This window comes from Arctopsyche grandis, chromosome 11 (assembly GCF_051622035.1).
Source record: "Arctopsyche grandis isolate Sample6627 chromosome 11, ASM5162203v2, whole genome shotgun sequence".
In the NCBI taxonomy this organism is placed as follows: domain Eukaryota; kingdom Metazoa; phylum Arthropoda; class Insecta; order Trichoptera; family Hydropsychidae; genus Arctopsyche; species Arctopsyche grandis.
In genome coordinates this window covers 14,184,624-14,245,571 of record NC_135365.1, presented here as the reverse complement: position 1 = coordinate 14,245,571, position 60,948 = coordinate 14,184,624, and the positions used below count along the sequence as shown (strand labels likewise).

Sequence of the window (60,948 nt, the reverse complement as noted above, 5' to 3'; positions counted from 1 at the left end):
CGAATCTGTTTCAAAAATCCTATCATCTGAAAATTGAATAAAGAGCCTCATTATGAATTTTTATTAGTTTATTTTTCTTTTTGATGAAATAATAACAGTGATTTAAAGCAACCGTCCTCGCATCACATTGAAAATATAATAGCTATTAATGTTTCCAATAAAATTTTGATTTGGGAACCTGGTCGTACATGTTACAATTTGGACTGCGCTCGGTTGTTGTCTTGTTGCTCGCAGCTCGGCAGTTCGCACGTGTCAATTTTGAGGTTGTGACGCCGGCGGCTGACAGATCGTCATGTATCGAGGACGCGGTGGTGGCGGCGGAGGCGGCGGTGGCCGAGGCTACGGGGGCGGTCGAGGAGGCGGAGGCGGGGGCGGCGGCGGCTACGGGGGCCGAGGAGGGGGCGGAGGCTACCGAGGGGGTGGCGGGGGCGGCCGCGGCGGGTACGAACAAGGACCCCCCGAGCAGGTGATCCCGCTCGGAAACTACGCCTACACCGTGCAAGACGACCTTGTCTGCAAAGTCAACATCGAGGACGTGCCGTACTTCAACGCTCCTATTTACCTCGAAAACAAGGAGCAGATTGGTAAAATCGACGAGATCTTCGGCAACGTGCGAGACTACTACGTTTCCATCAAGTTGAGTGAAAACATTAAAGCGAAGAGCTTCAAAGACAAGCAGGAGCTATTCATTGACCCAGCTAAATTGTTGCCTCTGAAGCGTTTCTTGCCGCAACCTCCGGGTTCTGGTAGAGGCGGTGGAGGAGGTGGACGCGGAAGAGGTCGGGGTGGAGGAGGAAGAGGCGGGGGAGGCGGCCGAGGAGGAGGAGGTTTCGGAAGAGGCGGTGGAGGAGGAGGATTCAGAGGACGTGGTGGAGGCGGAGGTGGTGGCCGAGGAGGTTTCGGAGGAAGAGGCGGTGGCGGTGGTCGAGGAGGAGGCTTCGGGGGAAGAGGTGGCGGTCGGGGTGGAGGCGGTGGCGGCGGCTGGAGCCGATAACTCAAATTCCACTATGCTTTTAATACAGAAAACTTTAAATACTTCCTTTATAGTGCACTTTTTTAATTAAAAAACTTTCAAGAAAATGTTAATAAGATCATAACGCAGATTGTAAATTTAAACAAATTCCAGTTTCATTGTATTTTTAATTTTTTCGATTGCTTGAATCATACCAGATCAGAATGTTAAAATACCTGCTTTTACAAACCAATGAATATTTTTTCTGGATAATACATGTGATATAATTGAAGTAAGGTTTTATACAGCAATCTCTCATACATACTGACAATGTGTAAAAAATAAAATAAATGATCTTCAAATTTGCTTATAAATATTGTGATAATTTTTGCATTTGCGATATTTTTTATGCCGGGTCTCAGAACTCTGAGCAACTTTGGCGAATATTCAATGGAATATTGGCTCGCTCGGTTTATTGATCAAATGTGACAATGACGAGCACAACCAACTATACATTCGCATTCAGGTTGTTTATCACATTTGGAGATTAGGCATAAGATGCTTGGGGGATTATATAGTGTTGTGTCCAAGCAGGTATTGAGGTTGAAATATTGGATGAGCAACTCTGAAAATTTATTTTGTGTCGAGCCTGTGGAATAAGAGTTTGTAAATAATTTAATTGGATAATGTATCATTATACATTTATTTTTATATTTAAGTTAGGTGTTTGTATTGTTTTTTATGACGATATGAAAAAATATGTAAGTTTATAAAATATAAGATTTAAAAAAAATTGCGTTTTCTGTTTCTGCCATTCCCATTTTTCCCATGTTATATCTGTGATGATTTTTAATTAAGTTGATTCTAAAATTCAGTCTAAATCGAATTAAGATTCCAAATTCAAATTATAGATGAATTTTTCCATACAGCACGGGAGATATATTTTTTTAAATAAAATTTTCAAGAAATTTATTATGTATATATATATTTCGATTTAATATATAAAACAACAATAAATAATTAATTATGAATAATTTATTCCAAGTCTTCTAGATCTGATTTAAGTGGCTGTGGACTGTAATTTGGATTGAATATCCGACCTCTGTGATTGAAAACGTAGAATGAAGGAATGTTTCTTTGATCTTCCCAAGTTCTCTTCTCGAGGCCGACAGTTGAACGAATTTCGGTGAATTCTCCAGCTACGTGAAGTACTCCATACATGATTACATACAAGCTTATGAATCCTTGCATAAATATCTAATAAAAAAAAGACAACTCTAAATGTAGGTACAAATAGTTTATACAGAAATTAATCTTTAAATAGGATACATACATCTGTAGGCAAAACGGTGAACTCTTGCTCTGTGATCCTAAGATATGAGCGATCTGAAAATGACGTTCAATTAAGAATTTTAAACGAATAAAATACATCCTGTATCAATACGTATGTCAAATTTATCGATTTATCGAAACGCATAGCAATATAAAAGCAAAAATTAAACAAGATGATAATAGACATATATCTCACGTTGAGCCGCTGAATACGCCGCATGAAAAAAGGAAATAAATCCTAAAATGAGAGCGCATTTATGCAGCGTAAAGACAACCATTCTGAACGGAAAGTTAATTTCCTCGACTGACAGTGCATTAGGGCACTCACTCGTTTTATTGGCCTATATACCAACATTTATCAGCTATCTCTAGTTTTCACTATAGAAGTGTCTAGTGTTTTTTGAAAATGATTTTAGGAGTTTTAAAGCAAAGCCTAATTGTAACGTATTAATATATTTCTAAAGAAGTGAAAAAAAAAATCTGGGTTTGTCTATCAAATCAAAAGTGATATCCAAAATCAAATAAAAAAAAGTGCACTTTGTCTATCACAACTGTAAGATTCAGACACACAAATTAATAAATTGTTGTTTTTTTTCATTACACAAAGAATGTTATCAATTTATTGTTCATTTTGTAGAAATGCATAAGTTTTCTGGACGGAATGGAAGAAATCAGAGAGTATCTCTAGCATTACAAATTATATTGTTGAAAGGAGCAAGAATGACGCATTGGAGCATACTACAATATCAATATTATTAACAATTTAACGCGTATAATACGTTAAGTATTGTGATAAGCTGTTTTGAATTTGACAACATTAAAATCACAATTCGTATTAACTGTATAACATTTGGTAAGTATTTGGCATGGAGACTTGAAATTCGATGCGGTGCAAACGATCGAAAAGCGCCAGACAGACTGAACCACAGATTAACGACACGTGTACCTTATGCGTGCGCACTGCTCGCACTTACACTAAGCTAAATCTACCCGAAGTCCCGACATACCTACCCTGTATACGATCTGTGCTTCTCATACTTTAGTTCCGAATTTTTCCTTATTAAATCATTAAAAACTCGCCAGAATGATCCAATTCAATTTTAATAATTGCATCTGTGCACATCGAAAGGTTACTCATCATCTGATGTGCAACTTTTCATTCGTGAAGTCGAGAATTGCGTTTAAAGCAGCCATCCAGTTAATCTGTGGTTCAATCTGTCTGGCGCTTTTCGATCGCACCAAACCCCTTGAAATTATATCGAAGCTTAGGATCGTTTATTACTAGTGTTTTTAATAAGGGAAATTATTATTTCCATTAATGTTCACAAAGCAAGTGTACAAGTTAATGATTGATAACGTTGAAATTAATGAATCTTTTTGAAAAAACAATTTTTTAAGGCATTTCTATGAAAAAACTAGAATCGAACAGATTAAAAAAAACTAATAAAAACTTTGTAAATATGAGCATTTGTGCTTAAAATTTTATTTTTTAATTAAGAAATTTAAAGAATTGAAAAATTTTGAAAGTCACTTAATATGGTATTTAAAATATGCTCTCATTTAAAAACATTTGTAGCCATGAAATAGTGAAAAGAAAGAGCTTTAATTGAAATGCATTATTTTCTGATAAATTAATGACAATGGTCGTAAAATTCGGTGTTTAATCAGCAGCAGCCGGCGTCGTGCGTTTCGTTCGTTCGAGCAAGGCGGCTGTCATGGGCGAAGACAAAGGTGCATAATCTCATTATAAAACATATCTTAGCACTCTTTTATATGTTAAAAGACTCATTTGAGTAATCCGAATCTATATTCACGCCAAAAATTTGCGTTTGCCTAATTTTTGAGCGGCAATTTACGATGGCATCTAGCCAGTGTATCGACCTTGTTGAAACTGTCGATTCCACCGTGGGGATTGTAATTTAATGATTTTTATATTATGTTTATAGAACGTCGTCGAAGGTCGCGTTCCCGCGAGAGGAGGAGGTCCAGGTCCCGGAGCCGTGATCGACGTGACCGTAAGCGTAGTCGATCCCGCTCACCTAGCGGTCGAAATACCAGATCTCGCCGTCGCAAGGCTTCTCTCTATTGGGATGTTCCCCCACCAGGCTTCGAACACATCACACCACTACAGTACAAGGCTATGCAAGCCGCCGGACAAATTCCTGCTAATATAGTTGCCGATACTCCACAAGCAGCCGTGCCCGTCGTTGGCTCTACTATTACAAGACAAGCTAGAAGGTTTCGCATTTAAATTTCTGTTTAAAATGTCTGAATTTGGACGATTTTCGATGAACGATTGTTGTGTAATTTTGTAGATTGTACGTGGGAAATATTCCATTTGGAGTTACAGAGGAAGAAACTATGGAGTTTTTCAATCAACAGATGCATTTGTCGGGACTGGCTCAAGCTGCTGGAAATCCTGTTTTGGCGTGTCAAATCAACTTGGATAAGAATTTCGCTTTTATAGAATTTAGGTATATTTTAGTTTATGTATTCGTTTTTGTGTATTCCTGTCTAGATTATTATAAATATTTATTTATTTTGTGATTTTTGATATATATCAGGTCTATTGATGAAACTACTCAAGCAATGGCATTTGATGGAATTAATTTTAAAGGTCAGAGTCTCAAAATACGTCGTCCACATGATTATCAACCGATGCCTGGAACAGAAAACCCATCAGTTAATGTGCCAGGTGAATATTTTACTTATTTACTGCATGCATCTGATTCGCAGAACTGATCTGGTGCTTTCTAAGAGGATTGATCTAATGGAATTTCGTTATGTGTACTGTGTTATTGTTACAAGTTTTTGATTGAATATTTTTATTGCAGCTGGTGTCATAAGTACAGTCGTACCAGATTCTCCACATAAGATATTCATTGGAGGTTTGCCGAACTACCTCAATGAAGATCAGGTATTTATGAACATAATAAAAAGGTCCCCGCGAAAAATAAATTTTCTATTAAAAAAAATAAGCTTTTTATGTGTCCCGTGTTTAGCTTGATGGGCATGAATTCAAAAACTATGATACAATTTAATAGAATATGTAAAATATCGTTGATTGAATCTTTTGAGATACATGATAATAATAAAAATTAATTGTTTTCATTCCCATTCTTTGTCATATTTGTATTTAAATTTTTTAATGTTCATGAAAAACAGCTTTTCAGCTTTGAAAATTCTTCGCGAATATGGTTGATCACAGTGCACAATGTTTTCATAGGTTTTTTTTTAGCTTCTAAAGTTGGAACATGTTTTGCCTTTATCGACATGTTTTTTTTTCTAGCGTGAGTCTTATTGAAACATGCTGTCTTAACAGCCTTCGACTTGTCACTTGTCAAATGTTTGTAATTACAGCTAGGTGGTCTGCGCTCACATGTTTGATTACACGGCTTTGTTTAGCCTTTGTTATCATAAAACAACCTTTTTCCTTTCAGGATATAATTATTTCCTTACAGGGCTAGTTCAGCTCAACAGTATTTAGGTGGAGCTTATATTCCGGTTTTTTTCTTTTAGCTAGGGAACGGGATTTATATCTTGCCAGAATGTCCTGTTCTGAATTACAATATCCTATTTTTAGCTTCAAACCGTATAAGACCACGCACGCGGCTTTCCGTTCTTAAAATGTATCTGACTGATTCCGTGTGCTTTCTGCCCTCCTTAGCTTAGATTTGGCAATATCGTGGCCTGTGTAACAATAGTCACTCATTCTCACATAAACATTCTGAATGAGGTGAATGAGCCAAACAACGGGCGACAAGGCAAGTCTGACATTTTCAACTCATTTTACTTTTGCGTTACCTGCAGGTATTTGAATGAGAAATAATTTAACAATGTCCTGTCTCCTTTCATTTCGTTACCAGATCTTTTCAATCGTTCTGTATACAAACGTTTTTGTTTATTCAATTATAAAAATAATTTGAATGGGATATATTTTTTAAATTTGACCGATATAATTTTTCTTAATGAGGTTAGTAGCCATAGTTTTGCTCCAACAGATTTATTTTACTTTGTTTTTTTCAATAACAACTATTTTCTTTTTAATTTAATTTCTGATTTTTTTTTACATCAAAATTATATGCATTTTGTGTGTTTGAGGATGTATGCGAAATGTCCATATACATATTTACAAAATTTGGAAATGTCTCCATTTTATTATTTTGCTCTTAAATTCCATTGTACTTGATGTATTAAATTGAGAGTTTTAAATACGAATTTCTTTTTACAATTTTAAGTAACATTTGTTATAAAATCACATACATATTACAGTAGAGCACTCATGCTAATGTTTATGATTCAAACATACAAGTGATTTTCTTTTAACATTATCGTGATTCTTAAGTAAGTGTTTGTAATTTGGTTAATTTTATTATATGAGATTTGTTAGTTGAAAATGATCTGTATGAAACAATATTACATATTTTTTATTACGCAATACTTATGCATTGTTTCTGTTTTTGTGTGTATAGGTGAAGGAATTGTTAATGTCATTCGGTCAGCTGAGAGCGTTTAATCTTGTCAAGGATTCTTCTACTGGTCTCAGTAAAGGTTATGCTTTTGCTGAATATGTTGATATTGCAATGACTGATCAGGTAATTATACTTTATAACAAATTACACAATCTTGTGATATCCAAAATGTAATTCAGATTATTCAGTTTTTATAAATGGAATGTTCGGTTTAACAAATCAGTTTTACGATTAGGCATTTTACTTTTAATCAAAAATTGCATTTGCATTTTAATAATATAGAGCTGTGAAGGTTTCAGTACAAATATTATGATTGCTTAAATCATTATATGATAAATCTTGCTTTCAAATCAAGGCTATGGAGTCGCTTCAAAATTTACCGACTCCGACTCTGACTTGAACGGTTTTCGGCCACTCAAAATAACACAACACATCAAAATACGTGCAATCAAACGATTTTATTTTTATTGTAATTTAATTTTCCATTGATTAGTGGATTTACTTCAATAAAGTAAAGTTAAAGAAAATAATAAAAAGGAGCTATTGTTTTACGATTCCGATTCCATAGCATATTTTTTATATTTTATTTCATCAGTTTGTGTTCATACCTTTTATAGTTTGTTTTCGAACACTCCACTTTAGTTTAGTAAGTGTATTTAATAATTCGTCCGTTTATTCATTTATATTTTCATTTTTATAGGCAATTGCTGGATTAAATGGAATGCAGCTGGGTGACAAGAAACTCATTGTTCAACGTGCTAGTGTTGGTGCAAAGAACTCTTCTATAGGTTGGACAATGGCAAATGTAGCTAAATGTGTTTATTTTAGATATATTGTAAATTTCGTTTTATTTCATTTATAGCAATGTTAGTGGCTGGCGCAGCACCTGTACAACTTCAAGTACCGGGATTGTCATTGGGAAGTGCCGGTCCCCCTACTGAAGTATTGTGCCTTCTCAATATGGTAACGCCTGAAGAATTACGAGATGAAGATGAATATGAAGATATACTTGAAGACATCCGGTACTCTATATACTATGCATTATTTGTATGTTATTCAAAAACTTTTATCATTTTCAAATTTAATCATCATTTTTACAATTTCAGAGAGGAATGTAATAAGTATGGGTGTGTACGCAGTATTGAGATACCTAGACCAATTGAAGGCATTGAAGTACCTGGCTGTGGAAAGGTTAATACTTTGTTATTTGTAGAATGTGCCGCCTTTATAATGTATAATATTTGATCTAAAGTGTCTCTTAATAAATTCATTTAATTTTACAGGTATTTGTCGAGTTTAATTCAGTCACCGATTGTCAGAAAGCTCAACAGACACTCACAGGGCGTAAATTCAGCCACCGAGTAGTGGTCACTTCATACTTCGATCCAGATAAATACCATCGACGTGAATTTTGAACAAATTTTCTCATAACTTATTTGTATAAATTATTTCATTGCACTTGCAATTTAAACGCAGAATGATGAGGTGTAATGAAAACAATACATATATGAATTGATTTAAATAATTTCCTTGACGTTTCTTTGTGAATACACAATGATTTTATATTTCACTAAAACTTAAGCACTAAAACCCATTTTCAAAGGGAAATTAGTAACTTTTATAATGTAAATTTTGATTATATTTCAACTTGATGTAATGTAATTCGTTCATTTCCAGAGAATGAATGTTTTCATTAATATTTACACAATTTTGTCAATAAACTGGACATGTATGTAAATGTGTTTTTTTCTCTTGCTTATAAATATTATACATTATGTATGTATTTAGTAAGGAGTTTTGAGTAATAATTACAAAAAATTTTTAATTTTTTTTATTAGGCATTGTTAATAAGATTTAATGCGTATTCTATAATATATTCTATAATATATAAGTAATATATTGGTAAAAAAAAATGATTTCAACAATGTTGCTGCTTAGATAATTTTGAACAGCTTAATCGCCAGCTCTGATTTGTAAAAAAGCTACGGTTCACTTGTCATAGTTGGAGAGTAAGTTACCCGGCCAGGATCGGAATTATCTCCTAACACAACTTTTCTCATAATTCCGTATAATATTCCACCAAAAATAATCATCGCTATGCCGACCATCAATGTCACAGCCCATGCTGGTACTGCATTACCTCCTATCGATTGAAAAGAAAAATATTATAATTTTATTTATCAATCATTCCTAAAATTAAATATAAGCAGTATTTAGGGTGAAATATTGACAGTATCTTACGGGCATAAGTTTTAGTCACAGTCTTTCGCCCCCGAAGTATCTTCCTCCTTGCCTCTGTCTCTTGGACGAATATGCTTATTACAACTGAAATAATTAGATGTGAAATAACTACAGAAATTCAGTGTGTTCAATATTTGATGAAATGGGTTTTAACCGATTTTGTTACCTAGAATTACTGTCAAATAGAACAGGAAGGATCGTTTAGCTGCCATTTCTTTTTAAAAATATCCAAAGGAAACTTGTCCACTGAGGCTACAGGTAACGTCTATGGTAACGTCGAAATAGTACTATCTTATCAAAATTATTATAGCGTTTGATAAGATTAGGAACATTCATCCTGATAAGAATTTTAGGAGTGTATGATGAATCATAGAAATCGATGAATGTTAAAAAAAACAATGCCGTTAATAACTTATCTTTTCTAAGAATAAATGATTTTGGTTTCATCATATTTAAGTTAATAAGAAAAATTGTGTAACAATTTATTAATTGATATGATTAGAAAATCAGTAATTTTGCAGATTTTTAATCAGATTGTTTAGCATCCGTCTTCAGTCTCAGTCTGTTTTTGTTGGGGGGGGGGCTTCATGTTGAGAGCTTTATTGGTCGACTTCATTGTTCTTGAAGTGGGCTTATATTTGATTGATGAATCATCGTAAATTACACATCTTCAATGGTAATTTTCTGCTGATTAAACAAAATGAATTTTGTTCTGTTTTCAAATAAAAAAAATGCCAGTCAAATAGATGAGTTGCAATTTAGGTATATTTTGGGTTTTTTGTATTATTGATGATTTGAATTTACTCATAAATAATAATAACGATATTAAATAAATATTTAATCAATTTCGGTAACTATATAAATCCGTTTTCGGCTAGTATTTTATTAACAAAATAGTCAAATTATCAAATATCAGCATAAAAACCTGACGGTAAACGGACTACTAGTCATATGTGAACCAGTCACAGGACAACCAGTCGCTCTAGATCGGTCACAAGTGATCATCCGTCACATTAAAACTGGTCACACCCTAAAACTGGTCACGAGAAAACTGGTAACACCCGAAAATTAGTCACAAAAAAACTGGTCACACCCAAGAATTCAACCAATTTTTAATTTTTGGATGTGACCAATTTTCGGGTGTGATCAGTTTTAGGGTGTGCCCAGTGTGACGGGTGATCACGTGTGACCGGTTGTCCTGTGACCGGTTCACATTTGACTAATAATCACCGAACCAAACCTGACGTTCATTCGCCAGAATAAATAGCAATTCCTGTTGTATGAAATTGTCTATCAATATCATACCAACCTTGTATTGATACCAACCAAAAAGTAATACATTTCTCAAAATAAAACCCACCATTAAAGGTCTGTTAATACCTAGTCAGCACGTACCGACTTCAGCAGGTATCCGGCCGGCCGTACCACAGCCACTGGTCACCCAGCATTTATACACACACATTACAGCTCCTGCTAAGCTATCGTTCAGCATTTATTGATGATTCAGGAGATATACGCACTGACAGCGCTCCGTCCAGAATGACATGATATCGCCTACGTACCGCCTTATAAGAGGTAGATCTCTCAGGACGTCTAATCTGTTTACCTACTGTATAGTCACGTATTCGGATATGTATTCCCACGGTATGAGAAGTGCAATCATTGTTTAGCTTTCATGCACTTAGCTTGTCGCTAATCCTTAAAACCACTTACCCCGGTCACACGGTCTCTCAAGACGCTACCCGGCCTAATCCGATCGCAATTACTCGGTGGCTCTGTTTAGTATACGTAACAGTGCATTTTGTATGGGTATATTCATACCAACCGTCACGTTTACGCCACGGCAGGCTTACAGCAGTACCCGACATTTCCTGTTCATACCTTACAGCAACATCCGTTTTTTGGCCATCGTGGAAATATACACGTGAATTACGTGCCATGAGTCTGCCGCTTTGCTGTTTTGGACCAATTATCGATAGTGACAGTTGACAGCTGTTCAATCTTTCAACATGGTTTTGGCGCAAATATTTAAAAAAGAATTTATTTTTTACGGAAATATTTAAAAAAATTTTGTCCATCATCCACAAGCTCCTTATACAGTGTCCAAAACTCTCCTTCGGTTTTTCTATTTTTTAACATGGGATGCACATCAAAACGCCTCCTTGCTTTTTTATTGCCTTCTTGAGTTTCTTCTTCCAACAACAGCGCGATTATACATAATTTTTCGTTCGATAAACGTTGAAACATTTTTGCCGACTTGTATTCTGACGCGTAGCTACGAATGCACATGTATGCATTCTTATTGCAAGTACTCGACAATACGACGTAAGCAATATTGTGCCGTATCGTCATGGCCTCTAATGTATAAGTAAGCCGATTTTGTCTTGCACTCGGCCAAATTGCTGTAAACGTGACGTGACCGCGACGTGTAGGTAGATATGAATAGAAATGTAATAAAATGACATATTTGAAACGGAGTCGTGCAGTGCTGAAGCCGTGCAGTGCTGTTAAGTATGAACAGACCTTTAAAATTAATACTGACTATTTATATTAAAATACTTACCATTTAATATAAATACTGACCTTTTCATTATTTAAGCCGACTATTTGTATACTGAACGATGAATACTGGCCATTTAATATAAATACTTACATTTCATATTTAAATACCGACAAAAATAGACTAAATATTTTTGTTTATGGCAAACATTTGTGGTATTAGGGCCACCAGTTTGACAGTTGCGTGGTTTGATTGACTTGGTGCTTTTGCAGCAGTATAATGGCCAACAGTCGCTTAGAAAGAATTGGTACTATATTTACTCGGTATGTATTTGTCTTGTGATTTATGTGATTTATTTCCACCACAAATTAAGAAAAAAAATCTATTATAGGTTACAATCCCATTAAATTGATTCCATGTTCAGTTTTGATATGCAAAATGCCTTGTTTTCAAAAAACGTATAAAATTTACACATTTAAAAATTGAACTGTTCTGAATTTAGGTTAAACAACGTTTTTATTTTAGAATCTGAGGAGGTTAACTGCATGTTTGATGTATAATATTTTTGAAATATATTGAATATTTCTTGAATTTATCTATTTTTTGTTTTCCTCAGGGTGGAAGGTTTACTTCGATGCAAAGCAATGCATCCCGAAGATAGACCTATTTGGTGGGATATATATAGAGCTTTTCCCCCAACTAGGGAACCTGTTTTCGATCGCACTATTTCAGCAGTTACGATTAGACCAATTTATTACAAAGAAGATATCATAAGAGCGTTAGTATTTCATTTTTAAAGTCATCTGTATTTGCTTACATTTTCGAAGTGTTGTTGATTTGTTTTATATCTACTGATTTATTTTTCAATCGGTTTTCAGTAAATATCATAAGTCTGGCGAACCAATAGGAACTGTGAATCTCTCTGATACAAAAAGCAAGACAAATGTTCAACAACTTTTAGATATTCATGAAACAATGAAAAATTCTGATAATGAAAATGAAGAGTCTTTATATTTTCAAGCCATGGATGTATTGAAAGAAAGTATTGGTGTTAAAAGAGAGGACTGGTTGGAAAAAGCCAGTCGTGATACTGAAACAAAAAAATCATTTGCTTCAACGTTTGCAGAAGCTAAAAAGGATCAGACAGACTTAAAAGATATTTTCAAGGAATAGTAGTATGATCCATACGTTTAATTTTTGAATTATAGATAAATAGTGACTAGAATATAAAAATAAATTTGTTACACACCTAAGCTAAGTAATTTTTTTGAAACAAGTTCTCATCTATATAAAAATACCTAAATCCTGTGGATTACTGTTCCTAAATTGGCGAGTCGCAGTTGCAATACTTAACCATGTAATAAATAGTATTAGGGTTTTCTTTTAAATGAACTAAAAATTAATGTTAAAATAAATATTATTCTTATTTTAATTTACAATACATCATATTTGAGTTTAGATTATTTTTATTGTTTGTCAACTTGTCTGTGAATGAATCTTTTGGAATTTAAACTCATTGGTCTTGGTAATTCCTTTGATGCGTTTGGATCTTCAGCTATTTTTGGCATGATGTTATATGGATTATCTGATGAAGATTCTTCAGGTTTTTCATTAAATGTTATCCATGTCATTGGGCTGTAAATGATAAAGTACATAGATACTTTAATGAAATTTCAAATAACCTATAATTTAACATTAACGTGAGAATTTCAAATGTATTACCTGTTTTCACTCGGTATGACATCAAAAAATACTTTGTCTTTAACTTTATTATTGGCCGGTTTTGGTAATTTCAATCTCTGTGTAATTGGACGCTTTAATGGAAATGTGCCCTGTGTATCACCTCTTCCATTTCCAATTGTTTTTTGCTTTGGTTCATCTTTGCTATTTTCAAGAGATTCATTTTCTTTCGGTGCTTTTATTTTTTTTTCATCTTCATCTGGCGAACCATAATATAAGGTGTGTTCATTTTTATCTGGCTTCCAAATATTATTGTAATTTTCTCTTACAATGTGATCGCTCTTATAATTGCTTTGAGGAGTTTTTGGCGTAAATGTTTTTCCATTTTCATCATCTTCTGGATATTTGTGTAGTACATTACCAATATAAAAATATTTAGTAGGCGCTTTAGTTGTACTGTAGGATTTATGGAATGATTGATAAGTGCTTTGTGGTTTCAACTGAGGTTTATTTTGTAAATTTGGATCAATAACAATGGAAATATCTGTGTGCTGTTGATTGCCATACTCGGAGGCCAGATTTATATTGACGTTTGTCGGTCTAGGTTTATTTGGTGGATTTTTATTCTCTGGATATTTGTTTGTTCCGTAACCATAAAAAGGATTTTTGTTATTTGTTGAACTAACTTGAGGGTATTGCGTATTTGTTTGTTGAGAGTTGTATGTGTTTGAAAATTGTCCATATTCGCTTTGGAGTGGTTTGTCGTAATTGTCATTTGTCGGTCGAATGGTACTGAAAGATGTAGTGCCTTGGTAAGTCGGTTTTGAGTTCGTCAATGGTCTGTTTAGTAAAGGTTTTTGGTAGCTTGGGCGAGTAAAAAGAGGAATGATTTCTTCATTATCAAAAGAATTTTGAATAATTGGTTTGGAATTTGAAGACCCGTAACCATTATTGGAAGTAAAAGTATTTATAGGATCTACTTTTGGCGGACTATTTTCAATATAAATCGTTATTCCAGTATTAGCTGGTTTGTTTGAAGGTCGTAAGTTCTGTCCATAGTTAGCTTCATTGTTGCTCAAAGTCGGTCTTGTCGGTACTTTGTTTGGTATGAAATAATCATCATTAGGGTTGAATGAATTATATCGTTTGGTGGTTTCGACGTGGCTGAAGGTTACAAGAGTGTAAGGATTATACTCAGTTGTATAGGCATTTGCGTTCGGTCTGTATGGTCGATTTGGTCTATTATATCCAGTTTGGAAGGAATCTGTGTTGTCTTGTTGATCTGAATTGAAGTAACTATCAGGAAAATCACTCAATGGATTATTCGATTGTGGACGATTATAAGTGGTGGAAAATTGTGGTTTCGAATTTGAACTTTGTGGTCGTGCATTGTTATTGTATGGATCTTGATTTACAATTTGGTGGAAGGTAGTCATAGGTCGATACTCCAATTTATTGTTATCGTATACGGGTCGTTTGTTATATGGAAATACATTAGTTTGGGGTCTTATTTTAGAAGGTGTAGACCCTTGAACTGTGATTTTTATAGTTTCTTTTTGTGGAAAGCTCGATACGTATTTTGGTGTTGTGGTTTTGGGCACAATGTTTATTAAATACGTATATCTGTTTGGACTTTGAGTTGAATGATAATACTCTATTTGAGGCTTTGGTCTTGGTCGGGTCAACGGTTTTTCAGTAGTCGTCGATTGTCTGTTGAAGAGTCTGTCAAAGAATGGTAATTGGGAGTCACTATTCAATAAAAAGCCTAAAGTTTTTACAGAACTTTCCTCGTCGTCTGAAAAGTCATTGTTTGATTGTTTTTTATTGTCTTTTTGGTTCGGTCTTGAATTTATTTCGTCAGTATGGTTAAGTGAAGAATTATTTTTGTTGTTTTGAAGTTGCGTTACATTTTTCACATTAGGAAAAGATCTTTGGTCAACTTGTAGCTTGTCAGCGTCTGCCAGTATGTTTTTATTGAGATTTTTTTGTAAGTCACTAAACAAGGTCTCTAATTTGTCGTCTATTTTGACAGTCGGTGTCGAAGTCAAGTTTGAAAGAAGAGAGTCGTTTTGTAAGTCGGTCGTATTAGTTATAAAATGTACAGTTGGATCGGTATTGATTTTCGATTTCATGTTGTCAGAAAAATCTAATTTGTCATCGATTTTATTAGAATCAGAAGAGGTAAATTTGTTCAACGTCGAGTCAGTTGTCAATTTAGGATTTATTGTCGGTGGTGTGGAAGTTTTGTGGATATTATGGGGTTTTGTAGAAGAACTTTTAATGAAACTTCCTCTGTCAATGTCATTTATGTCATTAGAAAAGTCTAGTCTGCGTTCAGTCCAAGGAGTCAAGTCAAAATTGTTCAGTATTTTTGCTCCGCAAGGTAATCGTTCATTCCGTAAGTTGTCTGCAGTCAAAAATACAAAAGGTTGTACCGTTTCTATGCTCTCTAATGTTTGGCAAAGAATTTGGGCGAGCGTTACTTTTCTAATTTGTTGTAATTGTGCAGGTGTAAATGAGGACTCAAAACCTCCATTCTCATACCTATAAAAATAAAAATACCATACATAAAAAAGTCACAAGCACACTTTAAAACTGAATTAAAAATAATGATAAACTTACCAAAATCGATCTCCTCTCCGAATATTAGAAAATTGTTGTGCTATAATACAAGCAAATGTTGGTCCAACAAGACCTCCGACTACAGGACGCTCTGACATTCCTCCAGTAAATAGATCAATATCGTCAACATCTCTAAATTGTAACAATATTGTTAAGATAGTGTCAATATTTTCAACAGCAAAAAAATCTTGATATACATAATATAATCTTACATGTAAACATCTCTCAAATTTCTAACAGTACTTGCTGGCATAATTTTTAGCAGATCCGACCATTCCATTACGGGTGTAAGACCACAGGGTTCACGCCATTCAACGTATGTTGGAATACCATGATCTCTGCCTCTTTGGATGTTAATTGCAGCAAGATCCATTCCAAATTCAAATCGAGACGTTTGAAATAAATGATTTGTCAACTCCGGAGTGATGAACTCATCTCTTTTTTGTGATGGTTGATTGCACATGCCTAGAACTAGTCTATCTACGGCACCAAAACTCCATATATTTGAAGGATTAGTCAGTTCATCGTGGAGAGAAACATCTGCGAAAATTAAAATTCCGTTGTAAATAAATTGCAATTGTAAAAAAATTAGAAAAATAAAATAGAAAATATCACTAACTGTTGGGTAGTGGTCTGTGAAAATGATCATATCTCATGAAAGAATCTTGAACGAGACTATGGCCGAATCTGAAAGCAGCTGCACCAAAAGAATTGGCAGGACTCGGATTCACTTTACTACTATAACCTTTGTAATATCCTTTTTTGACTAAGTCTAAATCGAATAGTCGTGTCACTTCAGAACCTAAATGTATATAAATATTCGTTTATAAGCATTTAAACTAATTTACAATATACGTAGGTAATAAATTAATAATTCTCACCCAAAACAATTGGCAAAAATTCTCTAAAAGTTATATGTTGAATGAAAGCGCCAATAATCTTTCTTGATTCTTGATATAATTTTTCATCGCTCCAATGAGGATTGAGATGTGCGAGTTCTGTGGCCAAGCTTTATTAAAAAAATTTGTGTAAACAATTAAATGTAAATAGCATATAATATTTTATATTGCATATTCACCGGTTATGCTTCCTCAACCATATAATGTGCATGGCTACGAGGCCTGGATGTTCGTTCACTCTGCCATCCCCGGCTTTGAAACATGAAGCATCCACAGCACCTCCTTGACATAGTGCTTCTTCATCGTCTTCTCTTGGTGGTAGCAACGGTCTTCTAGCTTGTGCTCGTCCATACTGTAGTAAACCTATAACAGTAAATGAAACACTGGAAATGCAGCTTGATTTTATTTATTTAGCTTGAAGTATTTAGACAATACCTACATACCGTTTCTGAACAGCCTTAATTTATCAGCTTGTCGAGCTGAACTGCTGTAAATGGGCGAGGCATCAATGTAAGCGGTGACTTGGTTCATTTGCTCTCGCCAGCCAAATTCGCAGTCGACTCTTGGAGCTGGACTTGAGCGAACGAACTCCAAGCAACGGATACCTAGTGGCCCGTAGAAGGGGTCATCTTCCGGTACTTCTATAGGCATACATTCTGGATGCTGAAATCGAATAGTATTTTCAATGCTGATGATAAGAAAAAAATAAGTTTTTTTTTAAGGAGATAGGCTTTGTATATCTCACCAAGAATTGGGCTGGTACGAATCGTCGTCCACGGTCAAGACAGCATCGCGGCACTGAACCATTGAAGGACCTTGCCTGGGACGACGATGTGATGTCATGATCAAGGAATTGTCCCCATTGCATGAGCAGATGAGTGATAGCAGAAGCATCGCGAGGACGACCCGTGTGGACATGCTCGCTCACTAGCCGAGCACTCGGAAGACGATCGTCTCTTACTCCACGAGCTTCACCAGCTCCATCAGTATAAGACGGGGGCAAGAAGCGCTCCACCGGGGTAAGGGCGGATCCCCAGCGTCCTCTTCTTGGGTTGTTGCATGTACCATCGTGTGTACGATACCTGTGTAAGTTAAATAAGTGCTTATTACTAAAGCCCGGACCCTGAGGGGGCCGTTTATTGTTCAAATGTTGTAAATGCATTGTTAAAGGTTTGCCTAACCTTTTTCACAAACAATTGAAGAATAAACGGCACGCTTCCGGTCCTACCTCTACTTATTACACACTAATGTATGTACATACATACGACTCAGTGGTGGGGACACGAGCTTTTTTAGCGCGTAATTTATATTTTGGGCGTGAACCTCTTTTTCAGACTAATAAAGGACGAATACCAGTCAAGAAATTGATATTCTCGCATCTTTAGAAAAGAAATAGCTGCAATGAATACTTATGGTTAGTGAGCGGACCGGAAGCGTGCCGTTCATTGTTAATTGTTCGCGGTGCTTTGTTAAAGGTTCGCCGAACCTTTTTTTTGCACTCTAGCTTTGTAAATAGACACAAAACGCCCTGATTCCTGGAAAAAGCACGCTCCCTATTCGCCCTTTACTAATGGTATATCAGTACCTGCTATGGCCGTTCATTGAGACTAGAGATCGGCAAGACCCAGTGCTATTTGGACAAAAAATGGGTTCACCATTGTCTGTTACAATGAAATACAAAGCTAGAGAGCAAAAAAAAGGTTGGCCATTGTAATAGACAATGATGAACCTATTTTTTGTGTGAAATTACTGTTTATAATAATTTCACAGAAAATAACTAAATACTTTTTTCTGCCAGCAGGGATGTTCATTTTACTTTAAAACAATACTCTCAAAGGAGCTGATTAGCTAAAAACAAGAAATAATGCTAATTACCAGAGGTAGGCGTTAACTCGATGCTTTTCAAATAACAATAGACCTCTCCATTAATGTTCAAAGCAAGGGAGCAAAAAAGCATGGTTTTTCTAAGAAATTGACAATAGTGAACCATATTTTGGGCGAAAAGCATCGAGCCAACGCCTACCTCTGTTCATTACTAAGACAAGGCGGTCAGGTTGCTTCCGGCTAAAAAATGGTTCACTATTGCCAATTTCTATTGTCAACCATTTTTTTGCTCTCCTGCTTTCTCGGACAATGGAGAGGTCTATTGTTATTTTATGACGGAAACCTGACCGCCGCTCTTTACTTATTACTGACGAACGGACCTACATATGTCGTTAAATCCATTTTATTAAAATATAAATTATATTTTATAATGAAACCCTTGTCAACTGCATCTATAGAAAAAATAGGCCAGTAGGATAATAACTAGAGGTAGGATAGTCACAGTGCTATCCATTGTTCCATTGTTGAAAATCTTTTGTAAAAAAGGTTCGGCAAACCTTTAACAATGCATTTACAACCTTTAAACAATACGCGGCCCCTTCTAGGTCCGGTGACTAATAATAACTACGCTCTAAAAAAGCTCGCGTAGTTACCACTGAAATACGTACACAGTGAAAATGGTATTTCACTGTGTACGTATTTCTTTTGGAAAGGTCTTCATAGATTGGGTTGCTTATTTGCTTTAGTCCGATTGATATGTTGATACATTCAAATTACACAAATGTAATAATAAGCACTGACCTTTTAGAAGCTGATGGGCATCTCGGCACGCCTCTCAACGGACATTGTTCTCTGAGGGCAGATTTCTTTAGTGCTGCAAGTCTCGGAAGATTCGCGTTCGAATTTGACTCCCCGCCAGCGACTCTTCCTTCCAGCTCATCATTTAACCTGCGGACAAATCACAATTGATTATGACGCACAAGGAGTCGGATTCACTTTTCAAAGTCGTAAATCTGTTTAGAAAGCAACTGTGAATGCCAAACGGTCGTCCGTATCACTCTCGCTGGGTCACCGGACAGCGTGTACGTACGTGATTCGGATTAAAAGCAGTTATTTGCCGATACAATTCCGAAGAAAGTTGATACACGTATTAATTTGGAAGAAAGTGAAGCAGAGGTGTCGTAACTTTATTTTAGATAGTGAACAAAAAAAAAAAAGAAGAATTAAGCATAATGGGAATGTGTATGCACGACAACGAGAAGCAGTGAAACCTGTTTACGCATTTCAATGTTGCATATGGCGCCCAAGAATAAGTATGCACGTACAATAATAATAATACATATATCAAAGTTGACTTTCTCCGCGCGTTTTCTCTTTTCATGTTGACATTCAAATTTTAATCGAACGAGTACAGTTCAAGGTTTCTAAGATTGAAAAAGCGACTCCACCATAACGAGCCGTCCTACGCGTAGAAAGTCGACTCGTTTTCCTAATGCGAGATTTTCTTTCCGTAAAAGCGTAGATTGTTTAGAAATCGACCCAGATGAAAACCAGTTTTAAAAGTCAATGTTGACAGTTCAAGATCAATTTTTTTGCATCTTAAGTGCATAGGTTTATTAGAAAATCCAACTGCGATTTCCTATTCCATTTTCTAAGCATCTCAATACATTTAATTTTTATTTTAAGTATGACTTAAATACATATCGATGGTGTAGTACACAGATATTGTATGGAAAAACCTCAATTATTCCAGTATCTATGAACTTAAAATTCTATATAAATGCAAAAATGGACATGTGAAATCTGTACAACAAGCCATCGATATTTACATGTATGTATGTATGTATTATCCTTATAAAGTCGAGATAAACTGATTAATTGTATGGAAAAAAGAAACATCAATTGCAATACTAAAAATACAATAATAATTTCAAAAAGGAATAGCCCCCTTTTTGAAATTACATATTACATAGGAATGTTGTGTTAAATGTAATTTTTGTGTGAAATATGTTATTTAACAGAAAGCTTTGAATGCATTTGCATTTAATTTGAACGAAGAAAAACTTTCCATCCATTAACCAAATAGTATTTGGTTAGATGATTTCTATTATAATATATTTGGTAAAAAAATCTAATAGAAATGAAAAACGAGTTTTTTTTTTACAAAAGCGCAAAGTGCACCGATATATTTGTGTTAGATCTACTATGCTAAGAATTTAGAATTAATAGACAAATAATAATATTGATAATTGATGAATGATTAAAAAAAATCTTAATTTAAAATACATGTGTACTTGTTCTGTGAAGAAAGGGCTTTTAGACTGTATTCGTTGAGGGGTAACCGTGTTTAAGGGTTTTATAGGTCTACTTTATTGACCTTTAAAAGGGTTTTAATCAGTAGCGGATCCATAAAATTGTCAATGGGGGGGGGGGGGGGGTATTCAAAATAAAAAAAATAGTATATAAAAAGATTTTGTTAAAAACACTAGATAATAAATTATAAGGACTTATTTTTTGCATGGATAATAGAGTGAAAGGCCACTTTTATCTTGTATTTAGTTTAGTCCATTTACCTGGAAGAGACGTAATAAAACAAATGTGCAATTATATAAAATTAAAATGGGAAGAACTAAAATATATTTATACAAATCAAAATATGTTGTGAATGATTTATGTAAATATGAAAAAAAAAGTATATGTACATACATATGTATGAAATTTAGTTCGTCCAAGGGGGGAAGCATAGTACCCATAGATCCGCATATGGCTTTAATAATACATATAAATAATGTCTATTAATTTGAAAGTTTTAACTATTTCTGTCAACACATGAAAATTTAAGGAATTATGATAGGAATAATACTATATTAAATAAGTACATATGTACATATATCCTGATGTCTTTAGAAATTACGGCTGTTATTTCGAAGATCAATATAAACACTGTTCAGAGATTTGACATCATAAATAACTTTAATGGTTGTCTTTCTTAGTTAAAAGATGGAAATAAAATAAAAGAATATACACATATCACGTCAATTCAATAGTGTAATAATATTTCATGCATACGAGCAGATCCAATTTTTCACTACACCGATTTTAAGAAACCATTAAAAAAATTACCGCTATTTTTCGGAAAATTTTGATGCACTATTCGAATCTGCATTTTCATCTTGCACAGGAAAAACTACAGCTTCAGCTATCGGGAAAACGTGCTGGTCGCGTGCCGATACGCGGTATACTGATGAAATCGAAAACAGACTCAACGTATATATACTCGCGGTTTGCTTTGTGTCATAGTCATCGCCAACCTTTTTTCTAGACTCAAATTACACCAGTCATCGATTATTTCAGAATCTAATGCAAAAACTTAAATTTCCAGTCCGAACATTCGAATTTGAGCAGTTAGTTTCATTAATTACGTTTATTTTATGGAAAGTGTCTTTAAATTACGAACAACGGATGTCGACAATTAAACTTAAGCAAGAAGATTAAAGATATTATTTCGGTATTTTTCATTCATAAAGTTTATATTGTCACATGATGATATTACGGGTTGCCCCTGAGCGATACATTACATAAGATTAATCTTATACATACATACATACATACATATATATGTACAGTTATAGAATAAAAAAATAATTAAATAAAAAAAATTAAAAGAAATGTGTCGTGTTCCCCACGCAGTCGAATTTTTTTCAAATACCTTTTAAATATATTTAATTTAATATTTATATTCAATTGTGTAATATGAAAAAAATGGTAAAAACTACCTACCAACCTACCTACATATAAACAATATACATAAAACACAGACTGAAAAAAATATTAATTAATTAATTAATTAAATAAATTTTCAATCGATGGCAGTAAATTCTCTACGAAGTGGAAACATTAGTAGCGATCAGTATATATGGAAGTTTTTTTCTTTTGTTATTTTATTCTAATATACGTTTTGGCAGTGGTTTAGCTGTGACGTACATATGTATATCGAATCGAAACGATTATTATAGTACGGCGAGCGTTATCTCAGACAGACAGACATACACACATACGGAATAGCGATATTATATATATGTATGACATACATTTGAAATTCTATTCAAATAGTGGTGACATCGTGGGTAGGATAGTTTTTGAAAATTTGATAAGGAGCTGTTTCAACAATGAAATCAGATAAATTGTCAAACAAAAATAGGAAACGATCAACTTGGAGCATAAATATCCAAGTATGACCAGCAGCACTACAGAAATACTTCCAAATAAAGTCTTTTCAATCAAAGTCAGCCCAGGGCTTGAACCCGTGAACCTCTCGGTGGTTAGCATTAACGCAACCACCGAGCTATGCCGCTGCCTGTATGTATTAGAATTGAGTATAATTGAAAAACCATCAGTTGTAGACAACTGGAGATCGCTCTCAGTACATCCACGCGACTCTTACTCGTAGAAAGTGTAACCAGTTTTATTTTTATTTTACCACATACAAACAATTTATTATATATTTATGTCACAAATGTCCCCGATACGCATCAAGTGTCATGTTTTGAATCTAATTTAATCAACTATTAATGGTTGCGAAAAGTGAAAAAAATGGTTCTGTGCGACATGATCTCATACTAATCTCAAGATCAGATCAAATTTATCAGATGCTTTTTACTAAAATTTTCACTATGGTCGTTTTACAATGAAAGTGTTTCAATTCACGTTTTATTAGATATATTTGTCATTCTAAAAAATACAATGCGATTAATTAGAGCGTAGACTGGACCAAAAGATAGTCGCAATAGTATTTCATTGTTACTTTTGAAAAAAGGTACGTTTCCCGCCATTTCAGATTGCGCTACTTTCCATCCCGTCCCGTCGCTGTCAAGTTCATGGCTTTCCATTTGTGCTCGTGTGCTAATCGATCTTTTCGGTGTTGCTAAAACTATCCAATAAATATAAAAAAAATGTCGCCTTTCCATATCACAAAATATTGCATAAGTGTGTGGAATAATACGATATTGTGAATTAATTCAAACAAAAATAGCTGTATTCACACACAATGAATTAATTGATCGTAATCATACATTCAAAAGTGATTCGTCATTCTGATGCTCAAAATGGTGTATCGAGTTCATCTCTGTGTGAAACTAGGAAGTGTTAGACCGCAAAAAGAAGTTTGTTCTGAATAGCTTTTATTTAAAAATAATAAACATTGGGAATATGTAAAAGTTCTAAATGAGCCTACCATTGAATCTAATTGTTTTCTTACAAAATAGATAGCTCATTTGCATGCTGTTACTTTCACAGCTAAAAAACGTGTTCTTGACTTTTGAATTGTGTTTAAGAATTCATCTTCATGTCCCAGAAAACGAAATCTACAACATAAAACATTTTACGTATACAAAACTCATGTTTAAAACATCGTAATGCGACCGAAAATATTGAAATATATGTGTAGGTATTTAAATTTGAAAAAAAGAGTGTTGTGTTTATAATAAATAGCACCTGTTTAACGAGAGTCACGCAGAAGAATATATACACAGTAGTGAACAACGTCCATTCAAATTGTGCTTATTATGGTTGATGAACATGTTTCAAAAAGAAAATACTGCTTCCGTGGACCATTGTAGCGCGGTTGAAGGTCAATTACATGAAAGAAATTTTGGCTTAAAAGATTGTGATAGGTTCGCCTTTCACTCCACATCATTGGATTTTTCACATCGAAATAGTGACCTCATTCGAGATATTTTATATTGTTTTTATTATTTTTTCATCAAAGTAAAACTTTCTTTAGATAAATCGATAAAATTTTGCGAGAATTTCACGCAATCTGAATTAAATCCATTCAAAATATGATACGAATTAAGGACACGAAGCGTTCAGAGATTGAAATTATACAGTGAGTGAAAGTGATATGACATTTCAGGCTTCTTCTCTTTTTCGAAATGTTACTTGTAAAGTGGCGATAAGATTGGAAATGTTGGTGGTTTGGTTTAGTGTTTTGTTCAATCTGTGAAGTAGATCAGGCTAAGGCAGAGGCGTTTTGAAAAAATGAAACGAGAAGAAAGTTGTTCGGCAAGATTCGTACTGAAGACCCTGAAGATGGAGAGAGCAACGCAAACCACCAGTCTATCACCACTTTAAACCGGAACAATCAAAGGAAGTATCGTATTGAAGGAAAGAAGGTTTCAAAGCCTGGGAAATTTAGGACAAATATTTAGGACAGTTTTGTTTGAATGTTAAAATAATAATAGATTTCAAAACACGACATTTAAGACTGTCTTCGAAGTACCGATTCAGGCATTTCACGAGGGTGACTGATGTTAAACGAAAATTTCAATCAAACTAGGGAGAAAATTACAAATCCTCGAAATTGATACATACTACATATGTATATCCTTCGATAGTTTGAAGAAGCATATTGATTGAAAGAAAGAACATTTCAAGAAAGATTTCTACGATGGCTGTTAACGAATTGGAATTCCGATCTCAAAAGAATGAAAAAAATAGAAACATAACTAGGGTGACCATACGTCCCGTTTTGACCGGAACAGTTTTCGTAAAATTGTTTGTTTTTCCCGTTTTGTCCGTCTGAATTTATTTATCTTTTCGATATTGTTTTTATTTCCATATTGTTCCAAATCAATTAGTTTCCCAAAAATAAATATTATTATGTAAATATACATATACAGAGTATTCATTTTAAAGTAACATTTAAATAATTTGTTACATGATTAATTTAAAAAAAAATCGCTTTATGATATTATTTTTGTCATAATTATTTTTAAATAACTGTAAAATATAATATTATACTAAATTAAATTTTTTATCTCGTTTCATTTTCTTTTTTATTAATAAAACGTACGTTCTGGTAAAAATTATGTTATGTAACAAAAGAAGAAATCAATAGCCGCATATATTTTTTGCAACTAAACCGAGAATATCTTTTTGGAGCATTTGTAGCTATTTTATTTGTCAATTTTACACGTTTCTGAAAAAAAATCAGCCTGCGGCGTATGAAGGTCAATTATTATACAATTTTCTATTTTCTTTGTACATACACAAGAATTGTACATTCTGAAAAAAAATATAATTACTTGGCAATTTTAATAGTACAAAGGTTACTCGAGGGAAAAATTATAAAATTTTTGGACGTGCTACACATTTGTTTTATTTTTTTGGGGAGCGTCCCGTTTTGAGTCCAGGGAAATATGGCCACGCCGAACATAACAGAAATATAAATGGTATCACAAGAAGAAATGGGAGAAGACTGTATTACTCTGAGGATATCTTCACCTTCTTTTAATTAGGATGTTTTCCTTAAAGCTACAATAAAGCTTAATTGCTTTTGACACTTTGAGGTACGAGAAAATGTTTATGTACATTTGTATATCGCGATTCTTAAAGCTCTGAAGTTCAAGGTGTCAATTAAAACTTACAGGTATTCGGAGATTCCATTAGACACTTTCGTATGTGGCACTTTCGAGCCAAATGTAAATATTAGCAAAGATCGTGTAAAAATAAACTGCGGTCGTGCGCAAAAGCTTCAGAATGAACATTTAGAAAGCTGGCGACCTCATCTATTAACTTTCGTCACGGCGGCAAAGTTCTTGGCGGAAGATGGATGATATGAAAGAAACACCGAAGAGTGTCAGTCTCGAAACGATAAAAGAACCATCGAGAGTCGAATGCAGATCCACACATTGTAGAAAGCAGCGTGTTAAATTCTGGAGACATTTAAGCTAATTTGCAGTACAGCTATGTATGTTGGGAGAAAAAAAAAACGCACCTTTGATCAAACACGATGTGCTTTCACACTTTTTTTCTTAAATAAACATATACGTACGAAAAAAATTTCATAAATGATAATTCATCTACAATACGGTTCACTTATACATAAAATGCGTGGATTAAATTTCTATTATAACTGTTCTTAGTATGTATCGACACGTCAGGTCCCAGATAGAAAATTATGCGAGTGAGTAATAACTTTAATATTTTTAGTACCATATCGTCTTTCCAGTGATGTAAAACTTGGATGTTGAACGCCCAAGATGTTACACAAAGTCTAATGCACTCACAGGAGTATTGAACGCTGTATGCTTGGGCATAATGAGAAGAGATAGGAAACGGAATACGTGGTTGAGAAGTTTGAAAAGGGTAGTTGATATAGTGGAGAGAGTGAAGATATTGAAATGGTAATGGGTGGGTCACGTAGTTATAATGGACAAAAGGTGAGCAAAATAAGTGCTAGAATGGTAACCAAGAGAATTTCAAAGGGTGAAAGGAAGGGCGCAAGGAAGATGGGTTGACGAAATTAGAATAGGGTGAAATGGAAGAAGGTGCTGATACACAGAGTGGTACACGGCACGTATTTTTTTAGATGGTTTTGTACATGCAAAAAAAGAAAAACGCTGCTCCGCCAAATCTGTATTGTGGTGTCCTGCGACATCCCCTGGAGTATTTTCGGTGATATTTTATCCTTATATTGATCGAAAGCGGTGGTTCCCATGTAGGAGAAACTTGTCGACATAATTTACAATTACATTAAGATATGTACATCCATCACAGCTAGAAACCCCAAGCACGTCCCGTACCGTACTTTTTAGGGCAAAGCACACAGAGGCACGCGGCACGTGTTTTTTTTAGTTCTAGTGGCTTCCAGCTAGAAAGTACGTTCCTTTAGTTCATTGTTGATACGATTTTATTATTTCGACAAGTTTCACCTGCATTGCTTCAAATTGTGGAATCACCGTTATCGATCATTGTCAAACCTATGTCAATACAATGATAAAATATCACCGAAAACACTCCAGGGGTGACTGGGAGCCGCAGGAAAGATTATGCGTGCTAGCGTTTTTTTTACATGTGTAAAACTATTAAAAAAACACGTGCCGCGTGCCTCTTTGTTTGTTTTCGCCCTTAGTGTTTTTTTGATTTTTAAATGCTTTTTATTATTACGAAATTATGTTCACAATACATCTTACATCTATTTTAATAGCTACTGATCTACTGTCTGTGTTTACTATGAGAATTGTGAAAAAACTCAGATACGAATGGAAACGTGTTGGAGAGGCCTTCATCCAGCAGTGGATGGTGATGATGAGATGATGATGACGATCATGATCATCTTAATATAAGTATCTTTTTATTGCTATAATAACAATCGGTTATGTAGATATAGATAACGTCTAGCTTTGATTTTCCGAAAATAAGCGATCTTGAAGAAAATTTTCAAATCATATAAAATCTGAAGTTGATTCAGATTTTAGTAAATAGAGATGTAGTAAAATGTATGTGGTTATTATTTTTCTCTCTAGCCTCCTCGTGACAAGTTCATGACCATTTGGAACGAACTGATGTGCACATTCGTAATAATTATCTTCTACATAACGCGACATTCCGAAGTATGCAGAGAGTACTACATACACTGACCTTTACATGACCAGTCCACTGAGTTCCTACTCCTATATGTATATGTACATCATTTTTCGATTTTGGTTATAAGCAACCTATCCATGTTTACCACATGCTTTTAAAGAATCGAAGATTCCTTCTTTTTTACCAAATATCGGTCTCCGTGGCGAGACAGAATGTTAAATTACAGAAAACGCAAATATCGGAAGGCAAAGATCGAAAATCGAAAGATCTTAAGTCGAAATATAAAAAAAATGGTGCATGGTAAACGGTACATACTCACTTAATTTGCGCGAGCAGGATACAACAGGAACAAGAGGAACAGGCTTTTCCTCCCGTATTAATGTGCGCGCGCAGAATACGGGAGGAAAAGCATGTTCCTCTTGTTCCTGTTGTATCCTGTTCGCGCAAATTAAGTGAGTATGTACGGGAGTATGTACCGTTTACCATGCACCATTTTTTTTTGATCTTTCGACTTAAGATCTTTCGATTTTCGATCTTTGCCTTCCGATATTTGTATTTTCTGTAATTTAACACTCTGTCTCGTCACGTAGACCCATCATTTTTCGATTTTGGTTATAAGCAACCTATCCATGTTTACCACATGCTTTTAAAGAATCGAAGATTCCTTCTTTTTTACCAAATATATATATTTTTAAGATGATAATAAAAAAAAACAAATGTAAACGTGCAAAATAGTTAAACATAAAATTTAAATTTAAATGTTTTATATGTAAAGAGGCTTTTATGGTTAAAGAAAAACATAAAAACGTGAATTTCATAGTACACAATGCTTTGAAATTCACGCTGCGGTTTAAGAATTCGCACTGCTTCGTACAATACATAGATTTCTAAAGCAAATAAAAACGAAATGAGTCGTGTTAATTCCATTTTTTTTAATTAATCGATTACGTGCTAACACACAGTGTACGTATACAATAATAAAAATGATAAGTGATGTGAAAAGTCACGTTGAAGATGCGAAAAGAAAGTGATGAGATTTTCTCTTGGCAATTAGATGCGCGCCTCGCTCGGTTAGCCTGGCCTTTGTTTACCCTAACATTAAATTGGGTAAAACGTTGTTAATTTACTGTAAACACACATAAGTATATAGGTTTTAACGAATTTAATCGCTTCGTCGATTCGTCTAATTCTGACATGCTGTTTTTAAATTTTCTCCTATTTTCGGCCAACCACTTAATTCAAAATGTTGCGACATCGGTTTATACGCCGTGACGCCTCTCCGGTCACACTCAGCGTATTAATAATAACGTAAAATAAACGAAAGTGATCATTTTCTTTTTTTTTTCTCTCTCTTCTCCCTTAGTTCGCTTTGTTGCGAAATCGAACAGGTCGTTTACGTGTTAAATTCAGTGGAAAATCGTTTAATGCTATCGACGAAGCTGGAAAACGACAATGCTTCGTCGCCGCAAATTATTATTTGCAAAGAGAAAATACACTGCAGTCGTATAATTTTATGGTGTAAGTATATTCTAAGCAACTGTCGAAGCATTAAATTGAGGTTTGAAAATGTTGTTAAATGAAATCATACGTGAATAGCACGTTACGTGGAAAATTGTTTAAAGCTTTTTGACACTTCACTATTATTTGTTCATCTGTTTAGCAAAATCTGTATATTGAAAGTGATTCAAACATTGTATCTTCTGCTAAATAATTCTATATTATAAGTATTGTGATATTTTATTATCATATCTTATTGTGTATGTATATGTTACAGACGTTACAGGCCAAGTGTTCACTCTGGTTCGTTCATGAAGATACTAGTTTATTCATACACGAACCATTGGTTGTAGTTTAAATGCTAACAATCAAAATCTGCAAATATACTCACCAGGTGTTGCATAAATATATAACCTGTCAAATCTTTTGAGCTTTCAAAATCATTGAGATGTTAAAGCGCCAAATATTTGAAACAGGAAATACTTGGAAACCGCATTATGACGTTGCTATAATTCCCATTTGTGTTAGTATTCAAAATATTGCAAGCTAGGGTAAGAATACGTACATACAAAGAAGATGGGATAAAAAATTGAGAATACTTAAACTTTTGCCTAGTAGTTTGAGCATGAGCAAACTATGGAGTTTGTTTGTCAATTTGTTCTGTTGTATACATTATAACTGGCCAGATTGGTTCGTGTATGAACAAACTAGTAAGTTCATTAACGAACGAAGTGCACGCTTAGACATGAATTTATAAATATATTTTATTTTCAAACAATCACGCACACTCGTCTTAACAGATTGCTCCAATGTGACGAGTGTAATATAAGTTTAATATATTTATATTAAACACGACATCAATGGTCAAACATTGTATAGAAGTATTGTAAGACAAATATAAGCATCAATTAACATCTGCAGAGACATCTATGGACAAATTTGCAGCATTTATACAAATCAGCGAAATTCGGGGTGCTAAAAAACTTGAAATTTTGCGAGAAAATGGGTGTAGGTTGCTAATTTGTTGGAACCGTTGCAATGAAAATTTGAAAATTGGCAAACTCTGATAGGAAACGATCGACTTTTACTCACGTACATATAACCAAGGTCTGGCCAGCAACACTAGATTAGGGCTCGAGCCCGTGACCCCTCAGTAGTTGGAATTATACGCTAACCAATGAGCTACGTTACGAATCTTATACGCAAGAAAAAAATAATGTATGTATTATAAAAGGGATTGGAATTGATTTTCGTCATCGTAATTGGATATAATAATTCTTCGGAGTTGAATTTCACCTTTTTATGGTTTGTATCATTTGAAGTTTTTTTTCAATATAAATAGTTGTATACGTTGTGAATTAATTTAATTAAGCGTTGCGCGTGTAATTTGTAAAATGTAAGTTCTTACGGAGAGAAAGTCGATTCGAGTTGACGAGAACGAAACAATTAAAATTTCGTAGAAATTTTCCACGATTTCCATTGCACAAATTCCGAATATATTATAAGTAATTATAATAGTGAGACTTTTTTCCCGCAAAAAACGCGGATATAATTATTGTAATACTGATAAGTTTTTGTACTACAAACTTCACACACTTCAAAAGCACATTTCTTTTCAATAACAATTTTTCTTTGTGATTTCAAAATGCGCAAAAAGTAAAATCGTAGATTATATTCATAGGGGAAAATACTCCGGTGTTTTAATATTTATATATGTATATATATATACATATATGATATATCTAACGAAATATATTACGAAAATAATATCAAGATCAATAGAAAGTTATAATATGACAAAATTATAATATTTCGCATATTTTATCACTCAAAACACCGGACTACGATATTTTTCGTTTACATGAAGATAAAATAAAGCGCTACTTACTTTTGTTTGAGATGTGTCGATGCTTGAAGAGCGGCATATCCAAATCGAGCATATTTTCTAGCTTCTTCTGATTGCCAATTGAATGTTGCTACATAGCGAGCTGGATTGTCAGCTTCTAGCCACAATCCTGATAAGTTACAAAATGTTAATATTACATATCCGCATTTAGTCAATTTATTATATTGCATATAGTATCTGATTTACCCATATTATAAAGTTTCGGTTCGTCTACTTCATACAACTGCTTCATTTTATTCATGCCATATTCGACAGCTTCTTTGATGTATTTTTCTTCATTGGATACATTCTCCTCGCTCGATTCGTCTTCTACATCTTCTTCTACGCTCTCTTCCGAATCAAATTCAACGCTCTCTTCGGAATCTAGATCGAAATCATCGCCGATTTTCGATTGGATTTCGATTTTTTCATTGGCTTGTGTAGGTTGCACCGTAACCAAATGACCGGTAATGGGTATGTTATTTTTGACAAAATTAACATTGAATTGGGCATTTGAAAGTGGTTCTGGCTTCGAAGCAGTTGAAGAACTGCTTCTTTGGTTGACATTCGTCTCGCTTTGAGTCGTCCAAAATTTGAACAATGTAGTACTCTCGTCGTTGATGTCCGTGCTCTTTTCGCTTCTTTTAGTTGTGGATTCTAATTTTTTCGTAGTTCTTGGATTGTTAGTGATGAAAGATATTGTGACGTATCGATCTTCATCGTTCTGTTCACTTTTTCTGGTAGTTTTTGTCGGACTTTCGTCTTTTACTCTTTTCGTCGATGTCTCACCTTCTATGCTAAGCTTCGTCGATTCGGTTTCGCCATACGCTTCTGTAGTCTGGCTTGATTTTGCAGAGTCTTTTCCGGTAGTCGATGATGACGGCGATGATGATACCGAGGCGATCTCTTCAGTCAGTAATTGTTTCGATTTTAAAATATCGTCGATTTGTTCGGTCGTAGTTTCGTAATCGTCGCGATTCGATTCGATTACGATCGTCGTTACGTCTATGTCGGATTTAGGCTGTTTCGGATCGTCCAATCCGGTATAATTGGATGACGATTGGTAAATTTGCGTTGTCGAATTCGATTCGGAGATGTCCGATTGCGTTGTGCAAGTTTGAATCAGATGAAAGATGATCGCTAGCGTTGCGGTTGCTGTTCGTGCATTGAAGCTGAAAATTTTGTGTTGCAAACAAATGACTTTTTTACAGTATAAAATAAAAATTTAAATTAAATATGAAATAATTAAACAATTGAATCTACATATACATGCATGACTAACAGTTAAAATAATAATGTATGAATTTATATTTTTTAAATGATCTGTATCTCTTAAGAAGGATATTAATATTAATGACACTCAATTCATCACCACATATCTAATGTCTTTTTAATAATTGGGGGTGCCTGTAATAAGATCCTCATTCGATAACGATTATAGAAACTGGATGTTGTTAGACAATATACTCGCATAAATATGTCCCAATTGGATGTATTATGATTACGCTGACTATGCGTCCTTTATTCTTTTGTTTAGATTCATTTACTTTCTAAAATTGCCTTTGTCCTTTATTTTTTTGTTAAGTCGATTATCACTAGCACGATCCTACCGGCGAACCTTAAAAAATCGGTGCTTTTTTCTGTTATAGAAATGATAGAGAGATAGATCAATAAATGAAAAGATCGAAAAGTGATAAGCCCTGTCAATATGGGTGGGTTGAAATTTTTGTATATTTCACAGATAAAGAATTAATTTTAAAAATCGTTGAATTGTTGAATCGTTGAATGTGTCCCTGGATCTAATGCCCCCATTGAACAAATATTTTCATTAGTGAACAATATGTGGACCACTGAAAAAACCTTATTAAAAATAGACACACTAGGAGTGTGCATTTATACAAAATGCAACTTTGAAATGAGCTTACCACGTGAACCAACGTTATTCAAAAGGTTTATTCTTGTGAAAAATATAAAAATTAATGACATGACAATTAAATTTCAAAAATTAATAGTTAATATGATTGTTTAAATTTTATAATGAATATTATAAACTTATAAAGCATTGAGAATTAGCATAACTTATAAAGCATTAGCATATTAAGTTACAAAACGATTCTTTATGTGTCCTTTATTTTCTCCAAAAAATATGGTTATTGTAATCATGATATCTGATAAGTGGTTTGATAGTTTGTCCACCCAAAGACGTGTTTATACAATTTATAACATAATGATGTAACATATATCACATACATATATGTATATTAAAAACAATTTGGAAACTGAACAATACATTGATATGTATGTATGTACATATGTAAATATGTTGTTGTAAGCAAATATTAAAGCTTTATTTTCTATGTAAACTTTTGATAAACATTTTAGCAAACAGGAAACGTTAAAGTAATATGTTTATTTTTATAAATTAAGTTTTTTCTGTGTTTATGTATAGTTTTCATACGAAAACTTAAGAAATTGTAAGGTATTATATGTAATACAAAATTATATTATATGTCGACAGTCATTGACATAAACCATCTTGCAAAATAAATGGACATACTTACTAATTGAACATTTTCGATTCTTGCATCATAGTTTTAGACACTTCTTGGTGTATCATCTGCCATTTATTTTGACGTTTTCGACATGCAACAAAATAAATATTCAAATTCGCCGATGCGGCGCGTTGCCAAACATCCTCGTTCAAATCAACCGCGCACAATATTTGCCCTCATGACGACACTTTCTATCCGCTTGTCCGATGATTTCTCAACTGGTCGCCGACACTTGTATAATAATAATGATGTCTATCATAAAGTGGAAGACACAAAAACCGATGGGTTGCACAAGGGCGAGCGTGCAGGAGGCGACTGTTGTCGTGAATGCGCGAGCAATCCTGGTTTCCGATCAGCAGGTGAAGTCTGCTGATGGAAGTACAGTTAGACGACCTCCGGTGCTGATGATGAGGTGTCGATGCCTTCATCCTGTTTTGCTGCGAGATTTGCGTTGCAGGGGTTACCAATCCCAAGGGGAATGGCAATGAACCGGTCACACTGTGCAAGACCACTTTACATAACATGAAGTCGATTGTTATATCTACATATTTATAATATATAGGAAATACTTTCAGACTGTTTGTAGAAGAAAATTTCCACAATCTAGAAAATATAGTCGGTCTCCGTGACGAGCCGGAATGTTAAATTACAGAAAACGCAAATATCAGAAGGCAAAGATCGAAAATCGAAAGATCTTAAGTCGAAATATAAAAAAAGGGTGCATGGTAAACGGTACATACTCACGTACATACTCACTTAATTTGCGCGAGCAGGATACAACAGGAACAAGAGGAACAGGCTTTTCCTCCCGTATTGATACGGGAGGAAAAGCCTGTTCCTCTTGTTCCTGTTGTACCCTGCTCGCGCAAATTAAGTGAGTATGTACCGTTTACCATGCACAAATTTACAAATTTTCCATGTTGCCTGATTAATTAAGTTAAAACTTTGAAGAGGCACTTCTTAATGCTTCAGGTTCAGATGGTGATGGCATCTTAATGCAACAGCATATGTTTTTTATTATTATTTCGAACAGATATACGATATCAGGCAGATAGATTTATATAAGTTATCAGCAGTATAGATTAGTGGTTAGCATGTGATGCTTTCAAACCTAATGGTAAAGGGTTCAATCCCTGCCCGGTGCTGCTGGCTAGAATATGGATATGTGACTCCAGGTCGATCTTTTCCTATCAGAGTTTGTCAATTATCTGATTTTAATTGAAACGGTCCCAACAAATTGGTAACCTTGATATATTTCTTGCAAATTTTGGAGTTTTTCAGTCTCTCGAATTTGCTGATTTGTAAAAATGCCTCTTTAAATTGTTTATCGTTATTTATAAATTGGCCAGGATTCCGCATTGGTGTTTATCTTTTAGGCCTTCCTGTTATATACATGTATTATACATCGTATATTTTTCAATAAAATACAAAACTTTTGACATTTTTACAAATATATATTTTTCATTCAAATTTCATTTTTATTACTGTTGGTTCAGCAGGATGGAAATGGGAGATGATAGTAGAAAGTATAAAATGGTTGCGGTTTAATTATTAAAAAAATAATTTTGATTCGGGGACAAACCAGTTGAAGGAGAAAATGCTTGGTTTCTTAATATTTTTTTGTACTTATTAAATTTTAATGAAAACATGTTTGTTAAGAAACCTACATACATTATTTTGAAGTTGTCTTCTAATAAAATGCGATAGTCGGAAAATTTTTACTTTAACTTTAACGGAAACTTTAATACTGTAGGAAAATACCGGTTTGTTGGTAAATCCTGGCGCAAATGATTGGTTTTCATCTTATTAATTATGTAAAAATGGCAAAACTTGAAATGTAAACAATCGAGTTTGAAGTCCCCTACTCGCATGTCTTCTTTAACAATCAGCAGATGAAAAAAAATCCGATACAGAGAAAAAAGTTAGGTCGTAAACCCGAAGACGTGGTGGGACGAAACCGAATTACTATACTATGACGGTCTGCAACAACGGCCATTATAAGAGTCATTTTTACAATCATCATCATCATTATCATCAGTTACCAACGTAAGACGCGGGGTATAAAAGAAGATCTGTCTAACACGGAAAAACTCTACCGCTAACTATAATATTTAATGTGAATTATTCGTTAGCGAAAATTTATGGGCGCTTAAAATGTTACGGTACGCTTTGATTTATGGATGCAACTATTGATTGTAATCATCGCGTTGATTTGTGACTTTATAAACCTCAACAGTAAGATACTATTTAATTGACTTGACTTGTTTAATGACTTGCAAAGGCAAAAACTATTGTAGGTATTACTACATTGTGTATGCAGTGGTGTAGTGCTAAATAAAAGGTAACAGGGCGGTGTTTAATTTTTACGACCCCCCCTCGCTTTTTTCGTTAGTTAAAAAATATGTATCCTAGTATTGGTAGTTCAAATTTTTATATAAAAATCAAATGCCAATTAATAAATATGATGTTTTTAATATACTTAAAAAAAAATTCATACTACATACATACATCCTCTTCGACATCTTGTATTTTGTAATATATGTACAGTTCTGAAAATTTTGTTAGTTGATTCGATTTCAGCATCATTTTAAAGTGTCTATATTTTTTTCAATGGGATGCTGTTGGGCTGTTTTTAAATTTTTTTCTGCATCTAAATGGGAATTTGTTTTCATATGATTACAAATATTTGTTCTTAATGATTTTTATTGTAAAGCTCTTGAATTTCCGTTTGAAGATCCCGAAATGGAACTTCTTTCCTTTGAAATATTACCTTGTACTTCATTTAAAAAATTGCAATTTATTAATCGCATAAAATAGGGGACCGTTTATGTCAATTGACAATATGAGACTGAATTCGGAAACAGAATTCGTTCGAAAAATATGGCCCAACTACACCACTGCATATGTATGTAGTTTAATTCCCCCTGGAACCTTTACCTGCTAGGTTACCTGATAGGTTATAAATTCCACAAGTCACGAATACATATATTTGAGGAAACATTTCTATAAGTTACTGGTTGGTTTGGTTAACAATCCTCAAATTCTTGCAGAATTGAGTTTCAATGTTCTCAACCAGCTCAGGTAGATTAGATGCCGCGGTTTGTTCTCTTTTCAGGGACATCAAACTTCTCAACCACATTTCTGTTAACTTGGATTTAATATGCTGATCTGGTTGAAAGATTGTTTAATTTGAGATCGTAAATGTATTCTAAATATTTTGTTTGTTGTAAAGATAAAGATAAAATATGAAACAAATAAATCAATATATTACAACTTGTAATATATTGATTTATTTGTTTCATATTTTATCTTTATCTTTTTTTATCATCTTATTTTTTTTACTGCCATATTTATTCTTGTACCGTTATTTTATTTAGTTATAGTGTCGACTTGGAGCAGTTTTGTAATGTTACTATGGAAAAATTGTAAATAAAATAAAATATTTATTTAAATGATAAATAAATGAAAACTATGAACAGAAAAACTATGCTTATAGATTATTGCAGTATATAAATACAGATTATATACTGGAATTATTGTTTTTATGTATAGTATATAAATATAGTTGCCCCACAGGCGTATTTTTTTACAGATACTTATATATAAATCATTACATAGTTATTTACTATAACATTTTCTTATACAGCTGCGCTCCAGGCTAAAATTTATATTTAATAATCGTTTTTTTACATACTTTTTTTAATTAATGTAAAATTCATCACTATTTAAGTGTTTATGAAGAAATGTGCCATAGGCAAATTTTTTGTGAACAAAGTGCAGTTTCGTCTATGCATAGTCTATTTTAATAACAGCATTTTGATTTATTGAATAGGTATAAATACATATACATAACAGTGGCGTGCTGTGACTTTTAAAACAGGAAATTAAATATGGACAAAAAATTATATTTTTAATTTTTGAACTATGATAATCTGTATTGAAGTGATGAGTATAATTTATAATTTTTGTGCTAACAGAAATATCCTAATTCCTAAGTAGCCTATATTTCTTAATAACATATTGTTTTTCTACAAAACCCAATCTTCCGAATGATTTGTTGAACGATTGATCAATAATGCAAAATTAAAAAAATATATATATCTTCAACGTGCGGCACGGTTCCACGACATAAGGTCCAATGATATAAGATCCAACGACAAGGGCACCACGAAAGAAGATACACCCGATAGAATGCCCACCTGATAAGTGATCCAGACGAAAAAAAGCCCAGATGATAAAACGCACGCCTATACATAACAATTCGCCAGTACTGCGAAGGGAACACAATTCAGACGGCGAGTCCGTATAAGCGAACGATGTGGCGGACCATACCATAACAATCCACCACTACTACCACTACCCCAGGTAGGGCCGATTACGGTTTCTGAACTCCGCTAATCCGAATGAACAATATCAATATGGACAGCAATTTCAATTTATTGTAATTGAATTGTTGATATTTTTAAATTTTAGGTAAAAGATTTTAGGGGACTAGATCAGGACAGAAAAATGCATGGAAATGTGTGCGACAAACAAGTTGACGGGTGTGGCATGTCCCATCTACCTGCATGCATTGGTCTGGTCGCTCTCAACCAAGTCGCTCGCAAGTCGCACGGTGCGGCCCGGCCCTTAGTCCTTTTAATCCAATGACGGCACGCCGCTGATACATATGTATATATGTACTATGTATGTATGTATATGTATGGTGGTAAACCATCATTGTAGAGACATTTCAACTTTTTTTTGCTTTTCAATATTAACAAAAAGTTTTATTAATATGATGAAGCACAGATTAAGGAAACAGACTACGAAATTTAATCGTGCTGTAGGGGATGCGATTACATACCTCCATTGTTCAATCCAATATTTCGGTGAATGGTAGTTATTGTACATATGTATTAGCGTTTCCATAGTGAGATGGTTAGATAGAACAACTATTTGACTAACCTTTTCCATGACTTGGAATATTTCTTCCCTTCATTTTGATACGTTTAGAAATGAATTTGCGATCCGATGCGTAGTGTAATTGACATCGATGATGCAAGTAACCGCAGTTGAATAATCGTCTGCTTCAGTGGCAACGACCTGACAACGGAGACCGTTCACACGAGCGAAACGTCCCATTATTAACTGCTCTTCTTCTTCTAGCAACGAAATACTTAGTAGGTACATAGAAAGTGTACTTACGAATGATGATATCGAATTACACGTACATACATTAATATAATACGTAGATTCGCCGAATTCGGAAGAAACGTAGGCGCTAGCGGTAAGTTCGTTTGATTTCCTACTCGTTGGTTCGTGATTACCGTTCATGTTGTAAACTCGAACTCGTTGCTATTTGGTCGCAATTGAAATATCAGTAATTTTATTATTATTATATATACAGTGGAAAAAGTGAACGGTAAATCATCCGATAAATTGCATTCAGAGCTCACTATCTTGATTTTCATTTTTCCGAGAAGTGAATAAATTTCGTTTTTATATTACTCTTTATCAATGAAATCGTAAATGACGACATCAAATTGTAATAAAACTTCGAGATGAAGTGCAGTTTAAAAACTGGCGAGTTTCCTCAGCGTCGTTTTTTAACCGATAAACATTCAATTTCTTAAAAGATAACATTTCTTAATTTAATTTACACGACTGAAGGCAAAATAAAAGGTATAAAAGACGAGGTTTGGAACACATTTATTATGTAGGTTTACGTAAAGGAACCTGAAGGTATGATGATTGGGTTAATTCTAGGCTGAGAGCTTTTTGCTAATGTCAATGGCGAAAAACTGAACGACAAGAATATTATTTGTTTAACTTATAATCAATTTTCATAGTCAAATCACGGATTTTTATCCATACCGATCAGGGTTGCCAGATTTCTAAAATCACAGATCGGGACATTCACTACTTCGAACGATCCAAAAGAAAAAAAAGTTTAAAAATGAATAAAGAAATTAAGAAAAAAATATTTTTAATTTAAATTATAATGTACATAAATGTGTTTGTACATATATACATATATATGTATGTAGATGAGAACATTTAAAAATAGTCACTTAATAACCCACAGGAATCACAGTTATTAAAATATATTGGGTACAATTACAGGAATTACATTTTGTTTTAAATGCAAAAATTTATACAATCATAAAATAAAATTTCTTAGCTTTTAGCTTGTTTCAAAATATGTTTGCCAGCTTTGTTTAATATAAATTTTCTTAAGTCATTATAATTGCATTAATTCAACTTCTACGGTTTTTAATAATAATCTGTTTCTCTCCTTTCTCCAGGTTGCACTCATTAGACTGAATATTCTTTTGAAAATTGCAAAGGAATGTAGAATTGAAAGAATGTGGGCTACAATTTTATACACATTATAGCCCACATTATAGCAAGCGGAATGATCTTTAAAAAATATTGTCCATTTCTCATTTTCTTCAGTAAAATTTGTTTAATAAACAGACATTTTCCTACAGAAGGTATTGAAAATAATAATATTAAATAATCTTGTTAATTCTGCAATTGAAGAAAATTGGATTTTCATGTTTGGTTTAAGGACAAGACTTTAATGGATTGAAATTTGTTACTTTTGAGGTCGAACCTTTTCTATTTACATACATTTTTGTACACATACATGTAAAATACAAAATACAATGTCGGGATTTTCAGAGGCAATGCGGAACTCGGGATTTGTCTGTTGAACTCGGGACAGTCCCGCTCGCAAATAGGGACGACTGGCAACCCTAATACCGATAGTCGTGATGAGTACGAGTGAAGCGTATAGAATGTCGATGTATCAATTATATCTGCAATCATCCAAATGAACTTTCACTTCAGATTGATATATGTAAATACATATGCATGTGGGTAAATACTCATTTCCATGTCTAATAATAATTATCGAATTGGAATTTTACACTATTTTTTTAACTACTTTCTAGTTTTTAAATATCGTGTTTGATATGCTAACTTTTCGATGGAGGCAAAATTTTATTAGAGAGATCAGGTTTTTAATAAAATAATTAAAAACTGTTTTATTATTACATAAAAAGCGTGTATAATTATAGAGAAATGGAAATATTTCAATCGCACCGTGAGATAATAGTATGAACGACAGCAAATTTGCAAGGGAATAAGATAAATATCTCTATATGGCTCACAGTACAAACAATAGGAAGTTTATAATTTCATTAATTACTGTTGCATTGAATTTTTCGGTACCGAAAGAGAAATTAAGTTGCTTCCAGTTACACTTCCTATTTAGAAAAATAAAACCAATGAGGAGATAAAACTAAATACATAACATTGAAAATTTTATTTGAATAATCTTTTATTCGTTTTATTTCGTTCAGTATTTGTAATATAAACAGCTTAAACATGGCGAATCTCATAGTAAATATTCATTTATTTTTTTAATAAATTTATTTGAATCGAAAAAAATTTAATATTCAACCAATTGAATTGTAATCGTAGAGACTTTGTTTTGTTTGAAGTTACCAACCAAAAATACTTACATGCACACATATATATATATATATATATATATATATATATATATATATATATATATATATATATATATATATATATATATATATATATATATATATATATATATATATATATATATATATATACATATATATATATATAAAGTCTCTTTCGAAATTATATATTAGATTAGAATTTCAGTATAGCATAATGTTTTAATAAAAGAAACTGAATTAAAAATAATCGTTTATTTATGTGTTCAACATTATTTTTTTATAAATCATACTATCAAATATAAACAATAAAATTATATAAAACTTTCTATGGTACATTAATTTATCAAAAAAAAATATAAGTTTATAAATGTATATGTATTTTATATTTGTTTTGCACTACCATCTATGTTTGTAAAATAAAAGTTTTATAATTATTATTATAATAGGTAGTAATAATAAAAAAAAACGGTTCGAATCTTAGCTAAGGGTTAAAATTGTGCATCGACGAGCATAATAAATACGCTTTTGAATTAATTAATACAATATAATATAAATTATAAATATTGTTTGACATAATATGATGGTGAAACGATAATTCGAAATTTGATAGATTTACATTTTTTTTCATTGTCGCTATAATTAAATGTCGTTATAATTATTTAACATATCAAATATATAATATTTATAAATAAAATGTATGAAAAGATGATAATGTAAAGAAAAATGCGTGAATATTGTGCATTATCAGTGTGTTCTGCGAGCCTCCCTCGCCGCTCGCTCCTGAAGTTTCAATTCATTGATTGCGGCCACAGTTCCAAATAAAACTTTGGCTGTGACCTGCTGAAATAATAAAAAAAACACAATTTAATATATATACATATATAGTTAAAAAAACGTAAAGAAATATATTACATATTAACAAATACTTTTAGTAATACTTTTCGACAATAGATGTCTCTTTAAAACTAGATTTATATGTACAATTTTCTTAGTGCACACATGTAAATTTTTATTATGCATTGTGCAATGAGTGGTAATAAAATCTAATATTTTTGAATTAATAATTTATATCTCACTATTTTGTTTTCATTTAACGAAATACTTTTGTTTTTATATTTGTTGATTTGCTTAGTTGCCTCGCCAACGTCAGTTATTTTGCAGTAAAATTTGTATGATAAAGATCAAAATTAGGATAAAATTTAATGCTATGTATGTAGAATAGAAAAGCATCTTACTTGATATCCTTTGTTATTTCCAGCTGGGGCTGTAGCACCGAATCCCTTCGCGGAGCATCCGTGTGAACCGGCGCCTCCGCCTCCTGAGTACATGTTGTTATTGGCATCCCTCTGGGTAGTAGCAAACGGCGATTTGCAATTGTGCGACATTGCAAATCTTTTCAAAACAATACAAAATTCACCCAAATGTCAAAGACGACGAAATCAGCCTCTCCGGCGAACGGACAGTTATCTCAATCGGATCTTGAGATGTTTGAGTCTTCGATAGTCACGCTCATCATTCGCAGTTTTTCAACGCGCGTACTACACGATGAAGACCTGAAATGTAAAATTGAAGAAAATCAGCACGTGAGTTTCTATTATATTCAATGTGTGTACTAAATAATGAGCATTGTTTTGTTTGGTTTGGTTTGTTATTTTGTTTGACTAATCGACATCTTAAAATGGGGACAGAGGCCCGGAACGGGTCAAAAGAAAGACCTATACGACGAGCAGGCATCTCTGACCCACTTCTAGGTATAGTCATGTGGCCAGAGCTCATCAATCATAGAAATAGAAAGACCTGCGCAGCCTTCGTGTCCACCGTGAAAGCACACGAGGCTGCTACGTGACTAGAGCGACGATCCTCAAATCGCAAAAATTACCGTAAAATACATAGAAATATATTTTTAGAAATTAAATAAAAAATCAATATGTATTACTAGATGTTAGTCGCATCCTTATATATGCCGTCAAATGTACTTCAGTTAATTGGAAATCGATTAATTGGAAACTACATATGTATGTTTGTACTAATAAATGTTACTAAGCCGATGTGAATAGCATTTGTCGTCATTTGGACCTTGGTAGTTTGAATATAAAGTGATAACAAAGATTAATTTTTTAGAACAAATATGTATGTCTACGACCATTTTCTGCTCTTCCCAACGTCCTAAGGTCAATTTGCACGCAATTAAAAGTCAAAACCTAAAATTTCAGTCGTGTATCATTCTCAAGGTTGGACCAATTAGAAGTCATTATATTTTTTTGAGTGAGAGCCTTTATATTTTCAATATTTTTATCTGCCTACATGGTTTCTCAAAAGAGAAGGTACATACATTATCGATTTAATGACACAATTATATTTCGTTTATGATCATCTTCAAATAACAATAACAAAACGTAGAAAAAGCAGGGAATCGGAAGAAAGAGCTAGGAGTTAGGATTTTAAGAAGAAGAGGTTTCAAATTACAGTTAAAGCACTCACCAATGAATTATACTAGATAAGAATATGTGCTAACGATTACCGAAATAAGACCAAATCGTGTATATACGTACATATGTATGTATAATATGTAGACAGCTCTTTACTTTTACAATAACAAAGGCCGATAAACCGAGAGATGAACGCATTTTCATTAAGCATAATATTTTCGTAATAGCACACGATGCAAATGTGTCTCAAATGAAAGAAGACACTAAACTCATTGTGCATAGATTTTCTTGCATGTGTTTCGTAAGTGCTTGCGTGCGCCAATCTATTCACTTCTCATGGTAACATGATTCCTATGTGCACAATTTCTCCATGTTTGTTTTGTTGGTATACTTTGAGGTCACTAATGTCGATTGGCTTTTATGTATGCAGATGCAAAACGATGTACGTTAAATATATTGTTACAAACATGGTATTGTTTAGGCATTTGACGTGGGTTCAGAAGAAAATATGAGATTATGCACATGCAGTTTCAACAATGTCAGCCCTATATGTGTAATCTTAAGTTTCATTCTTATGTATTTAGGTATTCTATTTTAGAGTTTAAGTAATTTAAAGAGTTCCTGCAGTATGCTATAACAGATCGTTAAGAGTACATCGTTAAGTTTTATAGCACTTAACATTAAAGCCAAAGTAATCAATTAGATATAAGATTCAATAGCATAGCAGCATTGCTCGGTGGTTGCGTTAATGCTAACCACCGAGAGGTTGTCGGGTTCGATCCGGTGGATTGACCTCAATTGAAAGGAATTTATTCCGAGTATAATCTGTAGTGCAGCAGTTCAGACTTAGATTTTTGTGACTCCAAGTCGATCATTTCTTAGCAGAGTCTGCCAATTTATCCGAAATATTTATTTTATCGTTGAAACGGTTCCTCCAAGAGAAATATAATAATAATTGAAGATTAAGAAAAATAAGAAGTGGCTTTAGGCGTCATAGTGTTGTAAGATTGGGGTATGGCTATCGCCATATTTAATTAGTTTCCGCCACAGTCGTGTGTGGTGTTTGGTGTATATCTGAAAAACATTTGTTCATATTATGTACTTGCAAGATGGGGAAGTGCATCGTTAAAAGTTGCACAATGTACACAACAATGGAAACAAATTAAGTATGGCGACGGCCATATCGATATATCCAGACCCAAACTCAAGGTCTGGCCAGCAGAAACCAGGGGGATTTGAACCCGTGACCACGTTGTTCAAAACATTACATGCTAACTACTAGTTTATGGTGATGTCGCTCAGCGGCAACTAAATATCGTTGATGTCGCTCAGCGGCAACCCGTAATGACATCATGGAGAAATATAATAAAAAGGGGGATTCAGGAATTGAAAAGAGGAAGCAATTTATAAATGGAAGTAAAATGGATGTGTACAGGGATGTTTTTAAACAAGGAGCAGGATCTGTGTAAGAAAGCGATGCGGGAATACATAGTATTCATAGTTACATGAATTTGGTCTAATTTATGATAGCTACTTTCATAGTGTGTGGCCATGTATGTAGTTTCATTACTGAGTGAATCTAGAATTTTGGATTCGTTGCTAGAGTAGATTACAACGAAGGGACGACAAGTATCTGTGGCGTAGCAAAACAATGACGAAATCAGGAGCGGTTGTTGACTGTTGTGCCGTTGTTGCTCAAGTGTTCGCATTCGTTCTCGTTTCAGTGCAGTTTCGTCACTGTTGGGACTGGAAGTGCGACTTCCTCGGATCCGAGCACTGACCTGTCTCTCGCAATAGTCTAACCACGAGGGGGTCCCCCGTCGCCAACTTGCACAAGCGCCTAAAAAAAAGACACGTCGATCGCGTCCCGTCTGTTTACGTTTTTACAATATGCGACTTGCGCACTTGGGAGAAAAAATGACCTGGTAGGCTCTCGAATGCTCCGTACGACGACATCTGATGATGGTCATCTTCGATTTTTACATCGGAAGTGATAATACATCGAATTAAAGCGCGTCAGGTTATTGTGCCGCGCGCGGTTCCATTAAGTCATTTAATGCACGCACTGTGTGCGATATGTATGCATTCAATGAAAAATAAAATCGCTCATTACAATTTGACATTCCCGCGAAGATTTGTTCTACTTTTGATCCCAATTAGACTTTCGTAATTTGGAAAAGGTTGACGATAAAATTCATGCTTGACGCAATATTGATTCCGTCTAGTGATGCGTTCAATGAGCGTCAAATCTAAATGTTGTTTTCCGTTCTTTGTATGGCGACTTGATGATACATTTCAAACGATGCATTCATATAATATTTTCAAGGCATGGTTTATGTTTGCATAGTAAACTTGCAATTTGTTGTAGTTAGAAAGATATTTCTGAATTGATTTAAAATATAAAACAGAAATTGTATAATGTTTATTATGAGATGATACCATATCTTATTTTTATTTTACATATGTATAATATAACAGGTAAACCCAATGCGCTTTTCCCGGCCAATTACATACAAAAATCGATAGACATACGGTATCATAGAGACAGCTATCCACAAATTCGAAAATACTAATATTCTGAGAAATACATATATGTATTTTTATCATTATCAGAAAATTCGAAATGCAATAAACTCAGATTTGCGAGAGACATAACAGGTTGGTGGACCGTTTCAACAATGCAATCAGATAAATTGGCAAACTATTATAGGAAACTATTGACCTGGAGTCATATATACCCAAGATCACATATACCCAAGGCTGCTGGAGTCACATATACCCAATATTCCACATCCAAAAATGTATTGACCACTCATCAAATGCTTGAGATAATATAATTATATAAAAGCACATCAATTATACTAACAAATTAGTTCGTAGTCAGCACTTGTAACGATTAGACCAATAAAAAAATATATAATACTTAAAAAATATACTTTTTTATCTTGTCCGGACCGTTCACATAATTCCAGCAATACCGGGCCAGGGAATGAACCCATGACCCCTCAGTTGAAATCATTACACGCTAACCACTGAGCTAAGTTGCTGGTATATTTATTTATTTATACAGGTTACACCTATTTTATTAACCCGATATACATACATATGTATGTACATATATTGCCAACATTGTACACAAGTATTATTCAAGGACATCGATCATCAAACATTACAATCATCGTAGAGACATCTATGTAAAAAAAATTTAAATATCATCAAATTATGAGATGATGTTAACTCAAATTTTGATAGAAAATAGGACAGGATTTCCGATTTGTTGAAACCGTTTCCAATGAAATCAGATGAATTCTGAAAGGAAAATATGGACTTTCGAGTCACATATCCAGCAACAAAACCAGGAATAGAACCCGTGACCACACAATCGAAAGAATTACATACGAACTACTGATCTATGTATTTTACTGGTTAACATGTCAGACAATAAGTTTAAAATGGTTTTAAAAATTTGGAATCTTTATGAAAAGTTCTTATGTTGGTTTTTGGGTAATATTATGAACAGGTCTATCCTAATTAATCGGGATCTATGTGTGCATATAGGAAATTAACGTTCAATCATCTATACATTTGAAATCAAATCTAATATCGATAAGCTGGGAGTTGATAATTGATTTGTATAATTATTAGAATAATTGAAATATAAATAATTGCGTCAGTCAAAGGTATTTAAGATATGATTTTTTTCGGGATTCATCACATTTACTGTACATATTTTTTATCACACTCTTATGCAAAGTGTTGTTCCACTGACACTCATATTGTTTCGGTTGCTTCTTAGCCGATTTGAATTTTGGTTCGTATTTACATTTAAAACTGTACGTGCTTGCTTAATTGCATACATATGTATATATATTGAATGTATAATGCTTTCTTGTTGTTTTTTTTTTACATCTTGATGACTTTCTCTGTTTCGTATGCAAACGCGTTGACTTCAGCTCTGTCCACCGTTTCCCGCCCCTCTTCCGAACAGGTGAGAGCTTTCCGATTGCATTCCGTCGGTTGGGAATGGCCGTTTTGGCATTTGGTCAACTGCTTCTTTCGCTAGAGCGATGTTGTTCCGAGAAGATCGTGCGCTTTGAAAAATGAGAGTTGCAAGAGAGGCGATCATTGGCCTCTGCGGGTCGTCGCTGTAGGCCGGGGCCGTCTGCAACTTTCTCTTCCTTCAAATTCCAATCAAATGCCATTTGCTCGCCATCCATAATAAGCAAAAATGGCTGGTACTCGAGAGACCCCCCCCCCTCTCGAGTTCGACGACCTCACGTAGACCAGCATCTACTAGAAGTCCATCAGAGAGTGAATAGAGACGCCTTTGTTTACTCGGTCGTCTTATCAGCGGCCATTTGACTCTTCGATGATTCAATCTTGTTTATCCATTGTCGGCCGAGAAAACGGAATCTCGACTTTTGTTTATCGTCATATACATATGTACATACGAATGAATGCGGTGTTTTTGTTAATTGTAGAACTGAGCGAGATCAAAATATACATAGTAAGGGCATTTGTATAGAAGCTGATAAGCGTCGGAAGATGGTTGACAATTTAATGACATTCTTAGTAACATATAAGTTACATAAAAGTCTCCGAAAGTTGCGACGAAAACCCAATCGAATAATTGAGTAAGCATTATCATTTGTTTTTTCGTGTACAAATTAATTTGATACGTATTCATTTTTAAATAATTTAATAGTATCGTATTAAGAATAAGTGATAGTGAAAGGTTTATTCAACAGATTGAATAGAATCTTTAGAGTTTCAAAATTGTTATTTCGCATCATCAATCTCAAAATTTTTGCAAGAAGGGCTGCGGAGTGCATGGATCGAAAATTTGCAAGACTGGGCCGATGACGATGATGATGTAATGTCAGGACCTTTCTGGTTGAATTTGAGTGAAGGAGCAGCAATATTGAGGCGCAATGTAAACAACTATTTAGTTTTGCTCGAAGAATTGGGAAGATGAACATCTAAATATGATGGAGCTATTATAGCGGCTTCCGCAGTGGAAGTGTTTAGTGGCAGGGGTTGTCGCACAGTGTTTTTAACTCTAGTATGTATTATAAACGAAAGTCATGCACATTTCATGTTATGTAGTTGCTTTTGGATATTTTTCTGAAGATCATTTAACCTTTTGAATGTTGACCAACGCCGATAGGCGTTGTATTTTGAGTATGTAAAAAATAAACAAGAATACTATCTGCTAAGTCTTTCGTGTAATCCGTGTCAATGTTTATAAAGATTGGTTTACACCAATGTCTGATTTTATAACCATAGCAGAATTTCCCGATGGAAATCCCTAACTGCCGAGTATTTTAGATTGCGGCTTGGCATTTAGATTGTGAGCATAACATTTGAACAACAATGAATAAGATGGAACTAGTTTTGGAAAAATACATTCATTAATAGACCTTTTGTTTATTTTATATTGTTGAGTCTTAACGTAAGTTGCAACGCTGAAACATTGCATGAAACTGAAATGGGAAGGTGATTATACTGCAATTACACGAGGCCAATTGTTAAGACATTCCACTAAGCCAAGTCAATATTGGTCTCGTGTATTGTCTCGGGAACGCCGATTTACACGATCTTCCCACAACCTTCCTCCCCCCCTCTTTCCCTACTCCTAGTGTGTGTGTGCGTAGTAGATTTTGCACAAGAAAGTATTATTTCAGTAGCGTCTAGTGATGATGATGTTTATCCTAGAAATTAGGCATCGACAATCAGCCAACGGAGCGGTTCAGCAAGGAGTCACTCTTAGAATTCGTCCGCGTTAATATAATCTACAAATTTGCGATCGAGATGCTGCAATTTAGCGTCGATTGCACAAAAATTGGCCGTAACGGCAACGAGAGATCACGAGTCCCGACGACGCCGAATGATCTATCGTTGCGCAAAATGCATTATTATCGTTCGAATCCCACGGATCCCGACGCGGTGATGTCACCTGCGAAGTTTCGAAACCCATCCGATCCGAACCTACGAATGTATGTACATACAACCTACGTGCTCGGGTTTACCTGGTGCAAATAAATGCACCCGAGGCTCGGTCGATGTGCGATGGCGCAACTGCGAGGAAAACGTTCGATTTCGAACGTACATATGTATGTATGAATATTTAAAACGGAGTTCAACCGCAACGGTATCGGAACCTTGAACGTTAGGTTACACTTATGTCTGTATGTATGTATGTACGTGTTTGATTCCGTATTTAACTATTGCGGTGAATTTGCATCGCGAAAAAATAAACTGCCGCAATGAATTAATTGGTACATACATACATACATACCTATTCTTAATGTATTCGTTCGTAATTTGAAAAGTTTATTCCAATGTCGAGCATTCTTACATAATTTATCAATTAACACTCGGATCCCGTCTAAATTTGTTGATTTTTTAATTTGAGAATAAGTCTAGTTTATATATACATAGGTATGTACATATATATATATGTACATATGTAAATATACATTTTTTAAATATGGTTTTACAGTTTTTTTGAGAACTGTGGATTCGAAATCGCGAAAAATTCAAACGATTCCAGACTTTGATTTCGCGTTTACATCGCATTATATTTTTCACTTAATAACGGGGCAATTTCATTGCAAGATAGAGAGGGGGGCGATATACGAACCCGGGCGCCATATTGAGGGGGGTGATAAAAGGTAGTTGGTAATATTTCATAATATGTAAAAATAATATGCTTATATTAAAAATAATATAATATTTTGGAGAAATTTTCGCATGCTTCATATTCCTGGAAAAAATTGGGTATTTATAATAATTTATTTGTTGTTTGTGTTAAATGGAAAAATGGTAATTATGTTATTTTACTTAATGGACGTGTTAGAAAATTGTTTAAAAAAAGATAATAGAATGGGGGGATTTAGTGACGTGTATGCTCCCGGGCGTAAACTAACTTAGCTACGGTTCTGTTTAATAATGTATAATATTGAATTACTAACTAAGAGTAAGGGCGGTTTCAGACTAGCGTTTTATACGCGCGTATAATCTCGTTTTTTGAAGTGTATGTAGGCGCGTATAGGCGCGTCGTTTTCCATACGCGCAACTCGTACGAGCGTAGACGCGCTTATAAGCTCGTATTATCCATGTTGATACTAAATCACCACTACCGGTTGGAGCGAACACGCTGGAATAAGCCCGTGTACGCGAGTCCGGTTTTTCGAAGCGCGAAATGTAGCGCGCGTGGAAGCGCGTATGCCGAAACGACGGTGTACGCCCAGAAAAATACGCACTGAAACCGCCCTAAACCCAAAAAACTACGAATGTTATGAAATATAATAAGGCCAAAATGATCTATTTTGACGTAAAAATGTAATGTATAATGTCAAAACAGTGATCATTTTAGCTACTTTATATGTCTCAAAATTCGTATTTTTTTGGTTCAGATTAAAAGAAAGACAAGGAAGCTCTTAACGACTTTAATTTTAAAAATAATTACGGGAGCATGACGATTTTCTGAAAATAACGCTTCCCCTATACACATACCCATTGTGAGCGCGGTGCGCTTTGTATGGTCGTTATGAATTGTCGTTAATCAGTCAAAACTTATCATAATCGACCCAAATAAACTTCAATATGTGAATATTAAACGTTTGTTTTTTTTAATAATAAAAAAAATCAAAACTATTCTCGAAAAACAGATTTATGAAAAAAAATCTACTTTTTCTAAATATTTGTCGAGATAAATCGATTGGTTGGAGGCCAAGGACATTGTTTAAAATCAACGAAATATTTTTTTTAACGTTCCCTTGATACGGCGAAAGTTTTCAGGTTCATCGATGAAAATCCAAAATTCGCAATTTTCGCTCCGGACCAATACAAATATGTACATATGTACATAGATCGCCGTACACATAGTTGTTTTTTTTTTTTTTTTGATAATTCTTTTGTCTCTATCTTTATATGACAATTCACGACCGTGTTGATAGTGATGGATATCGGTGAGATATTGGTCCCATATTCATATGTATGTAAATATGCACTTTGACCGACTCTGATACGCACACCCGGTCGATTCCCTACAGCGAGTTTATAAGGCGATTCCTCGATGTCATCAACGCGCGATCTCGATTAGTTTGCTCTAGCAATATTGCGTGTAGGTTTTTGAATTCATTAAGAATGACGCTTTGTTAAAATCACAATTATTTTTCCTGGTAGCGTCAAAGTGCGTCAAAGTCAAGTGAATAATTTTTGAATTTTTTGAAGTTTCGTAAATTTTTAAGATACATACATATATGTATTTATATGTATCTTCATATATACACATGAATTAAAATGAGTAGAATGTGGTAGAGAACGGAGTTGCCGCGTTAAATTCGAGAGCACCAGTACTGTTTATAACGGGTTTCTTTCTCGCTCACACCCATTCAAGTCTCTTTGCCACTCATTCACTTAAAGTGTATGATCGTGTCAATATCAGATTGGCAAAGTTCAAGATGCTGGCATTTTTACCCTTTTCACTCAGTATCAAGATCGGACCGACAAGGGGCGAGATTTTGGAATGACATTTAATATCGATCTTTATATTGTCAATATTGTGTCAACTATGTATGTACATACACATATATGTATGTACAGAGATAAGATAGTATGCTTAGTGCACATTCATCCTATTGACACAATCTCATATATCGATAATGATATGCATAAAAAACAAAAGAAGTACATATATTTAAAGCAGTGGCTTCTGAACGTCTCAAATTATACTACTTTCATAACGATGTTCGCTTCAATTATTTATCATGTGTGGTTTTAATAGAAAGTGAATTTGAGATTTGAGGCTTTCTCTTTTCCATGATAATAATTTAATGGAACAGAGATACTCTTTATGCAGTGGAATTGCTGTTCGTCTTTTGCTTTCGAAAATTTGAACGCAAAATATGTACATATCTCCCACTGTCATTAAAATGAAAATTTTTTAATCTCAATCATCACATTTTTCAATTTTATCTATTCATATTTCGTATACAGAAAAAGTAAAAATATAAACATAAAATGTTTTTAAAAAATAAGTCCACAATAAATATGTATAAAAATTAGTTTTGATAATTAATTGTAACGCAAAGTTGCGTCAAATCTAGGTATAGTAATTTACCGTCAATTTTCATTAGCCGGTATACCGGTAATTACCGGTAAATGTTTTTTTTAGGTGGATTTAGATAACTGTATGTGGTTACTTTTCCTAAAAACGTTAAACTATGTAGATTGAATCGTGAATAATTAAAAATAAATCTCAGGTGTATTATGTCATATTCATTACATTAAAGTAAATTCGTAATAATAAATAAATTTTATGAAAAGTTTTAGCCAATCATATTTATTTACTTCAAATTTGGGACGTTTGAAAATTGTTCGGATCATAATTGAAACAACCGTATGATCGCATTTATTACAATTTACATAGTTGATCTGTGTTGTCAGTGAATTTGTCAATACGAAATTGCTACATTTGATACTGAAAATAAACAAATTCCAGATTACCTATGCTTGTATACTTAATTCGCGATAAAATAGTATCCGGTAATTACTGGTAAATTTGAAAAATTACCGGTAAACCGGTATACTGGCATTGCAATAATAAATGTCGATATACATAGTCAGTCTTTGTACGAAGCTCAATTGGAAAGATCTTATCATCGGTTGTCATTCACGTTGATAAAAGCGGCATTGAATATAAATGTGGTCTGTTTTTTTAATAAGAAGAAAGTATGAAGCAAGTTATCTAACGAGTATTTTTTTTTTAATTGAGTGAAGATTTGATTTGAGCCCATAGAAAATGTCGACATTTAAAAAGTGATTGAAACGAAGCGATTTTTCTCCTTAGGAAGACAGGCCCGTAGCCCGTATTATTGGGACTTGGCAAGTCCTCTTAAGCTTTGGGGAAATGATTTTAAAATTTTCGAAATGGATTATGGTAGATAACGACAGGTTTTGCGACTCGTTCGCGATGTTCGGCAACATTCGTCTTTTCGGCGAGCTCAACAAAGGGAATCCCGTTACGTAACCGCGGAGTGAGCGCTCACCTTTACCTGACGAGGCTATACTCCACTGACCCAGAGACCCTCTCTCTCTCCCCTCTTCCTCCTCTTCACACGCGCAAAACTCCGTTTTTTTGGCCACAACACGTGCAACAATTTCACACTGTGGTGAAAAAAATTGTACGCTTTGTGTGCCCTATCGAAACACGCCAATTTCGACAGTACTCTCGAAGAGTTTTTATATTCCACTAACCGCAAGCTTCGAATTTTTTCGTCATTTTTACTTTATCTATGTATGTGTGAAGCAAAAATAGATGTAGTTTGGTGTTCATGAGAAAATTTGACCTCTAAATTTTGATTGATTTGTGCAACATGTATGTACATACAACATACATACATACATATGTATGTACATACATATCTTCTTAAAAAATAAAAATTCTAATGTATTACATACTTCATCCAACAGATAAGACGTGCAGTCGTTTAAATACAATTTTGCTATGGTTTGGCGTTGTTAAATGTATCTTGGTGTTTGAATTTATAAATAATAAGCCACAGCGTAACTCACTGACTAAGCAATTGTTAAGGTCGTCGGTTTAAATCCTGACCGCAATCGAAAAATTTATATGGCTTTCTTGATGATTGCTGCTGGTAAGATCTGGATAGTTATTAAATCCAGATTGACCGTCTTCTGTTAGTTTGTCAATTTGTTTTATTTAATTGTTGTGACGGATAAAATAAAATCGGCATCTACTACCTTTTTATTACTAACCTCTTCTTAGCTTGCAAACGATTTGGTCGTGTGACGAAGTTTGGGTTCTTATCCGATCGTTTTCAAACTTTGCCATTTTGCTCGGTTTGGTCAACATTATAAGTGGAAAAGACGTCCGCCATTACGATGGTGAAAAAATATCGTATTAGACATGTTTGAAAATACATACTTCCTCGTATTTCTTCCTGACGTTTATTGAGCGTATTTTTTAGCTTATTATTATTTGAAAATTGGGCTAGTCCTTTGTTGATTATTGTTAGCATACATATGCTTGTGGTTTGTAATTAATATTCGTATATCTACGTACATACATATATTATATAATGCGTTTGGATATTTATATACTTATGTTCACAGTTAGCCACGGTGTCGATTTAGGGCAGTGATGTAGGGCAGTCAAAAATTTTGCGCAAAAGGGTTGAAAAAAAATATATTCAGAAAGAGCCAGATTTAGAAGAAGAAAGACTCTTAGGGTATTCCACTTGTGAGGCCCCTGCAAGCCTTCGGAAAACAATAGTTCTGGACCGTTTCATGATATTTTTATAATAACCTTTCTAAAATTATATAGATTTTCTATGTAGGATATCCAGCGAGTATACATATGTAGATTCGTTATAGGATTTTGACATATGTAGATATTTTTAATATGTACCAGATGTTACTTCGGGTTGCACGCGGGTTCGCTGATCTAAGGTGACTTAGGGTAACATGAAAATATTAAGGAATAATTAAATGATGTTATGCGTGTTGATAGGGTTTTGACCAGTTGGTTTCTGCCTTTACATCAGGTTGACACGATACGCGTAAAACCTACACCGAGTTACTCTTAACGTGGCATCTTCCGAGTAGCGTCTGAGTGACTAAATAAGCGTACTCGGTAATGATTTAATTTTAAATATTGCTGTGATATTGTCATATTATTCGGATTGTTGAAATTTGCGTATAATTCGATGAATGTACATATGTAGACATATCGGCATATGTTTATATAATATATTGGAAATTGTTCTGTAAATAGCTACAGGAAAATTGTGTGAAAAAAAATGTTTTTGATTAGACAATTCATTCAACACTTTGACATTTAGTGTTGTATTTTATGACATAATTTCGAACTAGTCGTCTACGTCCAGATTTAAGACAATATTTTGACTTTATGCATTAATTTTTATACAACCCTTTTGTTATCATTAAAATTTGTTTCATTTTATATGAAGTATCATTTGATAATCTGAAAGCTTAAATTTTGGTTGCTCTTTAAAAAACCATTGATAATAACCAGAGGTGAGCGTTCGGACGATGCTTTTCGCACAAAAAATGGTTCACTATTGTCAACCATACTTTTTTGCTTTTTTTTTAAATAAAGGAGGTCTATTGTTACTTATAGAGCACCGAACCCACGCCAAATTCTAGTGATGACGATTGATGAAGTAGAATTAGACATAGACTCAAGGTTTGATGGATAGAATCGTGGTGGTCTGTTGCCAATAGCCTACAGTCCAGACCCAAAAGGTTAACAGGCTCTCAAAAGAGGAGGAAGTCAGTATAATAATATTAGATACATATTTCATTTAGACATTTAAGTTTACATATTGGCGTTTGAAAAAGAACAAAGTAACCGACATGTCGTAATATTTAAATCGAAACAAACCAACAAAGTTTATCGCGTTGACTTTTCGTTCGCCTCGTGGTGAAAATTGTTCAAGGTCGCACTGGCTCAGCATCAATCGTAAGTTCAAGGTCAAAGTTTTCGAAATGTCTGAGAGTCCATTATGTGGCGGAAATTCCTCGTATTTGCGCAAAAAAAAGAAGCTAGCAATGTAATGAAAACAAGAAAGTAAAAGCATTAAATTGGCTCCGGTGTGATTCGTGCGTTCTTCAAACACACGTCAGTAGTATTGGCAATCGAATATTGAATATTTTGGAAGATGATCATATTTCTAGTATGCATTACGAACATTATATATGTATACTTCGGAATTTAAATTTAATATCGTTGCTGAGCCAAATGGAACTTGAGATTTCATAAAAGATGGCGAATACAAAGGTATCGTGTCGCAATTATTGCCTATTACGCACAATATCGTAACTTCGTCGAGAATTCGTGTCTTTGGAAATTCACCAAAAATTTCGAAAACGGTCTGTCGGGCTTTCGTCGAACGACTTTCGCGACCAAGTAGAGCGTAGATGTGAAATTTTGAAATTTTTCAAAATTAATTCGGTAGTATTGCAATACGACTAAAATAAATGCACGACATGTATTATGTATGTGAAACTAAATACATATGTACATTATTGCTATTATTAGTATCTATCCAGTTTTCATGTTTTGTTGACATATTTATGTATGTATGTATGAAAGATTGATTAAATTTGAGGCATTTCATTTCGTTTCGACTCTTTTGAATGATATATTAGACTTATTTATTAATATGGTTGGTTCTATATAAAATTGACAACATCAATTAGCAATAAGTCATTGTTCTTATCTAAAAGAAGAATTAGACCTAGAAGGCAGACCTAGAGGAATCTTTGGAAATTATTGAAAACATGAAGCTATTCGAAAAAGAAAATGTTTGACAGAAAAATGGCAAAATATTTAATTATTTAAATCATAACGAAAACATGTTTGCGAGAAACATGAATTCTAAATATAATTCGAAGCTCTAGTTATTACAAATGTGTTTGAAACTTTTGAATGAAAGGAGTTTATTTAATTGTTCAGTAATTTTAATCAATTATTTATAATAAATGGTCGATAGCAATAATAAATATAATGAATGGTCATTAATAATAAATAAAATGAATACACTGTATATCAATTGGTCAGTATATTAAATAAATGTTCAGTTTCTTTTGAAAGTTGCATAGATTGCAATTCGATAAAGTTCTATTATGTTATTACACAAAATAAACTGATTTTTTTTAAAGCTGAAAACATGCGTGTGAATCTCTTATTTTCTTGAATGTACATTTTGATAAATCTAGTGAAAGTATGTAACAAATTCGATATATTCGATACTGAATATATCGAATTTAATTTAAACAATTTAATGATCAACTGTGTTCAATAGCTGACCAAAAGTATATGTGCCATCAAAATAATAAAATGGTTAGTCATAATATTAATACACAGTTGCATTGTTATTTTGCGGTTACTTAAATTGCGTCATTGTTAAAACATGAAATACTAAAATCTATCACTAACAAATTTGAGTTCACGGTCTACGTATGTATGTATGTACATATATGTACATATGTGTTCAAAGATGTTTCATACAATGGATCAGTATTGCTTTGTGATACGCAAAATTATGGCGGATCTACGCACAAAATTCACAGTATATACACGTTTCGAAATAGAAAACGAAAGCATACGAGGTCAACAATTTGACCGATTCTGCGTATTGCATTTCCATTGTATTCAAAGAAGGCAACATCTATTTTTACATACGAGCTCGCTTCCGCTAAGGGGGTAACTTGTGTTTCATCTATTCCGGTCTGTCGAATTGCAATAATTTCTTTATATACATATGTATGTATTTTTATATAATAGATACATATGTATGTACATACTGTATGATGGATTTTACTTATGACGTCATATATATATATATATATATATATATATATATATATATATATATATATATATATATATATATATATATGTAGGAATGATTTTTAAACGAGCCGTAATTGTGGTTGGTCAAACTGCAAGGGATAAAGTATGAGTGTGGTATGCATGGGAAAGACCGGATGCGTGTTGTTATGGTCACTTGTTGGAGAGCAAGCCCGAAGATGTGTTAATAAATACATAGTTCTGACTTAATCTGCGTTTCACTTGGAATCCTTCACATCCGGATCCTATATTTGGGGGCCTCGTCCGGGATGCCCGAAGACATTCCAGTGACAGCCAGAAGCGGTCAGACGACGACGCGGAGTTTTGACAGTTGAGGTTAGGACGCGCGCGCGATGACGAGATCGCGTACGAGCTTAAAGGCGAAGCCCGTGACGTCGGTGACGTCACGTCAGCGAACACGCCACACGACGATGATGATATCCACGACGACGCCAGTGGCAACGACGACGAGGGAGATACCACAGTTCAATTTCCGAGATCTGGAGGTTGGTTTCGGTCTGCCGAAATATAACGGCAGAAATAGCCCTATTGCAGTGTGGATTGAGCGCCTCGAAGAAAACGCGCAAATCCTCGGCTGGACGGAGACACAACAGTTGGTGTATGGGCGGATGCTGTGTGAAGGAACTGCCAAGGACTTCTTGGACTCGGAAACGGGCATCGTCACGTGGGCGATACTTAAGGAACGATTGACCAGAGAGTTTGGCCATCAGTTGAATAGTGCGGACGTGCACAGAGAACTGAGGTTAGAAAAAAAGGGAAAAGCGGAAGACATTTTAAGCTACATTTACAGGATGAAGGGGATTGCAGCCAAGTGTAGTTTTATTGAGGAAGAGGCGATTATCGCGTACATAATTGGTGGACTTGGGTTTGATAAGTATGAAAAAATGACGCTGAGCGGGGCCGGTACAATCCAGGAGCTGAAGACGCGAGTTACGCAGTGCGAGAAAATTAGAGAGGACGACGAACCCAGGGTGGCGGGGCCCGTAAGAAACCGAGAAAGAGAGAGACCACAATGTTACAATTGCGGAGGACGTGGACACTTATCAGCCGACTGCAGATTCAAGAAAAGAGGAACCCGCTGCTTCAATTGCAACGAGTTTGGGCACATATCAGCTCAATGTAACAGCACCAAAACAAAGACTGTCTTGACAATACAAGAAGAAATAAGAAAAGAAGTCAGTATCCCGGGTGCCGCCCTGTTGGGTAGCCCTATCACAGAATCCGTTCTTATGTGCATTGACGGCAGCAAAGTGAAATGTGTTAAAAAACCGTGTGTTTTGATGGAGGTTAACTTAGAACGGAGTCTGCCGAGGAGGAAAAAAGAGCAAGACATGAGGGATCGTAAGGAAGTGTGGCAACAGGCATGTAAAAGACCTTTGCAGCAACGGGCTTCACGAGAGATGTCTGCTCAAAGAGAACTCATTGTTTCCAATGATGAAGAGGACGATGCAAACATGGCTGATGGAGGTGTGAACCTGGCTGATGTAAGTGTGAACAGTGATGGTTTGCACAGAAAAAGACCTTTGCAGCAACGGGCTTCACGAGAGATGTCTGCTCAAAGAGAACTCATTGTTTCCAATGATGAAGAGGACGATGCGAACATGGCTGATGGAGGTGTGAACCTGGCTGATGAAAGTATGGACGGTGATGGATTGCAAAGAAGAAGACTTTGGGACTACGGAGACATACCGTTTTCAAATACAGATGAACCACCCGATGATCAATTTGGAAAAGGATCTAAGGATTATAGTCATTTGAAGAATTCTGAAGATGAGAATAAAGAAAAGGAGAAACATAAAGACAAAGAGAAAGATATGGCTAAATCACAAGAAGGATTAAGGGACCCAGTCAAAATTTCAACACCAAAAGAGACTGTATTCACTTTCAAGCTCGGTCGTAGTCGGATTGATGTTAATTCAATGGAAAAGAAAATAGAACCATGGATTGATAAAAGACTTATTGAATGTATCAGTGAGCCAGAACCAATATGTGTTGACTTCATTTATGGTAAATTACTAGCAGGAAATCTGTGGGGCGACGGGGAGTTCGTCGGACGGTCACAGAGAATCGCCACCGGCATTGGATAGTATTTAAGTTGTGCCGATGGAAGTGAAGTGTGCGTTTGTGAATTAGAGAATAAGTTAAATATCTGGAGGGTTTTTAGTTAAGCCTTACTTGTAATTTGATGATTGAAAAGTGTAATGTTTTATTGCTTATTCTAGTATTTTTGGGAAGTGCTTTGTATATTGAATCATGTTTTAATTTGGTTACATGCTTAGAAGAATATAAGATAACTGTATTGAAATGTAATTCTAGTAATGTTTTAAAATGTGATTGTTTCTGGTGTAAAGATTTAACCTGTCATTGTAAAGGTATTGATTTTAATGTTTTATTGCTAATTCTAGTAATGTTATAAAATGTGATTGTTTCCGATGTAAAGATTTAACCTGTCATTGTAAAGGTATTGATTTTAATGTTTTATTGCTAATTCTAGTAATGTTTTAAAATGTGATTGTTTCCGATGTAAAGATTTAACTTGTCATTGTAAAGGTATTGATTTTAATGTTTTGTATTGCTTGACATAATTTTAAATTGTAATTGTGATGATTTATGTGTAACTTTAATTGTTATGTGTAACTTTATTGAAGATTGAATTGTGTTGAAATGAAAAAATTGATTTGTAGTGAAATGTGTAACGATTAATTTGTTATAATTGTAATTGTTATGTAAATTGTAAAATGATTGACGTATAAGTGTATTGAAATGTAGTTGTGATGATGATTGT

General features: G+C 34.1%; 7 protein-coding genes across 8 annotated transcripts in view; 3 read left to right on the top strand and 4 right to left on the bottom strand.

The window, feature by feature from the left end:
- The first annotated feature begins 266 nt into the window (after positions 1–266).
- On the top strand, positions 267–1,731 carry LOC143918719 (uncharacterized). The gene has a single exon (XM_077440735.1). It carries the CDS (start codon positions 293–295, stop codon positions 992–994), a length of 702 nt encoding a protein of 233 aa, XP_077296861.1. The 5' UTR covers positions 267–292; the 3' UTR covers positions 995–1,731.
- A 191-nt stretch (positions 1,732–1,922) lies between these two features.
- EMC5 (ER membrane protein complex subunit 5) lies at positions 1,923–2,606 on the bottom strand. Its single transcript, XM_077441170.1, has 3 exons — positions 2,481–2,606; positions 2,286–2,338; positions 1,923–2,209 (listed from the first exon to the last, which is right to left on the bottom strand). Exons 1-3 carry the CDS (start codon positions 2,560–2,562, stop codon positions 1,988–1,990), a joined length of 357 nt encoding a protein of 118 aa, XP_077297296.1. The 5' UTR covers positions 2,563–2,606; the 3' UTR covers positions 1,923–1,987.
- A 1,291-nt stretch (positions 2,607–3,897) lies between these two features.
- On the top strand, positions 3,898–8,581 carry U2af50 (U2 small nuclear riboprotein auxiliary factor 50). 2 transcript variants are annotated; one of them, XM_077441544.1, is made up of 10 exons: positions 3,898–4,015; positions 4,231–4,522; positions 4,600–4,758; positions 4,849–4,979; positions 5,119–5,201; positions 6,757–6,879; positions 7,457–7,544; positions 7,619–7,778; positions 7,863–7,947; positions 8,040–8,581. In XM_077441544.1, exons 1-10 carry the CDS (start codon positions 4,000–4,002, stop codon positions 8,169–8,171), a joined length of 1,269 nt encoding a protein of 422 aa, XP_077297670.1. In that variant the 5' UTR covers positions 3,898–3,999; the 3' UTR covers positions 8,172–8,581. The 2 variants fall into 2 exon arrangements, with proteins under 2 accessions (XP_077297670.1, XP_077297671.1); XM_077441545.1 differs by having other exon boundaries at positions 3,931–4,015; positions 7,628–7,778; positions 8,040–8,568.
- A 14-nt stretch (positions 8,582–8,595) lies between these two features.
- hoka (membrane protein hoka) lies at positions 8,596–9,266 on the bottom strand. The gene is made up of 3 exons (XM_077441543.1): positions 9,164–9,266; positions 8,998–9,081; positions 8,596–8,899 (listed from the first exon to the last, which is right to left on the bottom strand). Exons 1-3 carry the CDS (start codon positions 9,207–9,209, stop codon positions 8,739–8,741), a joined length of 291 nt encoding a protein of 96 aa, XP_077297669.1. The 5' UTR covers positions 9,210–9,266; the 3' UTR covers positions 8,596–8,738.
- A 2,426-nt stretch (positions 9,267–11,692) lies between these two features.
- On the top strand, positions 11,693–16,379 carry mRpS23 (mitochondrial ribosomal protein S23). The gene is made up of 3 exons (XM_077440742.1): positions 11,693–11,820; positions 12,114–12,275; positions 12,376–16,379. Exons 1-3 carry the CDS (start codon positions 11,777–11,779, stop codon positions 12,668–12,670), a joined length of 501 nt encoding a protein of 166 aa, XP_077296868.1. The 5' UTR covers positions 11,693–11,776; the 3' UTR covers positions 12,671–16,379.
- LOC143918572 (uncharacterized) lies at positions 12,964–33,890 on the bottom strand. Its single transcript, XM_077440511.1, has 13 exons — positions 33,835–33,890; positions 31,481–32,445; positions 31,277–31,403; positions 19,324–19,470; positions 17,444–17,780; positions 17,142–17,361; positions 16,878–17,061; positions 16,681–16,808; positions 16,419–16,601; positions 16,012–16,339; positions 15,800–15,931; positions 13,220–15,721; positions 12,964–13,132 (listed from the first exon to the last, which is right to left on the bottom strand). Exons 1-13 carry the CDS (start codon positions 33,888–33,890, stop codon positions 12,964–12,966), a joined length of 5,478 nt encoding a protein of 1,825 aa, XP_077296637.1.
- Positions 33,891–41,548: 7,658 nt separating this feature from the next.
- LOC143918957 (uncharacterized) overlaps positions 41,549–60,948 on the bottom strand; it is a 23,793-nt gene continuing 4,393 nt past the window's right edge. Inside the window, exons 2-3 of the mRNA XM_077441084.1 lie at positions 42,545–42,862; positions 41,549–42,149 (exon numbers count right to left, since the gene is read on the bottom strand). Of these exons, the coding sequence (XP_077297210.1) occupies positions 42,054–42,149; positions 42,545–42,694 (246 nt within the window). The 5' untranslated portion in view covers positions 42,695–42,862 and the 3' untranslated portion in view covers positions 41,549–42,053. The remainder of the gene's footprint in view (positions 42,150–42,544; positions 42,863–60,948) is intronic.

Coding starts and splice junctions, on each gene's coding strand:
- mRpS23 (XM_077440742.1), top strand. CDS start 11,777: ATGGCCAACAGTCGCTTAGAAAGAATTGGTACTATATTTACTCG. Junction 11,821..12,113: donor ATTGGTACTATATTTACTCG/GTATGTATTTGT, acceptor TGTTTTCCTCAG/GGTGGAAGGTTTACTTCGAT. Junction 12,276..12,375: donor AAAGAAGATATCATAAGAGC/GTTAGTATTTCA, acceptor ATCGGTTTTCAG/TAAATATCATAAGTCTGGCG.
- LOC143918719 (XM_077440735.1), top strand. CDS start 293: ATGTATCGAGGACGCGGTGGTGGCGGCGGAGGCGGCGGTGGCCGAGGC.
- hoka (XM_077441543.1), bottom strand. CDS start 9,209: ATGGCAGCTAAACGATCCTTCCTGTTCTATTTGACAGTAATTCTAG. Junction 9,082..9,163: donor CTATTTGACAGTAATTCTAG/GTAACAAAATCG, acceptor TAATTATTTCAG/TTGTAATAAGCATATTCGTC. Junction 8,900..8,997: donor TGTGACTAAAACTTATGCCC/GTAAGATACTGT, acceptor TTCAATCGATAG/GAGGTAATGCAGTACCAGCA.
- EMC5 (XM_077441170.1), bottom strand. CDS start 2,562: ATGGTTGTCTTTACGCTGCATAAATGCGCTCTCATTTTAGGATTTATT. Junction 2,339..2,480: donor GGCGTATTCAGCGGCTCAAC/GTGAGATATATG, acceptor CGTCATTTTCAG/ATCGCTCATATCTTAGGATC. Junction 2,210..2,285: donor TCACCGTTTTGCCTACAGAT/GTATGTATCCTA, acceptor TTTTTTTATTAG/ATATTTATGCAAGGATTCAT.
- U2af50 (XM_077441544.1), top strand. Junction 5,202..6,756: donor ACTACCTCAATGAAGATCAG/GTATTTATGAAC, acceptor TTGTGTGTATAG/GTGAAGGAATTGTTAATGTC. Junction 7,948..8,039: donor AAGTACCTGGCTGTGGAAAG/GTTAATACTTTG, acceptor TTAATTTTACAG/GTATTTGTCGAGTTTAATTC.
- LOC143918572 (XM_077440511.1), bottom strand. CDS start 33,890: ATGATACACCAAGAAGTGTCTAAAACTATGATGCAAGAATCGAAAATG. Junction 16,602..16,680: donor ATTTTTGCCAATTGTTTTGG/GTGAGAATTATT, acceptor ATATACATTTAG/GTTCTGAAGTGACACGACTA. Junction 15,932..16,011: donor AATTTGAGAGATGTTTACAT/GTAAGATTATAT, acceptor GTTACAATTTAG/AGATGTTGACGATATTGATC.